At 33.5% G+C, this 57,951-nt stretch overlaps 1 protein-coding gene across 1 annotated transcript; it reads right to left on the bottom strand.

The window, feature by feature from the left end:
- Positions 1 to 13,565: 13,565 nt before the first annotated feature.
- LOC105804378 (uncharacterized) lies at positions 13,566 to 24,479 on the bottom strand. The gene is made up of 8 exons (XM_012636973.2): positions 24,335 to 24,479; positions 22,584 to 22,690; positions 20,119 to 20,366; positions 18,379 to 18,549; positions 18,071 to 18,227; positions 15,932 to 16,071; positions 15,802 to 15,837; positions 13,566 to 14,869 (listed from the first exon to the last, which is right to left on the bottom strand). The coding sequence occupies exons 2-8, from the start codon at positions 22,660 to 22,662 to the stop codon at positions 13,934 to 13,936; spliced, it is 1,767 nt and encodes a 588-aa protein (XP_012492427.1). The 5' UTR covers positions 22,663 to 22,690; positions 24,335 to 24,479; the 3' UTR covers positions 13,566 to 13,933.
- Between the last annotated feature and the right edge of the window lie 33,472 nt (positions 24,480 to 57,951).

Raw genomic sequence — 57,951 nt, 5'->3', positions numbered from 1 at the left:
GAAAAAAGGCTAAGAGCTATCCGTCATGGTCAAATGTACCAAAAGCGAATAATACGAGCTTACAATAAGAAAGTTCGCCCTAGGAAATTCCATGAAGGGGATTTGGTACTGAAGAAGATCCTTCCCATACAAAAAGACTTTAGAGGGAAGTGGATGCCAAACTGGGAAGGACCATATGTGGTAAAGAAATCATTTTCTGGAGGAGCATTAGTTTTGACTGAGATGGATAATCTTTTTCAAGCATTTTTCATCGAAATAATGATTAATGAACTGACAATATTCGAGTAGAGTGAGTTCTGCATGTTACTCTGAAAGCTTCTAAATAATACGAGGACTTGAAATAGGACCGTTATTTAGAACTAACCAACTTAAAGGTTGAAGGCATTGGAGAAAGAATAGTCTAAATTGTGACTATTTCTTTGGTTTTTCTATCAAGATATCGGCTAAACAAGAAGGCATCAGTGATAGAACCTTGATGAAAGACGAGTAATGACAACCTAAGCATTAAAAGAGGATCATTCTCAAAAAATGACATTCTGCATTCATACAAATATCATTCAATGCAAATATCATTCATACACATCTAGTTAAGAGCATTTGATTCATTCTAATCATGACATCCTAAACATTAGGCATAAATAGGTCCATGAAATGAATTCTTTCAGGTCATGTTCTCTAAAGAACAGATCGGTGAAGAAACCAGCCTTATCTTCCTGAGCAGCAGTGGAGTAGGTTGAAGATTGTAGATCTTATCTCCCTAAGCAGTAGTGGAGCAGATCGAAGACGGCAAATCTTATCTTTCCAAGATAGTGGGGAGCAGATTTAGGCCACCAGCCTTATCTCCCTGAGCAGTAGTGGAATAGGTTGAAGATTGTAGATCTTATCTCCCTAAGCAGTAGTGGAGCAGATTGAAGATGGTAAATCTTTTCATTCCAAGATAGTGGGGAGCTGATTTAAGCCACCAGCCTTGTCTCCCTAAGCAGCAGTGGAGTAGGTTGAAGATTGTAGATCTTATCTCCCTAAGCAGTAATGGAGCAGATCGAAGACGGCAAATCTTATCTTTCCAAGATAATGGGGAGCAGATTTAAGCCACCAGCCTTGTCTCCCTGAGCAGCAGTGGAGTAGGTTAAAGATTATAGATCTTATCTCCCTAAGCAGTAGTGGAGCAGATCGAAGACGGCAAATATTATCTTTCCAAGATAATGGGGAGCAGATTTAAGCCACCAACCTTGTCTCTCTAAGCAACAGTGGAGTAGGTTGAAGATTGTAGATCTTATCTCCCTAAACAGTAGTGGAGCAGATCGAAGACGAGGAATCTTATCTTCCCAAGGTAGTAGGGAAGCAGATTTAAGCCACTGGTCCTATCTCCTTGAGCAGCAGTGGAGTACGTTGAAGAATGTAGATCTTGTCTTCCTATACTAGCAGTGAAGTAGATCAAAAGCAAATCTCATCCCCCCGAAATTACAGTGGAGCAGGTTGAAGATACAAGTCTTATCTCCCTGAAGTTACAGTGGAGCAGACTAAAACCCCCAATATCGTCCCCTAAAGTTGTGGCAGAGTGGATTGAAGTTACAAGCCGTATCTCTCTAAAGTGCAGTGAGGTAGATTGAAGCAACGAGACACAGTGGACTAGAATGAAGCTACTTGAAGAAAAGAAGCACCAGAACCAGTCAAGTCAGCGAGACCGAGCAAAATTGGTCTTTCTTAGTCTTTGCTCTATTCTCCTTACACGACAACAAGCAAAGAGGGGTAGTTGTACGAGCCCATTTTGCCCAGGCCCAGTGCCAAAACAAAAACAAAAAATAATAACAGCTCAAATCAGACCAGCCCAATTCAAACCCAACAGGCCCACAAAATTAAAAGACCTTAGCCCGCAAATCCAGCAGGTTTTAGCCACGCACCTAGGTCTTCAGCCTCCAGTACTGCTCCACCTGCGCCACACGCTACCGTCGCCGCTCGCCAATTGCCAACCTGACACCTGCAAACAAAGAACAACACGCAATAGCAAAGAAAGAAAAGATAACACATAAACAAACAAAATAGTGACAGTAAACAAAAAACGAAAAATAAATGAAAAAAGACAAAAGAAATGATGAAAATAGCCTTAGTTCGGCTATAAAAAACCAAAATCTCACCCTTGTATTTTTTCTGGACATTTTTACGAACATCTGAAATAAAAGAAAAATGGTTGCTGTTCTTCGCTTTTTTTTCAATCGATTGTTATTACTATTTGTTTTATCATTCTTTTCTTTTTAAATCCATTTTTTAAAAAAACTATAAAAAGAAATAAAAAGGGAGAAGAAGGGTTACCTGAATAGATCTGTAGCCCCGCCTTCGGTATCCCTTCACCGTCATTGGATTCGAACTCGGGGGAGGGCCAATGACCTTTTTTTCTCTCCGATTTCTCGCTTCAAGGACTCGGACTTTGAACGTGTTTCAAAGTGCTGGTCGAAGTGGCGTCTTCACGTGACGCCAGCCACCGGACAAGGTGGCGCTATGGCGGCGATGGGGGCCGTTTTTAGGAAATGTTAAGAGAGGGGGAGGAGATTTTTGATTTTTTTATGGAAGAGGAGAAATGAAGTTTTTTTAAAAATTTTTTGGTTTAAATAGAAGACACAAAACGGTGTCGTTTTGCAACTGGTGGTCAGGTGCCAAAACGACGTCATTTTGGCCCTGACCCGAGCACGCGACCCGACCCGCCCCTCCACGGGATCCGCGTGTTTTTGCTTGGAGGGGCTATTTGCATGTTAAGCCCCTCCGCTTTTACGCATTAATGCAATCCGGCCTTCATTTCTTTTACATTTTCGCCCGACGAATTTTCGACCTATTTCATTTTGGTCCGTGCTTAAACATTGCGCTTTGGCCTGGAAATATTGCCCAGTTGGTCCCTCATGTCTTAAGCGCGCTACATTTCAGCCCCGAACCCAACTTTATTACTTATTTTCGAATTTGTCCCCAAGTTTTAGCCCGATTTCAATTTGATCCTCGGCCTATTAAACCTCAAATTTTATTTTATGTATTTGTTTCTTTAAAAAAAGAAGAGAAAAATCAGTTTTATCTAATATTTTATTTAATATTATTTATTTATTTATTTTCAATTTTTTGTTCAACTTACATTATTTCATATTTTATTTATTATTCTTTTTTTTATATTGGTTTGTGTATTTTACTCTTGTCATTATTATTACTTTATCATTTCATTATTTATTTATTTGTCATCTTTAATAATTTCAAAATTTAGATTTATTATTATGGTTATTGTTATTGTTATTATTATGCTTATATTGTCATTGGCATAATTGTTCTTGTTAAAGCATGTTAATATTGGAATTTATTAGAACCAACGATATGTGTATTCTTTGATGCATAGCATGTCACAATTGTTTTAGACCTGTTTCGCATCATTGTTGTTAGTCATGTACGACCCCCTTTAAAAAATTGATTTCTTTTTGAATGTCATCAAAATGCGTATTCTATTTTCAAATATTCCATTAATATTCATTCAAATTCGAAAAAAATTCAAAGTAAGGCCATATTTTACATTTGGAATTTCGAGAAAATGTGCCCTAACGTGATGGGTTTCGATTTCTCGTTATAAAAAAAATGGTGTCAACAATATGTAGTGGACAGGTGAAGCTTAATCTCTAACTGTTTAAATAAAGCCTACCAAAATGAACTTATTAAGACCTTATCTCTATTAGAAATGATGCATTCAGGAACTTCATGAAGCTTGTAATTTTGGTCAAGGTACTGTTGAGCTACAATAAAAGTAGTAAAGGGGTGTAACAGTGCTAAAAAGTGTCTATATTTAGTGAGTTTGTCAGCCAAAACAAGAATGGTATCTTTCCCTTTTGATACAAGTAGGCCTTCAACAAAGTTTAAGCTCATAGCTGCCCAAGCACGATCAGGAATGGGAAAAGGTTGTAACAGCCCTAGAGATACTGAGGTGTCATACTTGTATCTTGGACAAACAATACACTCTTTCACCCACTATTTCACATCCTTTGAAAGGCATTTCCAATACAAAAGCCCTAAAATTCTATACCTGGTTGCATGTACTCTTGAATGTCCCCCTATAGCTTCATAATGGAACAAATCAAAAAGATTCTTCCTCAATTCGAGATTCTACCACACTACTGCTTTCCCTTTTTTTCTTAAGATTTTTCCATCCCATAAGTACTTTAGATGAAGTTGAGGCTTGTGTTGCAAGTCTAGATAGATTTGTTGTAATATAGGGTCAGTGAAGTAGAATCAATGGTTTGACCCCATACCTCAGACCAAGAAATGCTGCCAATACATTGTAACAGTTGGCCCGCATGTGAATGATCCCTTCTGGATAGTGCACCAACTACTACATTATGTCCCCCTTGTTTATAGGTGATTGTGTAATCATATCCAAGCATTTTGGCCACCCATTTTTGTTGATAAGGTGTAATGGTCTGTTTGTCAAAGAGAAAGCACAGACTTCGATGGTAAGTTTTGATGTGAAAATGCCTGCCCACCAAGTAGGGGTGCCATTTTTTGATAGCAAGCAAGACTACTAAATTTTCCTTGTCATAGATTGACAAAGCTTGGTGCTTGATCCCTATGCCCTTACTGAAATAAGCAATAGGTTTGCCTTTCTATTGTAGTACTACTCCCAACCCCTGACCACAAGCATCAATCTCAACACAAAACTCTTCTTTAAAATTTAGTAGAATCAGTACTGGTGCTTGAGTTACTGCTGCTTTGAGTTGTTCACTGTCAAACCACTGTTAAAAAACCTCTTTCTTTAGTAAGGTTGTTAAAGGCTTAGCTAATACTCCATAATGTCTTATAAATTGTCTGTAGTATCCAGATAACCCAAAAAATCCCCTCAAGTCCTTTACTGAAGTAGGTGGGGGCCAATTAAGAACCTCTTCAACCTTTTTTGGGTCTATAAAAACTAATCCTCTAGATATTATGTGCCCCAAATACTCCACATAAGTTGTACCAAAAGAAAACTTCACTTCTTGACATACAACTGATGTTGCCTCAAAATGCTTAAAACCTTCCTCAAATGTCTCACGTGTGCTGATCAGTTAGCAGAATACACCAAAATGTCATAAAAAAACTAGCATGGATTTCATCAACAAATGTTTAAAAATGCTATTCATTAAAGACTAAAAGCTGGAAGGTGCATTGGTTAAGCCAAATGGCATACCCAAAAACTCATAATGACCCTCATGAGTCCTAATTGTTGTCTTATGGATGTCTCTCTCCCACATTATGATTTGACGATAACCAAATCTCAAGTCCAATTTTGAAAAATAAGCAGCTTGTCCCAATTCATCAAGGAGTTCCTCAATTACTGGTATTGGGAATTTGTCTTTTATATTCAGTTGGTTGAGTTGTCTATAATCCAAACATAACTTCCAACTATCATCCTTCTTTTTCACCAAAACAATTGGTGATGCAAAGGGACTATTACTACCCCTCACTATCCCAGCTTGTAGCATTTCTTAAAGAAACCTTTTTATTTCATTCTTCTAAATAGTAGGATATTGATAGGGTCTGATTTTGATCACTTGGGATTCATTTTGAAGAGGTATTCTGTGATCTTGCATTCTAACAAGTGGTAGTCCTATAGGGAGTTGAAACACATCAACAAACTCAATTAGGAGCAACTCAATATCCTAATACAAGGGCTGAAATGGTAAGGACAAAGCTACCTGAGTGGTGGTAGTTAGTAACATTGGACTAGGACCCTGACCCAATAAACTAAAACACTTGGACAACTGTGTACCAGAAAAAATCTGAAGACCACCATAGGGAATTCCTTGAAGAGTACAAGTCTGCCTCAAATGTTCAAACTACATGGTCAGAGAAGAAAAATTCCAAATAATGGACCTTAGGAATGGAAGCCACTAGATACCAATGACTAAATCACACCCCTTAACAGGTAAAACCATAAATTCAGTGAAGAATTTATACCCCTGTGCTTCCTAGGCCATTGATCGACAAACCCCTTGAGTTGCTAGTTGCACACCATTAACAACCATTACTTTGAGCTTGCAGGTAGGATCTACTGGTAGTTGTAGCTTTCTCACCGACCTAGAATCTACAAAGTTGTAAGTACCACCAGAATTAACAAGAATAATAGCCTCCATGTGACCAATTTTAGCTGAAAACTTTATCGTATTATGACTTTGAGATCCATTAAGGGCGTTTAAGGACAACACTAGAGCTACTAAGTCAGATTCATCTTTTATGGTTTCCAACTTCACAGGACAATCTTGGAACTCTTCAGGAGAAAGAATTTAGAGCTCACTTGCTGGCTTAGTGGAAGCCTCAATCACCAGTTGATATAGCTGTGATTTAACACATTTATGCCCTGGTGTATATTTGAATGCACACCAATAACATAACCTTTTCTTTCTTATATCATCCATTTTAGATTGGGAGATGGCCTTAGAAGGATTTTTGTTATTAGGAACCATGGGAGTATGACCCCTTGAAGCAATAGAATTCTCAGGTTGGTGTATGCTTTAACAGGAGAAAACAAGGGTTTAGAGTAACTAGAGTGTCCCTCTATAGGAGTAGTCTTCTGAGGAACAGTGCTTACAATATCCTTCATTTGAAGAGAAATTGTTAACCCTTCTATTAAGGTTGTGGGTTTAAATAACCTCAAATGTTGTCCAATCTCAGGTTTAAGGTTGTAAACAAATATGCTTAATGCATAACTTTCTAGTAAATGCAATTGGTTCAAGAGACTTACAAAGTTATCATGATAGTGCTCAATTGTGCTTGTTCGAATGGTCATGCTCAATCTGGAAGGTAGACTTACCAACATTCTCAGCCTAAAACAACTATTCTAGTTTGGACCACCAATTTAGAAAATTTTTCCCATCAAATCAAGGACATTGTAACTAAAATATTTTTCCAATAGAATCTACTACGCTGACTCGAGAGAGAGTGCCCAAGTGGCCCACCTCAGCTGTTGGTGACATAGCCAAACTGTCCTTAGGTGGAAACCCTGGTGGGGGTGTTCCTAGGAGTCCATTGCCTCAATCTTGACCCATTCCGTGAGCACCGGTAGATGACAATCCAAAGTACTGCTCAAAGAAGAAATGCAGCTCAGATTTGATTTCTCTTCTGATTTCACCTTTGAACTCTTCGCGGAAGTCCTTGAACTGTGAATCTAACTTGGCATCCAATTTGCTATCAAGCTGAGAAAATTCACGTTGCAACAAACATATGTTCTTCTGTAGATACGTAGTGATTCCATCATTGGCCATGAGAATCGTGTGGCTCTGATACCTTTGATGAGGGAAGAAGATTCGAGTAAAAAATGAAGGAAGAAGGAAGAAATAGAGAGAAAAGAGAATGAGAATTCAGAGAGAAAAAATGAAGAAGAAAACCATATATAATTTCATAACTGCTTCACCCCTCTCTGATTGGTCCATAAAAAGGTGAGTAATGGACAGAATTTAACAACCTGGCAGTAACAAAAATAAGCTCAATACGCACCCATTTAACTTGTATGACTACTAACCCTAAACTCACCGTTTTAAGTATTGATCAATTCCCCCCTTACAGGCACTGTTTTCATTAGAATACTAAAGTCCCAAAACGCAGTGTTTTGCTACAGTACTAAAATTAACAGAATTACAAACGCAGCTAACTGTTGTTACTAATTATTCCATATCATACCCATACCATATCCATAAGAAAAATAATGATTAATTGAATATTCAAAATTTAAAATTTTACTACTCTAAAATATATTGAAACTAATTTTAAGGGCTAAGTGGTTTGCCTCACTTTGGGGTAAACTTGAATTTTGATTTCCATCTTAATTCGACTTGTTTTGCTGTCTATAAATAATAAATAATAAATAATAAATAATATAAAAATATTTTTATATTTTTATATTTTATAATTTAATTAAAATTAAAATATTTTAAAACAATAAAATATAATAACTTTAGAACCGAATATCCACCCCAATCATTAACACCTTTACTTATGATTTATTTGAAGTGAAATAAAAAATAAGAATATTTATTTTTAATTAAGAAATTATTTATCATTTAATTTATTTTAATTTCAATGAAATTAATAAGTTGGTTCATTATTTTAAAGGGGTTTTTTTATAAAGGAAAGGATAATGAGTGTTTAAGGAATGAATTCAAAATGTGATTTCCTTTTGGGTATATTACACCAACAGTCACTCAACTTTAATATAGTTGACAAAATAGTCACTCTGATTTCAATTCAATCACTCAAATTTCAAAAAATAACAAATCAGTCCTCTAACCATTTTCCGTTAAGACGTAACAGAAAAGTGACCTGGCATTTAACCGGCCACCGCGTTATTTTGAACCTAAAATATATATAAGGGTAAATTACACCAACAATCACTCAACTTTGATCTCAATGACAAAACAATCACTCAAATTTGATCTCAATGACAAAACTGTCACTCAACTTTCAAAACAGCCACCCAATTTTCAAGAAATAACAAATATGTCCTACTAACTTTCAAAAAGTCAGACACCTAAAAAGAAAGAGAAATAAAACCCTTGAACGAATTCTTCTTGTTTAGGAAGAAAGTTGAAAACCATGACGCGATTCAAATCCCTTTCCAAGGATTGGGCTTACCTCACCTCTACCCCAACTTTCGTTGCTGACTATCTCCGTCGCTCTTCTTCTAATCTATCTCTCATCCTCCTTTGCTACAATACCTAGTCCAATTTTGACTTTGGGATCTTCGCTGCTCTTCTTCTAATCTATCTCTCATCCTTCTTTGCTATAATACCTAGTCCAATTTTGACTTTAGGATCTTGTTAATCACTGACCGGACCCAAAATTTCACTTGTGATTTTGTTTATGATTTTGTTTTATGCAACTTGATAATGTTGGCAATGGAGTTAGTGTTGTTTAGCTTAATCGACGACCCTTTTGTTTATATCATCATATCTTATGAAGATCTAGACAAATCCGAGTTGTTTTGGTTCTTGAGTCGCTTGAATGTTGCTTTGGAGGATTTTCTCCTCACCAGTTTGGTTGTGGGTATTGATAGTTTGACCTAAAATTGTCTGCAATCCCATTTCGATTTGGTTTTTTCAGAGTTAATGGCTTTGGGCAGCAGAAAAAGACAATCGGATCCCAACTGTGGTGGCTCCTCTATTTGAGGGTTGAAAAAGAATAAAAGAGGATAGGTTGGTGGTTTGGAGGTCAACGACGGTGACGCCAAAGATGGTTGTGATGGAGGCGACGGCAGCGAGATTGTTGGGATAAAGAAGAAGAAGTATAAACATATTGGGTCATTTACGCAAAAATTAAAAACATTGGGTCATTTATTAAAAAGACGGAAAAGGAAAGACGAAAAAAATAGTCACTCAACTTTGCCTTGTCTAGCGTGGTAAGTTAACTACCCACATCAACTAGTTTACTGGCCAAGTCACCTTTCCCATTAGACCTATAATGGAAAATGTTAATGAGTGACTGATATATAATTTTTCGATAACGTTAGTGACTGATTTTTTATTTTTTGAAAGTTGAGTAACTAAATTGAAACTTTGTCTCGTCCAACGTGGTAAGTTAAATTGGCCACGTCAGCTAGTTAACTGGCCACGTCACCTGTCCCGTTAGGCCTGTAACGAAAAATGTTAATGAGTGACTGATTTGTCACTTTTTGATAGCGTTAGTGACTAATTTGTTATTTTTTGAAAGTTGAGTGACTGAATTGAAATCAGAGTGACTATTTAGTCAACTGCATCAAAGTTGAGTGACTATTGGTGTAATTTACCCTTTCTTTTTAATATAAATATTTTTCCATTATACCATAGACTCCATTAACCATCATTTAAAATTGAAAAGGGTAAACTATCAAAATAGTCAGTTTTATTTACTTCAGATTACATTTTAGCCTTTTATGTTTGAAATATTATGTTTTAGTCACTTACATTGTTGTGTTGTAACATTTTACTCACTAAGCCGTTAATTTCTGTTAAAGATGTAACGGTAAGCTACGTGGCACGTTAATCATCATTTCAAACAAAAATTTTTGGTTAAATTATATATTGGTCCCTATATTTTTTTTTGTTTTGAGCAATTTAATTTGTTTCTTTTATGCTCTTTTAACTTTCTTTTCTTTTCCATTCTCTTCTGCTTCTCATTTTGTTTTCCTCCCTTCTCTATTTCTCTTAACATAGTTTTTCTATGTTTTCCATTTTTTAAAACATCCGCGCATATAGGTTAAGCTCTTTAGTTTGACATTTTTTGTTTCTTGCTTTTGAGAATCATAAGAAGGAAGGGAGTTCAAGGGGCACCATCAGGCCCGGTTCTTGACTAGATGCAGAAGGTAAGAATTACGGTTAATGTGGCAAGGGGCTTGGAATATTTGCACGAGAAGGTTCAACCTTTGATTATCTATAAAGATGTCAAATCTAGCAATGTCCTTCTTTTTGAAGACTTCAAAGCGAAGATTGCAAATTTTAACCTCTCAAACTAGGCTCCCAACATGGCTGCTCGTCTTCACTCTACTCGTGCTTTGGGAACCTTCGGCTATCATGCACCTGAGTATGCTATCTTAAGCTGTTTTATATCATTGTTCATTTCTTTTTCGAACCAACCAGTCATTGCCAGTTGTTGACATAAATAATTGAAGGGAGGAAAACGGAAAGGGAAATAGAAGAGAATGAAAAAGAAAAGAAAAGAAAAGAAAAAGAAAATAACATAAAAGGAAAAAAATTAAAATTGCTCAAAACAAAAAAATATAGGGACCAATTATATAATTTATCCTAAAATTTTCATTTGAAATGATGATTTAAAGTGTCACGTCACCACTGTTACATTGTTAACGACAACTAACGACTTAGTGACTAAAATATTACAATACCATAATGTAAGTGACTAAAATGTAACATTTCAAACACAAATGACTAAAATATAATCTGAGGCAAACAAAAGTGACTATTTTGATAGTTTACCCAATTTAAAAATAATTTATTTAAAATAATATTCATTTTCTTTTTACTATTTTTTTAGACTAATAACTCTAAATAGTATTCTTTTTCTTTTTTTTCAAGAAAAATTAGATTAAACTTTATTTTGAAGTAGGGCAAAAGGTTCTTTATAGAATAGGAGAAAGAAAATGTCAATTATTTGTTATGTTTCTTAATATTGTTTGAACTAGATCGGTTTATCAATTAGATTGAGTATCATCCAATATATTGAATTTAGAGAGAGACAAAAATCGATTGACCTATGAAGTGGTATTGTATTGTTCATTTAAGCTGGCTAAAAATTGGTTCACTAGTTTTTATAAAATTTTAATAACTTTTTAGATGTTTATTTATTTTAAACTGGATAGACCAATAGGATTGAAAACCAATGATCTATCCCACTAAATTGATTTAAAAATATTGATATTTTCATTATATATTTTCTTTGTTTCTATAATAAAAATGAAACCATTTAGTATTTTTGATATATACAAACAAATCAAAACTCTAAAACCAAATATTTTCTTAACTCAATAATAAAATATTACATTTTTTTTAAAAGCCTACTATTTTTATTTGAATTTAAATTACATTTTGATATTCTATTATATTGCGATTCTTAGGCTTCTTAAGATTTGGCCGAACCCATGTTTCAATGTTTGTGTGTGCAATTTCACCATTATATTCCTCTTGGATGGCATGACATATTTTCAAAGCATTGGCTTCTAATTTCTTATTGAAAGATAAAGAGTACCGATGGAGAAAAACTATTGTAGTAACCACTTCTTTCCCACTTTATTCCTCTCATGAGTTTATAATAACTAAATATATTATATAATATAAATATAAATTTAATAATTATAGAAAGTATTTATGTTTTAAATCTTGTAATATGAATTTTATTTTATATAACATCCTAATAAATTATAAATTTATTATCATAAATATATTTTTATTTATTATTTAAGAAAAATAGTCTTAATTTATGATTTATAATTTAACATAAATATTAAAAAATTATTTTATTATTTTATAAGAGCATATTGTAAACTAATAATTTTTTATTATATTTTATTTTAATTTCACTTCATCGCCGCGTTTGAATCTAAATACATCTCATCACTAATTTTAATCTCAACGCTACATTTCTCAATCTCACCATAATAGTAAGTAATCTCACAACCACCATTATTTTTTTTATTTCACCGAAGCTAAAGCCACGCTGTTAGAACATGCAATTTTCTCTTTTTTTTCAGAGATTTGTCTATACACTTTTATGATTTGTATTCTCTCAAAGTTACTATCTAATTTTGTTTGGTTTACCTTTTTTCCTTTTTTTCTTTAGTAAAGAAAGAGGCCTATAGAAACAACCCAAAAACAGCAAAAACATTCAAGAAGATGAGGCCCTTTGGTGACCAGCCTTCAGCAGCGGCAGCAACCAATGGGATAGCGAATCAAGTTCTTGACTTGAACCATTCCATAACCGACAACTTGGCCAAGGTATCAGATACTCGATTGGCGTCTCTAACAATATGATGGAAGGAGACCTGCCTCCAAAAATCTTGTATCGACAGGTCCAAAGCAATGGAGTTAACATAATCATCAGACTCATGAATCATTTGGATGGCCAGCAAGCTATTTTCAAGCGTCACATGATGGAATCCTGCTTCCCTCGCTAGGAGGAGGGCATCATGAATTGCCCATAGTTCCACATGTAACACGGAACAACTCTACAGAAATCGAGTGAAATCAGTAGTCCACTCCCCTCGTGATCTCGAACTACCCTTCCAGTAGAAGCGTAATTTCCACTACACGCCGTGCCTGCATCACAATTTTCCTTCGGAAACTGCCAAACCAGTTAAGAGGCTGCTTGTTACCGGAAGTAGACAAGATGTGCCTCGACTGGACACGACCCTGGCAAACAATATCAGAGACGAACAAAGTATCGAGATTCAAGTATAATCCATAGATAGCCTATTTATTTTTCCTTTACTTTTTAATTAAATAATTGGTAGAGAATATTTAGTTTTAGATTTTTTTGTATATTTTAAATTTTAGTTTTAAATATATATTACTGAATAAATTCAATTTTTATTGTAAAAAGTAGTAAAAACAACACTAGATAATGGTGTCTTCTCTCCTATTCAATAGAGTACACTTGAAAAATTTTGCATCTCCTAAATCAAATTTAACCTGATTTATTAAATAATTTCTTATACATAGAAATTTAAAATAAAATAAGGAAAAAAGAAACTAAAGATCAATTATATACACAAACAACCGAAATTTGCATGACATCAGAACCTGAATTCAAATTCAATGACTAAAATCCCTACCCTCGTCTCCAAATTATGAAATACGAAAATTTAACCCTGCTCACTTTCAATTTTATTATTATTAGGATGAGATTTAATTAAATTTAAGGGGTAGCAAAATTAAAGTAAATTTCAAAGGGAATAAAGTTAAAACTTCCATCCAACTAGCAGTAGATTACATAAAACTAACAACACCCACCCCCACCCCCACCCCCCCCCCAAAAAAAAAAAAAAACGTTTATAAGAATTTCACTGCCCCCTAAGCTTTAAATCCATCATCTCAGACAAAGGCGGATCCTTGCTATTTTGGTACATCAACTTACAGGCTATGTCTGAACTATAATGTAGTAATGCTAAAAGTAAAGAGTTGCGGGAACATGAAACATATTAGAACTGAAACTCAGTTGAGCCAATGAGTTAAGGAAGTGGATGATGGGGCTCAGATCTAAGACAACGCAACTGATGCCTATAACTTCTCTACTAATTTACATTATACATGGCCGCACTCAGCCTTGATAATCTTCTCAAGGAAATATAACGTTGATGACCTGTTGTATCGGTTGACAGGTTGGACCTAAAATCCAATACCAAAATACTATTTTCATGACCCTTTCCAAGTAGTATAATATATGATTTTTCAGGCAAAGCTTACTGTCGAGGTACAGCTGGTGTTGACTGAGGGTTTTGCCCGTAAAACCCCATACCTGGTGGCCAGTAAAATCCCCCAGTGGCTGGCTGCTGCTGCTGAGGCTGGGATTGCGGCTGCTGCTGAGGCTGAGACTGTGGCTGTGGCTGTGGCTGTGGCTGCTGCGAAGACTGAGACTGAGACTGAGGTGGTTGTGGAGGCTGTAGTGGCTGAGAAGCAGGCCTAGCTAAATTCATTGCTATATGTGGGGGAAGAGGAGGAGGTGGTGGCAGCGTGTTCGCTCCATATCCGTAAGGCATCACCCCCATCATCATACCAGTTGACTGCATATATTGACTTCCTGAAGGATTTGCAGGAGAGAGAGGGGGAGGTGGAGCAGAAGCAAAGGGAGCCTGAATCTGGTTGCCTTGAGACATTGGTTGCATACCAGTTGATGGTGCAAGTGGCATGTTGTTAATTGCCTGCTGCTGTAAAGGGTTGAAATGAGTTGTGCTTGGGATGTCTGAAGCATCTGATACAGGCATTGGTTTCTCAAGTTTGGGGCGCTTTTCTGGAGGAAACATTGATAACCCTGATGTGAACCCACCGGATTTTAAGCTACCATTCATAGAGGCAGCTTCTTCTGCAACAAGGGACGAAAGTACAGATGTAAGCATCTGAGCAGAGGATGTTGAAGCAGCAAGCTTAGCAGCGACAGCAGCAGCTGCTGCTTTCTTATTATCTTCTTCGGTCGTTTTTGAAGGTGCAAATGAAATCATAGGCTGTGGAAGAAGCGGTTGAGGTAGAGTGCCAGATGGCTGAGCTGAAGGAAGGTTCCGTTCACTCACAGCTACAGCCTCACCTGTAGGGATAGATGTAGTAGTTACATGGCCATGCACAGAGGGTAAAGTCAGCCTCTTCCTTAAATTGCTTCCTTGCTCAATCTGACCACGAGCAACCTGTACAAACATCATCAGTTTCTTGTCAGTTTCTTCCTAGGTGCTGCAATTTAGCATCAAACAACATAAGCAACTCGTATCCTATTGGGCAATGCACATTTTGTCAGACGCACATATGGCACACTTAGGTTGTGCTTTGTTGGGTGGAAAACTGGAGGGATGGAAGGAGGGAAAGGAAAAGTGGAAAGAAAATAAATTTTAAGCGTGCTTGGTTGGGAAGAAAGTGAGAGGAAAGAAAATAGGAGAGATTAACATTTTCCATCTTAATGCATAAAAATCAATTCTTCCAAATTGGAATAATGAGCGGAGAGAAAATGAAAGAGAGGTGTATGTTAATTCTAAATTATGCATTTTTCAATTTTTTCCTTCCATTTTTCAACTCTACCAAACAATGTGGGAAAGAAAAAAGTAATTTTCTTTCCTTTTTTCCATCTTTCCTACCAAGCACACCTATGGAAAGAAAAATTATGTTATACATCCTTTTAGGTTTCTACCCCAAATTTTCTTTCCACTCTACCAAGCGAAGCCTTAGATTCACTTTTTTTTAAGGAAAAATGTCTGATTGAATTTCATTTTAACTTCTTTAATTTTTTTTTTCACTATATATCTATAAAAGGATAACATCAAACTTTGTTTTTAATGTTTGAATATTCAATAACATGGGACTTCTTTTTTGTACAACTTTGGATTTAGGAAAAATTCATTAGCACACACTCCATCAACAAGTTTTATTCCCATCTATCCACAGAAAATGGTTCCCAGTTGTTACTAGGGAGAGTCACTTTTGTGATCCTTTCCAATATTAGCAAATAAGTCAAACTGCAAAATTTGCAGTTTTAGAAGATCTAAACAGACAAAAACCAGTAAATTTAAAATCTATTCAATGCAAATTATCAACTCAAGCAATTTGTTACAAAGAATGCAATTCTTACCTGAAGCTGACTACAAATAAGCTCCAGCTTTGATTCCTGAAAAACTATATATTATTGAGTACTGAACAAGGAAAAACGTTTCCAAACTCAATTTCCAACTCAAGAAGACATGATAGTAATGAAAGCATACTTGTTCCTGAAGTGCTTCTTTAAGTTGAAAAATCAAGGCAGCCCTGGTTGTTTCAATGCTTTCAAGTTGTTCAACACATTGGCGGAGAGCATTTTCTTGCAGCTGTAGCTCATCTAGCAAAGCAGATCCATTCTGATTCCCTAACCGAAATCAAATACATGCACTTAGAGTTGCTAAAAGCACACAGTAAATCAAAACTTAAGGCAAGATATTGTAATAACATCAAAGTTCAGTTTACCAAGAAATAAATGGTCAACAGTTAACAACCTCAACTGAGAGATCCCCTATTAAACTGTTTCGCAACAAGACACTCATCACAAAATTCCTATGCAAGAAAAAGGTTCAAATATATGTTCTCTTTCATCACTTATAATAGATGAATCAATTGATTAGAGGTACTCATCTGAACCAACAGCACTATAAAATAATAATCGGAGTTCATTTGTAGAGGATAAAATGAAGCAGCAGATGGACGCACCAAAATAGTTAAAAGAACAATTGTTATGCATCAATTTCCTTTTATCTCCACCAGGCAATTTCAGTCCTTGATTATACATGCAAAATCAAGCCTATAATTTCTCCTATAATTTCTTTGGGAATAATTTTTTGCTTGTCTTGGTGGACCGGTTAGGAACAATCAGAAGTATCATGCATTACATTCTCAACAAATGCAAACAATATACAAGCACAAAGTGCCGAGAGAAATCAGAGGTCAGTTACATTATAAAGCTAAATATTGTACTTGTAAAAGACTTTTAACTACTTAGGATGGATTCTAATGATGTTCCATTCCCAAGTCTGTTAGGTAAAACCAGGCAGCAGCACAATAAACTCCCACAAATGATCAAGCAATCCAGTAAGACAATCCCTTTGAGAAAGCATATTAAAATCAAAAGAACCTAACAACTAACAGCAACTGCTTATGAGCCAAGCCAAATATCACCACTAGAAACCTTCAGAGGCCTTAAGTGCTTTAACTGCAGTGGCATTTTAAATAAAGTAAAACTTTTTTCCATTGGGAGGTTAGAAGTTAAAACACAATAAGCAATATGAATCCTTATATATATACATACATACATATCCACACACACACACATATATGTAAGAGAGAAGAACAAAAATTGTACTCCTATGATGTTAAGGTCACGAGTTATGGATCGAGTCACCGGACGATTCACAGGAAAGTTCACTCCGATTGAGAGAGCCTTTCCCTTGTTGCAATTTCTACCATGAGAATAACCTATGATGAATAAAATATGGAACTCGTCGAAGGAAGCTCCTAAACTTAGAACTCGTCAAAGGGAGCACCGAACCTTAGACTTGAAAGAAAGAGAGTGATAAACTTCTATAAATTAGAATAGTTTGTCTTAATTATTACTAAGAATTGTCCCCTTAAATAGAACTGTTAGATAGGGTATTTTTCTTATAGACTAAGAAACTAAAATTAACTTGCAGAATAAAAACTATAATTGAGGAAACTAAAATTAAGTACTTTTAATTGCAATAAAATTCTTCCTAAATAAATTCTTCTAATTAAGAATATTACTAAAATAAAGTTATTCATCTTCTTTCCATCTTTGGTGCTTTGACTTCTTGTCTTGCCCACAAAGGCATCCATAACATATGATTTTACTTTTGGTCAATAATTTACAATAGTGAAAAGTGCACAACCTACATTTCTACCTGAAAAATGATGGAAGTACTGTGTCCCATGATGGGCCTTATACTAAGCTGGAATATGTTCTAGTTCCAATATTTGGAGCTAACATGAAATAATTTTAAAAGTAGACTCAAAGCGAACAAAAACATGAAGTATCCTCTTGTTAGAATGATTTATGAGTGACCAGCGAACATAGTTTGTGTGCCTAGCAAAACTAGTAATTCACCTTACCATGAGATCTCAGTTCCAAAATTAAGAACCCCGGGTAATTATTAGGGCCCATTAACATATATTTCTATCTTCTAGTTCTTACAGCTTCAGTATTCTTTTTACAATAGGGAAAAATCTCAATAAAATTACATTAAAAAAATGCATATACAAAGAGACAGGGAGAGAGAGTACACTTTTCCTTTTACTGGAAAATAAAATCTTAATAAAATGTAAGCATACAACAATAAATCCCATAGCAGAACTCATACCTTGAGCTAAACAACTTTCAGCATTTTCCTCTAGTTTACTCAAATTTTGTACAGCAGCATTACACTTGTTTAAAACAGTATCCTCACTTGGATTGTCCTCGAGCACAGATTGGTATGCAGTTAGTATCTTTTCTGGAAGACCTCCAACAGCCAATTTCTGATGGTAAGAAGATCAAGAAAGAGAAACATATACGAAATCACAAAATATTAAACCAAGAAAACGTCTTAAGTCATAAGAATACAAACAAAATGGCCAGAATCAAATTGATATCAAAGTACGAAGGAGAACTCAATAGGTAAGTTCTTACAATTCTCACTGCATGAGCATCCCTCTTCACTATCTTGATAGGATTTGAGCCTTTTCCATTGTTCACTGCAACAGGAGCAGGAGGAGGAGGAGCAGGATTCTTCCCAAGCATTTCATCTTTAAGATTTTGCCCTCGAGAACCAAAAACTTTTCTTTCTTCCCATATGTCAACCTAACAGTTATCATGCAAATAAGCCCCCAAACCCATCACCCCAGAAGGAAAAGTGGAAAACCCGAAAAAAAAAAAAGGGAAAAAAGGGGAAAGTTACTTGTTACGTGACAGGTCCACTGTAAAAAGAATGCAACAAAACAGCATGAACCACTACACTCTTTCAGTAAACAAAGAATTAATCTACTAAAACCACTAGGAGTTGCAATCTTAAGTACAAAATATCTACAAAAACAGATGCAGCCAAAGACTGAATAAAGCACTAGAACTTTCTCACTTTTCCTAAATGAGCCCCCATTCTTCTCTTCTATTATAATTGGGATCCAGGTAGGCCCTTATCTTGAGACAAACAATGTCATGTGTATCACTTGAAATTAATGCCACCGGCCATCTATCATTTCTACAGCCACGGATGCTGATTGAATTTTTTTTTTCCTGACATGGAAAGTGAATTTTCTAACCAAGCCATGGTTGTCATAATCAACAAGTCGGGAAAATATTTCATCTGTCACATCAGTAAGGGTGCCAGCTTGCAATGACCTTAATGACCATTAAGGTTGCATGTCACATATTTTGGTTCTAAGGGTTTATCTGGGTAAAAATAAAAGGATAGGGGCTTTTTGAGAAGCTTGGTACAGTTCAGAGGCTTATTTAGTGCTTCATCCAAAAAAATAACTACCAAAATATATCTACGTAAGTTTCCACTGTAAAAATAAAAAATACTACATTAAAAACAATACTTTCACAAGCTTTGACAAAGGCAGCTTTCCCCCATCAATGAACATAATGCAGCAATACTCAAATATACGTGATAATTATGTCAGCAATGGAGTAAAAAACTAGAAAACAAACAAACTATCTTATTCAATTTCCAAACTTTATTTGTGTCCCATATATCAGCATAATTGTAGTGCAAGGGAAGTTAACACCTCCATTTAAGGAGAGAGGGAATAAACACAGGCAACAATTAGTAATACCAAGATCAGACGCAAAATTGTGACAATAGTTCCACAAAGACCCCAAACTCATATCATCAAATCAAAGGTAGTATAATCTGCATGAGCTTCCAAGAAAACATTCTATCATTAATCCTATTTTGGTGGAATTAATCACCAACAGAAATAAAAGTTTTTGACTACTTGCATTTAGGCTAAAAAGTTCTATCACCAAACAACTAATTACACTATCCTATAATTTATTACAATAGCCGTTAGAACTAAATAACGACACTTCAAAGCAAAAGAAAACAAAATGCAAGAATAACACTAAGTAACAAAGCGCAGATTGATTATTATGTCAATTGGTTCTACATGAAAGCAGAGTAGAAAACTGCTGATGCCATTCAAAGCAATACATCACATGTCAAGAGAAAGCGACATGAGGAAGCACAATTAACCAAAAGTAACAATTGTTTTACTTTCAAGCCATTAACTTCTTGGAAATATAATAGAGGGAAGCTACTAAAAATGAAATGTTATCACAGCACCAGACCAGTAGTCAAAACCTGAAGTAGCTAATAACCTAATAAAAGCTACAGAGAGAAGAGTGCTAAAAATTGAATAAATAGCTTACCAGTCTGGCTACAGCCTTCTTTCCATACTCATCACCATCATCATACACATGTTTGAGAGCTACCGGAAGAACTTTCCAGAATTCATTTACAAACTCGCTTCCCTTTCGCCTACTATTTTGCAAAATGTCATTAGCCAAATACAGAAAAGAAACGCATCGTTCTTTCTGGGAAGAGTTAAACAGTTTGTCCCATGTTTCAACAATCTGTTTTGCCTTCTTCCGATGAGTAATACACCAACGAGACAATGCTGAAGAAATGTGAAGGAAATGCATGCCAACAACAATTCGTAGTAATAAATAAGAAATACAAGAGGTACATTAGGCAACAATGTGAAAATGCTATTTTTTTGTGGAAAATTTTCAATTTCGTCCAATAGCCATTCGTTCTTACTAGAATTATCTATTGAGCAAATCATGTTGAGAGGCTTTCATAGTGCAGATAGTGTTTTAGTCTATACCAAACATTGAACTATAAGTAGTTATAATGCTTATCCATGAATTAAAAATAGTTTGTTGAAAAGTTGTAAAGTACCACATTACTATATATAAGGCCATTATGCTATCTGTGCAGAAAATCTAGTTACATGACTTTCAATTGAAGACAAAACAAAAGAGCAGACTCGAACTAATTTAAAACTTAACAATAATGCCAATAACAGGCCCCCCATAAAATAAACAGGCAATAACATCAGAATCACCAAGAAATTCCAAAAAGCATCAATCTAAGGTCAGTAGGCATAATGGTAGATCGCACATCTTAAACAAAAATTAGTTGTTGTGGATGACTTACATAAACTCATTCTCATTTCAATTTAAAGAAAATGTGTCTAGCAGTTACTAAAGTAGTACACTAGTAATCCTTATCCTAAAAGAAACTGAACATAGGCAACATAAAACAGCCTAAATTGACATCAAAGTTCTCTTCAACCAAAAACAAAATGGCCAAACAAGATTAATAACATTGTTTAAAACCTACGACCACAATAAAAACAATGTCCCAAAAGCAGAACTCATACAATAAACGCCTTATGAACTAAATCTAAAGAAGCTACATACAAAACAATCTAAAAGGTTCCTAACATAAAAAGAACAGAAACAACGGATCTGCCAATGATCTCATATTGCTATCAAATTGCTGAAAGGAACAACTGATGCAGACATGCAATAAGGAATTCATGCAGCCCAAGACTAGACAGTAAGAAAAAAACAAAAACATGTGGTAAAAGTTAAGGGATAAAATGATATAATAGATCTAAAAGCATCACATCAGATAAAATTATAAAAACCATAATCAAAGGAAACATACACAAAAGTACTTCATAATGGAACAAGACAACAGGATACATTCTCAGTCAAATTTACAAGTAAAATTAAATGTTTACCTCAGTGTTATCAAGGGTGCAAGACACACTCTAGTAGTCTAGGTCCTATAACCCCTTTATATTGCTAGAAACCAAATGCAAAAAAAAAAAAAAAAGGACTTGCCTAAGTGAATTACGACACAATGTATACACGTGTACGTTTTGTATATATGTTTTATATATATAATATGCTTAAGATGAATAATTATGATAAACTCTAAAGAGTGATTCAGCTCATCAAACAAAGCATGCAAAATTTCCCTTCTTTTTTTTTCCTTTTGTTGGTCAATATGCATAACTTCCCATGATCTCAAGTTTGTTGTTGAATAATCAAAAATTGAGAAGCAACACTTGATATCCCCTTTTTTATTAGTTAACGTACAATTAAAGATTAACAGAGTTTCAATCAGGGTGTTACTTTTTGTGCCAACTGCCTTGCAAAAAAATGTCTATTTGCAAAAACCATGTGCTTGATCAAGGGCTAGTTTGCTTTCGAAAAATGCTGTTGAAAAGTTTGGTTTAAGATTAAGCGTTCAGCATTTCTGTCAAAATGTGCTGTTGAAAAGATAAAATGACTATTTCAGATATGATGTTGTAAGGTAAAAAGAGTTTTTGGAAGCTAGCACCTAGAAAATGAGGACAGATAGATAATTTAGCTTAAATGTGATTTTCCAAAAGCCGGCAGCTAGAAATTTTAGCTTTTTGGATTGGCTTAAAAACATAATCTGAAACACACTTTTGGCTTCAAAAGCTATCTGCTTAATATTGGTTATGGCTTGAAAACTAGTTTGAGAAGCAAGGTAAACACACCCCAAATGCACCTTGTCCAAAAAGGTTTAAAGAGCTTTTGTTGTAGGCGCTAAGGCACAATGCTCAGGCACACGGCTTAACAACACCAGTTTAAATGAAGAGAGAAACACTTATCTAAAGGAAGAAGATAAACAAAAGATTCATGTTCTTCAATAACGAACTTCAGAATTACACCAGATTCACATAACCAGGAGTGTCATTATAATTATATAGTACTAATGAAAGTGAGAGACTATTCCAGCATTCTTATTTTCTTAACAACAAACCTCTAATTAAGCTTGAACCGTAGGATACATTCAATGCTTTGTTGCGAATTGTTTAGTTTTGACAGTTTCTCGGTCAGTATCTGCCCATCAAAAACGTCGTTGCTCATCTTGTTGCTTAATGAGCATTTACATAGCCTGCAGTAAACCCTTTTAGTTATGTGGATTTAGAAGGGAGGGGAAGGTAGCAGAGAAAAGCATACTAAAAAGAAAATATATGTATACACATTATTCAAAAATACTCCTAGCAGTTCAAACAGGATAAACTAGAAGCTCTTAATACTTCATGGAAACATTGATGCAAGAGGATAATTCACATTTCGTTTAGAAAGACAAGTACAAGGTATTTCACTGATGATTCAGGTTACAGTCAACCTTTCTCCAACATTTCATATATCAATTAAATAAAAAATATCCTTCAGAGGATCCAGCAAAATAGTTAATAATTCCCCATGTCAAAGAAATGTCAAGGAGGCCTAAAATCCCACAAAATAGAGTTTGCAAGGCTACCAGTCAACCATTATATTCTATTAAGAACCCATGCTTCAAGCATTAAACAACCATCAAACGTTTTCTTAGCGGTTGTCAGCATGGCTAGAAGGGTTAATTACTTCACCAAATAGCCCCAAATGCAAGTCTAGTATTTGAAGAAAAAAAATTTCTTAATTTATGATCACATGCATTGTGCTTGACCGTGATACATATTACTCCACCAATAGCCCCAAATGCAAGTCTAGCATTACTGACAACTTCCAGCACTAACCACCACAATACCTAAGTAGGGAAAATTTCGACTGTTCTTCCATTGAATATTTTAATGTGTCCCAACTCCCAACACAATTGATTTTCAGAAACACAATACACCAAGACTCCAGTCCTAACCACCACAATACCTAGGTAGGCAAAACTTCCACAGTTCTCCCATTGAATATCTTAATGTGTCCCAACTAACACAATTGATTTTCTGAAACACAGTACACCAAGACTCCAGTCCTAACCACCACAATACCTCAGTAGGCAAAACTTCCACATTTCTTCCATTGAATTCTTTAATGTGTCTGAACTCCCAACAAAATTGATTTTCTGAAACACAATACACCGAGACTTTCTATAGGACACCAACTCAAAATTTTCCTAGAAATGAAATTCGCAACCACATTCTCAAAACCTTTTCAGAAACTTACACTCCACTCAAAATCCCACAAGGACCTTGGCATCGGTCTTGTAATTAGTATTCTCACAAAGTAGAGTCAGTTGAAAACAAATTTCCAAATAGCTTTCATTTTCTTCATAAATTATAATTTATAAGCAACGGGCCTTCTCTAATTACAAAGTTTCGTCCATCAATTCTATTGATTTTTCTAATGAGTTTCTTCTAGTGTTCAATAACATTAGCAAAATCTTTTGGCTAAGTTATAAAAACTAAGAAAACTGCTCACGGCGACTACCTAGAAAGATTCCGTTTTAAACTATTTAAATTTACAAATTATACAATGAAATTAAAATAAAAAAAATATGAGAAACACATTTTTAACAAGAAAAAAAAAGGGACAGTCAACTGTGTCTAATACCAAAATTCTTCACAGAGCTGATGTCAACTCCCAATATTGCAAAAATTTCAATTCCACTTCTACTTATTTTCTTAGAGCTTCTACTTATTTTCTTAGCAGCCAAATAGAAACCCTAGGGTTCGAAGAAAGCAAAATAGATTCCAACTAATTTTCAAAGCAGAAAGAAAATAATAAAAAATAATTCAATTACGATAACAAATAAAGAACGAACCCGATATTACTTGGAGAAGTAGAAAATTAAGGACTCCCTTTAGAAAGAGAAAATTTCGTGAAGAGAGCGAAAAACCCTAAAAAAATTCTGAAGAAGAAGCCCTTATTTATTTAATTATTTATTTTCTGGGGGCAAAAGAGGGAATGGGAAAGAGAAAGATAAGAGGAAACATGTCCTTGTTACTTAAAAAAGGTTTAATATATTATTTGATATCTAAATTTGACTTTAATGTTCAATTTGGTATTGAGTAGTTTTTTCAATTTAATACTTAAGTTTGACTTTAATGTTTAATTTAGAATCAAACCCAAACGATATCATGCCGCCTAATGAATATTTGATATGTATGCAGTGTGCTCTAATAAAAAACATATGTACATAATTAGTTTGCATACTCATGAGATGTATGGGTTAATTGTGTGTATCAATAAAAATAATATTTAATCATTTGTAATTTTTATAATGATATTTTAAATAATATATAAACCACTTAAATATTATTACAAATTTAATTATTTGTATAATATGCTATATACATTTTATATAAAAAATTTATTTAAATTCAAAACCTATTTTATTGAAAAAATTATAAATATAAATAGTTTTAAATAATTTGAAAATATTATGTTAATAGTTTTAAATTTCTATACATTTTAATTAAAATTGTAGTATATTTTTAACACATTTTAATACTTTTTAGACATTTAAGTAAAATTTTCAATAATTTCAACAAAGTTTTAAAGTTGTTTTAAATATGTTTGTTAAAAAGTTTTATGTTTTAAAAAATTTTGTTAGAAATATGTTTAAAATATTAGCAATGTTAAAAATAATTTTATTATATTTTAATTAAAAATTTTAAGCAGATTAAATTTTTTTAAATATTGATAAAGTGTTTATGGAAATATGTTAAAATAATATACAAAATTGTTTTAAAAATTAACATTGTCTATATATTAAAAAAGTTACTTTTTATTTGTAGTTTTTTAATCATAAAAGGAAAAAAAACTACAACAATCCAGTTTTAAGTGGTGTCGAAAAAGACGATTTTGGGACTCCATTTTCATAAACCGGGCCTGAAAATATTTAATAATGATATTTACATAGTTAAAATATTGATGAATTGAAATTTGGTTAAGTGGTTAGCCAAAATTATGAGTAATTATGGCTCAGGGATTAAATTGTAAAAATTTAGTTATATAGATTTTAATTAGACTAAAGCTTTGGGACTTAAATTACAATTATCTAAAGGGTCAAAATGGTTAATAAACCATTTTAAATTATATGTTAGTGGATGGCAATGCTTATAGTAATTAAATTAAGAAAATGAAAATTTAAATGTTAAGAAAACATGATTAATTAAGTAAACAAAGCTTAATTAACTAATAAACCAAGTATAAAAAAGGGTTGGTGGAAGGAGAGATGATAGTGTCATCTTCTCCAACCGGCCAAAGAAGAAACCTAAAAGAAAAACACCATTTTTGTTTGTTTGGAGCTTTTGGCCTTTGATTCTAAGTAAGTCCCTAGTCATTTTTCATTAATTTTTATAGTTTTGAGGTCATGAGAGTTTGATTTAGCTAGCTCTTGTACTAATTTGTAAAATTGTTAAAGTTTTAAAAGTTTCAATTGTTGAGAATTGAATGAAATTGGTGTAAAATTGTTAGAAATTAAGCTTAGTATATGAAAAGGACATAATTGTAAAGCTTAATTGTTAGTTTCATACATTAGGGATCACATTGAATAAAATTAAAAGTTTCCATTGTGATATTATGAAATGCTTTGATTGAATTGCTATCTTTGAGATTATATATCGAAACAAGGACTATTGAATAGAATAGATAATGGTGTGATTAATTTATATATGATAATTGATATAAAATTAAGTTGAAACATGTTATGTTACATGATAGGTCGATGACGAATTATGAATATGGAATATGAATTGAATGTTAATACCTTATTAATTAGTCGGGCTGAGTAAGATATAGTTGTAATGTCATAGGATTGGATTGTGTATGGGTTTATGTGCTTATGCGCCAGGATGCACTTTGTACGTCAAGATGCACTTCATGTGCTAGTATGCACTTTGTATGTTAGGATGTGCTTCGAGCGATAGTGTGCATGTTACGTACCAATTTCTCTTACTTGGTTACTCTATTAATCCACTTCGGTGCTAGTTTGGTGTATTGGATGGACGATCCGTGTATCCATCAGAGTCCAAGTTGTGTTAATAGGGATCAATAATAAGTTTGATTGTTTATATCGAAATGAACTAATATGATACTTGAAATTTTGAATGTGTGCATATATGAATTTGAAAGGGAAAGTAAGCATTTTATTATTCAAAGTAAAAAATGAATTGAGCCTTATAGGCCAAAACGAATATGGATGAGTCAGTAGACTCCAAAAATGGATTAACCGACAAGTATAAGGTAAGTAATGGAATAAATCACAATAGATTGATTGAATGAAGGTATTGTTTATGTGCGCAATTGAAAGATGATTAGTAAAAGTGCAAAATGAATGATAATGTTGAAATGTTAAGTAAACTTACTTACCTAATGGGTTATACACATTTTCATGTACATATATATTGATATATGTAGATTACATTTTAAGTTTCTATACTTTATGTTATGCTATTGATACTAAATTGTAATATCTTGAATCATGAAAGTACCACTGAGCCCTATTGCTCAACGTATGGTTTGTTTTCTCCATGTGCAGGTTTAGGTACCTCTCGAAGCCTCGAGAATTGAAACCAGCATCCAGACCTCCGTTTTCAACTTAACTAAGTTTGTATAACTCATCTTATTTTGGTTATATGACATACACCTAGGTTTCATTTGTTTCAAATGTTTCAATGGTCATTTTGGAGAATCAATATTGTAATTAATTGAAATGGTTAGTAATTATGCATGAAAGTGTTGTTGATGTTGTGGTATATAGTTGTTAACATGTTGAAATTAAGGTAAATGATCAATTGAAGCCTTAAGGGCATCTATGTATGCAATATATGCAAGTTGAACAATGTATGAAATCAAATTTTGTAGAGAACAGGGCTCACATTGCGACATAGGTTCCTCAACATCGTGACGAGGGCAAGACAGAGAGTCATGTTAGATGACGAACTCTCAACATCGTGATGAGTCAAGACAGTATGTTTCGTCGCAATGAGGAACCCCCGAAGTCACGACGTCAACTTGAAACTTTGAAAATTTTACAATTTGGTCCTAATTTGTCATTGGGTTAACGAAAGAGCTTTCATAAGCTCAATTGGGACCCAAAAATGATTCAATATCGATTTATACACATTTTATACTTGTGTTTAATTGTTTTAATATTCTCAAAATCAAATTTAAAAGATCACAGTTGCTCCGGCTACGAGTGTGAGACCTTGTAACTCAGATCCGACAATCGGGTCAGGTATCGGGGTGATACAAAAACCTACTTTGAATTTATGGCAAGCTTCCATTTATTTTCACATATTTCTACTTTTATTTTATAAAATTGTTTAACATTAATTACAAATCAGACTCATTAATAATTTAGTAAAGAGCAATAAATAATTTAAATACTAATTACAGATGTGTCATGTTAAGAGAAGTGTCATTTGGCATAAAATAAGATAATTATAAAATTATATTAAATTATTTTATATAATATATTATTAAATTAATCAGATATATAGTCATAAGTTATTTGTTAAACATTGTTGGGATGGACAACTACGAACTTGAACATAGACCTTAAAACAAATAAAGAAAGAACTACAAAATATATGTATAAATAAAAAATTACTTTGTTTTAAATTAATTCATAAAAGTCAAAACAATTTTCATGTTATCTTAATTTTCTGTTATATAAATTGCTAGTAGCGATATTCCAAACATTTATATTTCATAGCTTTCTAGGTTGATGAAATTAGATGCAAATTAGGAAACTAATTTAAAATTTTATAATTAAAATTTTTTATTTGTGAACTTGATTTCCTTGAGTGGATTAAGGGGAAATGTTCAATTATAATTGTGAGTTTATTTGTCTAAGTGAAAAATGTAACGGTCTGATTTCAATGGTACCAGAAAATGTTGTTTTGGAACCCCATTTTCGTAAACCGAATTTGTAAATATAAAATAGAAACATTTTTGGAGTTAATATAAAAATATATTGAAGAATGGTTGAGTAATTTAGTTGATAAAATAGTTAATTAAAACTCAAGGACTAACTTGTAAAAGTCCAATCGCTATAGAATTTTAATTAAGAAAAGGCTTGAGGACCTAGATAGAAATTAGCCAAAGGGCCAAACAAATAGGTATGGAAACCGAGTCCTTTTCTTAAAATTTTTATGGATTTATGGTCATGGGAGCTTAATTTAGCTAGCCCATTTACCAATTTGGTAAATTTTTAAAGTTTTAGCAATTTTTCATCATTGATAAATTGATGAATTAGGCTTGGATTTGATAAATATTGAGTTTAGATTATGAAAAATGACTAAATTGTAAAGTTAGTTAAGCTTGTTTGTTAACTTTCTAATATTAGGGACCAATTTGAAAAAATATAAAATACATCATGAAATTATACTAGGGATAGAAAGTATAAGATCCCTAATGAAGGAATGTGAAATCGAATTTTAATCCGAAGCTAGGAATCGAAAGTTATACACATCCCGAGTTTAGGGATTATATTGAATAAAATGCAAAATATGTGTGAAAATAAAAAAAAGAGAATTATTTAGAATCATGAATCTCATGACTGGAACGATGGAAATGTGCAAGTGTACACAATCACAACAAGTAATAAAGTGACAAGTAAATGTCGAGTTATCGTACCCACAGAGATTGTGCAAAGAAAATACTTATGAAATGCAATTAAAAACACTTTGGTGAATGAAAATCTTTTGTTTTGAAAAAGGGTTTAATAAAACTAGAATTTAACTAAGTAAAATATAATAAAATAAAAATAAAATTTCCAATGCACCATTTCAGAAGACGATTTTAATCAAGATAACATAATTGTGTTAGATTAATTACATTTCTTAACTTAATATTACTAAAACAATGTTCATGTTGTTATGAATAAATTCATGGCAACTTGGTAATTTGTTAAGCTGTAGCACATACAGACTTACTAAATTAACTAATCTCTTGAACATATCACTATTTCAATTCAAACAATTAATCAATTTAAATAAGCAAGTAAAAGATTAAGTGAGGTAGCAATATATTCCTACATTGAACAGTTTAATCACAATAATCTTGCAAGTTATGCAAGATTAATGTACCGCTTAATACTGGTCGCTAATTTAATCCTCAGCTACCTTAGAAGATTAAACATGCACGATTAAGTATTATGTCAATTAATTACAATTTCAATACGATTAATAATTAATTCTTTAGTTACCTTACAATTGTAAGGCAAGAATAACATAATCATGATTTTACTTAATCAAACAATTTACCAAGACCTATAACAATACAAACATAATTTTAATAACTTAAGTGGATGAAATGCAATCAACCTAACGCGAATTAAATTTAAGTCATGTTAATTAAATTTAAAATAACAACAAAACAAATATTCATAGACATGTTCATAACAAAAACAATAAAAATTAAATGATAGGAAACTAGAATTAAATTCGGTGTTTCTCCAAAACTTGACTAGTTTGCTCCGCTCCTCCTTCTCCACTTGTTCTTGTTGAATCGAGAATTCTATAAGCATTTGAATGCTGCTACCCAAGGTGGTTGAATGGCTCTTTTCCAAGAGGGAAATTGGTAAGGAAGGGACAAGAAAAAAAATGGAAAGCAAAGGAGAAGAGTGAGTGAAAGTGATAGAGAAGTGTGGAATGAGAGGTGTTGAAATGAGCAGAAAAGGGGGGTATTTATAGGTGGGATTGGCTGCTAAAAATAGCAAAAAATTAGCAGCCATAGACCCCATTGGCCAGCCACACATGTGGTAAGTTTGAAAGTTTCAAACTTGCTAAATTTAGCTTAGGGTGAATCTTTAAAAGCACAGAAAGAGGAGGGGTTTGAATGCAATTTCAATAAAATTTCAAGGGCTGAATTGCAAGCCAAATAATTAGTTAATTTGATCTGATTGGGTTAGCATGTTGGACGGTTTTGGGCAGCTTATTTGCTCGGTTGGATCAATCTTTCGGTTCAGCACAATTAAGCCTCATTTCATAATTTAATTAATAATAATTATTTAACCCAAAATAAATTGGATTAAAATTAAAATTAATTATATTATGTATTAATATTCATCATTTGGACCGTCTTAGGTTGAAAATTAATTCGCCTCAAAGCTTCAAAAATTGCTTCACAGTTTTGTGCTTCTAGCAATGTCTGCCGCAAGTCAATTTTCACCATTTGTGCAAATTTGTCGAAATTAAATCAAAATTTATTATAAAATTAAATAAAATTTTATATGTTAATAATTTAAGTACAATTTAAGTATTTTATAATTATATTATATTTTTCGACAAGAATTACTACAAAATTGCATGAATTTGAGTTAAAAAGGGCATGAAAAAGTCTATATATTTTCATGTTTCCACACCCCCAAACTTAATTCATTGCTCGTCCCGAGTAATGCACAAATTGAAAATAATTTCTTGGAAACACCTTTGAAAATTTCCTTCAGAAAACATTCTTTTAAAAATTCATACTTATGCTCAAGAACAAAAATTTTGAGATTTATGCTACTTAAGTATACATATCATTCAAATTAATCTCAGTAATTATTATGATAGCAAAAATAGACTAAGTGGTTTCTCAATAAAGGCATGTTAAACCCCTATCAAATCGATTTTATTCCCTTATTTAAGAATAAGCTACAATCATTAAGTTTAATTTATACCTTCATATGTTGAACATAACAATTTCTCTCCACTAATGCAGGTAGCATAGAAACTTGAATCAATAGGTCTTTTAAATAGGTTGTAACGTGGCTAGGCTAGGGGTAGGTAAAAGATAGATAAATTTAGGCTAAAAACCCTAGAATCAGCTTGAATCGGACCTTCAGAATAGTTACCTTCAATAAGCCAACTTATTTTTCTTTCACATGCTCTTTTGTACATCTATTTCTTTCGAGTACATATGCTCTCTCTTTTTTTCTTTTTTTTTCACGAGCATTTTACTTTTTTGAGCATTTGATACTTCTTTTCAACTCCCCGAAACTTATTTTCAAAGAATATTCTGAATAGTACTGAGTCTAGTGTTTGGAACAATTTAAAGATAATTAAGAGAAAAGTGATGGCTAAATATTCCAAAGGTTCAAATAAAGTTAGGCCATATAGTCTCAAAGTTAGGTTTCAAAGGATAAAAAATTATTAAGGTTGACTTAAAAGGTTCAAAGGGTCCAAACAAAAGTTGCCTAAATCATTTTCAACATTCCATGCTTCCTAGGATTTTGCCTCGAGAAATTACTAAGTCAATTCTAGAGACTTAAACTTTCATGCATGCCTAGCTTTCCTAAGGAACTAAAATATTATTGTATGATTTACATACTTTATTAGGAGTACATTTATGTCATAATTCAGCTAACATACAATTATTGAAATAATAGAACTTTATTCATACTGAAGTTTATCATACTTAATAAAATTTCAAATTCTTGAACAAAATATAACCTAACCATAATTAAAGGAAATATTTATTTTGAGATGAAATAATTTCAATTTTTTGGTCCCCCTAACTTAAGATTAACAATGTCCTCATAGTTAGAAGTGGATAGATACTATAAACCAGATAGGATTCTAAAAAAGAGGAGGTGAGTCAATTTGACTGCTTAAGTACGAAGCTCTCTTTAGATCCAATCCTAGACATATATATATCTATTGCCACACTTCTAATTTAAAACTTGTTCATTTTTATTTATGATTTCCACCTCTTATTTTATTATGCAAAAATAAAATAAAAATCCTAATAGAACCTAATCCTAACAAAACCTAGGAAAGAAAATAACATAAAGTAAATATCCCCCATTTTTTATTTATTTGCAGATCCCTCAGAATCTGACTTATCTTTTGCTCCATCGTCTTTATTTTTGCATGAATCACTTTGTTCCCTCTTCGATATTAAAACTCCATGGTTCAAATATAAAATTTGGAAACTCAGACACAAAAATAAACGGGCCATTGAATATTTTCATAAAAGCGCTTCTCATTGAGCCATCCCATATTTTTGAATATCTCCAGTAAGCTTGTTGCTCCCACTGCATATATTGCATTATGCCCATCAATTTTGACAGCTCATCTCGAAGATCAGGGCGAGGCAATTGAGTTCTGAATGTTGAGGTTGTCATGTCAGGTTCGGCTACTGGTTCCATTGGTTCTGCCTTATCAGGGATTTCAACTGACTGCATTGGTTTGATCTCTGTGGGATCTTCTTCGGGATCCTCGCTCTCTTCAACTCATTACTGTAGAACAGAATCTCTGGCTATTCGGTAGAGGTCCAAATATGTGATTGTGCCCTAACTATAACTTGTCTTCTTTATGTTTGCAAGAATTTTAGTTTTCAAGCACAAAATTGTTATTGTAAAGGGGAAATAAGTTGGGCCAGAACGTCTAGCGGCACAATTCTGTATTTCTCTGAGAATGATTTTTCCCACATCAATGGTCTTTGCGGTCAAAATCAATTATAACAAGACCATTCGCTCTAATGAAATTGTAGTCCCATGTGAAATAGGCATAAGACTGAATTGAATGAAATAGAACCATACCTTCGTTACTAGTGTCAAATAATCTCTACGATAAGTGTGAGTTCCATGATTTGACACAGTTCACTTAAAACCCAGAACTGTAAGTTCCTCGAGAATTTCTTATAGTTTTTCAGCCTCAATATTTCTCATCAAGGAAGAATATTCGTCGTCTTCAAAATCAGGCAATTTAAAGAATTTATTAATAGCGTTTGAGCTTAATGGTACCTTGATTCCTCAGACAGAAACTTCTGTTAATTCGCCTTAGGTCAAATTCACATAAAATGCACGAACTAACTCTTCATTTGCACTAGATCTTTTCTCACAAAACAACTCCCAATTGAGAGCTTCGACAATTTATCGAATGCGCGCCATGAAATCGATATAGTTGCTTTCTTTCAGTGTGAAGCCTTTTTCAAGGTGCTTTTGTTGATTCTTGAAAATGCTATCGTATCTCGCTTTGGCTTATTCAAAGTGAAATTTGTTTTGAGATTCTTCAATTTGGACAGAGACATAAGTTCTTCTATGAGGCATGATTTACCTAAACATAAGATAGAAACAAATATTTTCTCAAAGATTTAATTAGTATAAAATATTAACAATTCAAAATAAATTGAAGAGTTAAATAATTAAAACAAATTAAGATTTAGGACAAAAATTTCTTACCACCTTTGTATGGAAAAAAACTCAAAGAAAATAAATATAAAGCTAAAGAGGTCGGTTTAGGGATGGTTGGAGGGTGTCTTGATCGTGTGGTGCGTGCAAGGCTAGCAAGGGTGCGCACGGGATTGAAGCAAAACATAGCAGCAGCGCGTGGCCTTTGTGTGAGTAGGTGTGTCCACTGGGTAGCAAACAGCGGTAGCGTGGTGTGATGGAGGCAGGTGCATGCGAGAGCGTGAGAGTCACACGAGAGCAGTGTCTTGAGCGAGAAGGGTGTGTCGAGCAAGGCCTGGCGTGAGCAGCTTTGTAGTTGGGCGTGTGGGCAGGTATGGCGACAAGAAATAGCTGCTGGGCTATTGGTGTGCGTGAGCTAGAGTTGGAAGCAGCAATTGGCATGCGTTGGGGCTGCTAGTGTGTCAATGGTTGGTGTTGGTGTGGTTGGTTAAGGTGATGTGAATAGTGGAAAAGATTGGTGGAATTTATAGTGAAGGGAGGAAGGAATTCAATTAGAACTCTTAGAAAAATTTAAAAATAAAATATTCTAAGCCCTAATTCCATACAAAGTTAATAAAAATTAATAATTAATATGATGCATATTAAAATAGTATTTGCTATTAATTTAAACTAATCCTGATTCTATGCAAAGTTGATAATTAATTAATATATATTATATTAAATATAATTATATATAAGTTATTATCATCTTATTTATTAAAATTAAATTAAAAACAATTTTATTTTAGCTACCTTTTAAAAATATTTACAAAAGAGATAACTAATGTCAATATTTACAAAAAGAGTAACCAAATGTTGCAATTAATTCAATTAAGTACCTAGACTTAAATAAAATTTGAAAATTGAGTTGCAATTAAAACTTGGATCAAAATTGAACCTTTTATTTGAAAAACTAAAAATTTATTTTCCCATTTAGGGAATAATTTCTCAGAAGATTATGTTCAAATCAATTCCCACGAAAGATTGAAAGGGTTACAAGCGGTCCCGCTTAAGTTCCAATATCCTAGATAGAATTTATTTAAACATACTAATCCTGAAAATATACCCTAAATAATTTATTTAAAAAGAAAAATGAAAAAAATTAAATATCTGATAAAATGAATGAGACTTTATCCCGCTCAATTTTATTCCCTTAGTAATGTTTTAAGCGTTGAACATTGACTTGAAAATTACCTCCCTTACCTTGAAGTTCGACAACTCCATATGGAAAAACTTGGTGAATCGTAAATGGATCGGACCAACGTGATTTTAACTTACCTGGGAAGAACCTTAATCTGGAATTGAATAACAATACCTGCTAACCTGCTTCAAATTCTCGAACTCGAATGTGCTTGTCATGCCATCTTTTAAGTCTTTCCATGAATAGTTTGGCATTCTTGTGTGAGAACATTCAAAACTCTTCTAACTCGTTGAGTTGAAGCATCCTTTTCTCTTTAGCAAGCTTAAGATCCAAGTTGAGTTGTTGGAGAGCCCAATAAGCTTTATGTTCTAACTTCAAAGGTAGATGACAGGCTTTCTTAAAAACCAACCTATAGGGTGACATTGTAACAGCCCGGTTTAGACCCTATTTAGAATAGTGGTTTTGGGACCACAAATTCGAGTCAAAAAAATATTTTAATAATATTTTTGGAGTCTCCAGTATGTTAATTTATGTGTGTGAAAGTTTCGTGTGAAAATTTTATCGTTTGTGTGCTCGATTTAATTAAAAGGATTTAATTGCGTAAGATGCAAAATTAGAATGATATTTGTAAAGGTACCTATTTGCTATAGTTTTTATTATATGGAGTCCTTATGTTGTAATTTAATCATTAGAATTATGCATGGACAAAAATAGGCAACCATTAAATAGTTTTCTAATTAAATCATTAAGGTTAAAATTGTAAAATGTATATTAATATGTATTAAATAAAACAAAAAATAAATGGCCATGCATGTGTTCATCTTTCTCGGCCGATTCTAAGAAGAAAATAAATAAATAAAGCTTTGGAAGCTTTAAACATTCGGCACCTTTGGGAGATTAATTCGGGTATGTGTTTTGCTCAATTTTTAATGATTTTTACGTTTTTATGATCGTTGCTTTGAATACTAGCTAGCCCATGCTTTAATTTTGAATTTGATGATGTATTCATGAATTGCCATTGTTGATAGCTTGATGATTTTTGTGTTTAATGATGAAAAATAAAAATATATTGTTAGGTTATTATGTTTAATTAAGTGATTTTTGGTAAAATGTGTATTAAGGATTAAATTGTGAATTTTATAAATTGAGGGGTCAAAATGTGAAATAAATTAAAGAAATGGGCTGCTATGAACCTTAGTAAATTTGGCTATACTAGAGTTTAGTGAAATTATGTGTATTTTGTGTTTAGTGAAATAGGGACTAAAGTGTGAAAAATGTGAAATGTTAGGGGCAAAAGTGTAATTTACCCATTTATGTGTTTATGGATGAAATTGAATGAATATGTTAATAAACAAGTCAAATTTGTATTAATTTAGATCAAGAAAAGAGGAAATCAGAATTGGATCGGGGGAAATCTAAAGTTGTCGAATAGTCGTCCTGGTTCATTCGTCTTCGTCCGAGGTAAGTACATAAGTAAATAAATGTCATTAAATTTGAATGTATATATTTTATAAGTGCCAAATTGAATTATTACAAATGTATGTGTATATGCCGAATTGAATTAAGCATGGGAGCATTGCTTATGAGTTTGAATCGATCGAATTACGACATGCGAAAGCCTTGTAAGAATCTTAGGAATAGTTAGGATACATATCTCATGTCATAGGATTTAGATATGTAATTACGTGTAAGACCACGTTTGGGACGCTGGCATCGATTTGTGATTTATGTATAAGACCATGTTTGGGACATCAACGTCGTATATGGGTTCGTGTAAGACCCTGTCGAGGACAGTGGCATCGATAGTGGATTACATGTAAGACTACGTCTGGGACATTTGCATTGTACGAGCTTTTCGAGTTATTCGAGTATCCTATTTAATTCCAAAAGGTTCAACGGGCAATATCGAGTTATGATCGGATGTGAAAACGAGCTAAATGGTTCAGGTACGTACGAAGTTAAATGATTATTAAAGTAAGGTCAGTATAGTATTTGAGATGAAGATATGAAATTTGTTTGTTATAAAAGGCTGCTTATATGTACATGTGATTATTCTTATTCGGCCAAATGACATTATAAGGTTAATGTTCATGTGATGATATATGAATTTGCAAGCATGATAAATGTATATGTGGTTAAGGTTTTCTTGATTTGGCCAGTTTAATTGAATTATGTATGATATTGAAATGATTTAATTGCTTATGACTTACTAAGCTATTTAAGCTTACTCTGTGTATGTTCATTCGTTGTTTTATAGATTTTGGAAGCTAGTTACAAGCTCGAGGATCGTCAGAGAAATCCGTCACACTATCGATTACTATTTCGGTATTTTTAAAAGCTTGAATTATGAACCTATGGCATGTATAGGCTAGTACTTGTTTTGGTTGGTTTTGAAATTGTAAATATAAAGCCATGCAGAAATGGCTAGAAATGATGCTTATGTTTTTGTATGTTCGGTCATGGTATAAGTTCATGATGGAAAATTATGTTTCATGGTATATATGTATGTGATGTGCTTAGTATATGATTTCGGCATTAAGTAGTGAAATACTTATGGCTTATGATTAGTTCATTTTGGTAAGTTTGATATATATATGGTAGGATTTGCAAATATAGATTGTTATAACTCAGCTCAAGTGAATTTGGTATGGTTGATGAATATGTTTTAGTTGTGATTTTGTTGGCTCATTATTGAAATGTATAATTTGTATTATGAATTGGTTTAGAAGTGATAAATGATGTGATTATATGTTCGGTTAATGATAGGTCGATTGAATATGTATATATATAAGTATGACATATTTGTTAATGAATGAATTGTTGGCAAATTAATTGATTATGTGTATGTAATTTTAGGCGCGGTAATTAGCATGCGATTGGATGTATTTTTTTTAGTTGTTATTTGTACTTAAGATAGTTCATTTTAAATATGGTCATATAAGTATAGATTTGTGATAATAAAAGAAGTATATTCAATCAAATGTGTTTAATAAATTTGGTTGTGTATATGAAATTGTGGCATGAATTATAGCATATGGAATTGACATGGTTTGAATCGGTTAAAGTGCTTGGAAAATGGCTAATGTTAGACAAGTGAGTAATTTATGAACTAGTCATATTTGCATTTGAAATTCGAACGTTTAGAATTGCTTGTTTGTATTTGTATAATTTTGCCTATTTAGCCGTGAGGTACATTCAACTTAGGTTAATATGTGCAAGTAGGAAAGCTTATAAATGAATGTATCCCATAATTGTTAGACAATAGGTTTGGCTAATAGATATATAAAGTATATGTAATATGATATGTTATATATATATTTATTAGTGAGTTCGTCGAAGAGAGTAAATAAATAATGTGGATATGTTTAGATTTCTAAAGCATGATTAGTATATGTTTTATAAATGGTAAATCATGTTGATTTATGTTTGGTTAAGTAAAGCATATGTATGCATGTATAAGTTGAGGACTATATGGTTTGACTCAGTAATTATGGAACATGTTTAATTTATTAGTAATGTATGTCGGTTCTGAGCTGTGTTTAGTTTGATAATGCCTCATAACCTTAATCCGGCGATGGATACGGGTTAGGGGTGTTACAGACATCCCTAAAGGTGTCTTGTATGCTGTTCTGTAGGCCCATAAAGCATCATCCAGCCTTTTGGACCAGTCTCATCGGTTCGGACAAACCACCTTCTCTAGTATGCCTTTTATTTCTTTGTTCGCTAGTTTAACTTGCCCATTTGTCTGAGGATGGTAAGCTGTGGCAACCTTGTGCTTCACTCTATATTTGTCGAGTAACCATTTCAACCATTTGTTCACAAAATGGGACCCCTCATCACTAATGATAGCCCTAGGAGTTCTAAACCTTGTGAACACATGTTTCTGCAAAAACTTCATCATAACCTTGGCATCGTTTGTCGGATATGCCTCGGTCTCAACCCACTTAGACACATATTTTACTACTACCAATATGTACTAGTGACCAAAAGACGGAAGGAAAAAGGACCAAGGAAGTCAATACCCTAAACATCAAATAGTTCTACCTCAATGATGTTTGTTCGGGGAATCTCATTTCTGTTGGTGACGTTTCCAACCCTTTGGCATCGATTACAACTCTTTACGTAAACATACACGTCTTTGAATAGTGTTGGCCAAAAGAATCCGGCTTGTAATACTTTGGCTGTAGTAAGTGTACCTCTGAAGTGTCCCCCACTCAGAGCTATACGGCAATTATATAAAATCTCATGTACTTCATCTTCTACCATGCATCTCCTGATCATTTGATCTGTACACTTTCTGAACAAGTATGGTTCTTCCCAGAAATAGTACTTCACATCATGAAGAAACTTTTTCTTATGTTGATATGACTTATCGAGAGGCATCAAACCACAAGCTAGATAGTTAGCAAAATCAACAAACTAAGGGGTATTGTGGATATGATTTACCTGAGTATGTGTTCGTCTGGGAATGTCTCCTGAATGGGTATAAGTGGAGAAGTCCCTTCTTACGGCTCTAATATGGACAAGTGGTCTGCTACTTGGTTTTCTACTCCCTTTCAATCTTGAAATTCTAGATCAAATTCTTGGAGTAGAAGTACCCATCGAATCAACCTCGATTTAACATCTTTCTTGGCAAGTAAGTATTTAATTGCTGAATGATCCGTATAGACCGTCACTTTGGTACCTACAAGATAAGATCGAAACTTGTCAAAAGCAAACACAATAGCAAGTAACTATTTCTTTGTTACCGTATAATTCAATTGAGCTTCCGTTAAAGTCCGACTTGCATAGTAGATGGAATTAAAAACTTTGTTCCTTCGCTGGCCCATCACAGCTCCTATCGTGAAGTCACTTGCGTCACACATCAATTCAAATGGCAAAGCCTAGTTTGGTGTGACAATGATTGGTGTTGAAACTAACCGACTTTTCAAATCATTGAAAGCTCTTAAACACTTCTCTTCAAATTTGAACATCGTGTCCTTCTCCAATAATTTGCATAAGGGTTTAGCAATTTTGGAAAAGTCCTTGATAAATCTTCGATAGAAATCGGCGTGGCCCAAAAAGCTCCTAACACCCTTTATAGCTATTGGAGGTGGGAGTTTATCAATAAAATCTATCTTTTCTTTATCTACCTCGATTCCATGTCTCATTATTCGATGCCTTAGAACAATATCTTCTCGTACCATGAAATGGCACTTTTCCCAATTGAGCACGAGGTTTGTTTCGTCGCACCACCTTAGTACCTTGGCAAGATTGGCTAGGCAATCATTATATGTATCCCCGAATACTAAAAAATCATCCATAAATACTTCCAAATATTTTTCAACCATGTCAGTAAAAATATACATCATCCATTTTTAAAATGTAGCAGGTGCATTACATAAACCAAATGACATGCATCTAAATGTAAATGTACCGTACGAGCATGCGAATGTCATTTTGTGTTGATCTTCTGGTGCTACTGTAATCTGATTATACCCCGAATATCCATCGAGAGAATAGTAACAGTCTCGCCCCGCGAGTCTATCCAGCATTTGGTCCAAGAACAACAAAAGAAAATGCTCTTAGTCGCCTTGTTCAACTTTCGGTAATCTATGCAAATTCTCCATCTCGTAACTGTTCTAGTCAGTATTAATTCGTTATTCTTGTAACAACTCGTTTTTAGTGAAATCAGAATAGTGGTTTCGGGACCATAAAGTTGAAGATAAAAAATTTATTTTATGATTATTTTATTGTCTACAGTATGATAGTAATACCGTATAAAAATTTTGTTAAGAAATTTTACCGTTTACGTGCTCAATTTGATAAAAAGGACTAAATCGCGTAAAGTGTAAAAGTTGAATTCTAATAGCTAAAGGTATTAAATAGCTATAGAACATTAAAGTGGAAGTCCCTATATGGTAACTAGACCATAAATAGTGATATTGGATGTACATGGCTTGACAATTGTGTAATTAATAAAGTTTTTAAAGGTTATAATTGTAGTTAGGTAATTAAAGATAAATTAAATAAAAATAAATCAAGTTATCATCTTTTTTGTTTCATTATCAACCAAAAATAAGCTTAGGAAGCCATTGGAGAAGCTTCAACATTCGGCTAACCATTTCTAAGTGCATGGTATGTATTTTAGTCCTATTTTTATGATTCTTATGTTTTGGGGATCGTTGTAGCTTAATCTAGCTAGCCCGGGGATTAATTTGTAAAACTATTAAACTATTAGGGTTTTACCATTGTTGAATATACATGGGTTTTGAAGTTTGATGATAGAAAATGAATGGTTGTTGTTAGATAAACAACTTTAGCTACCGGGATGCATAAGCCTCAACTTTGCCATCTTGCATCAGAATACAACCCAATCCAACATGAGAACAATCAATGTAGACTATGAATTCTTTACCGGACTTAGATTGTAACAGAATGGGAGCCTAAGTCAAAATATATTTGAGCTTCTCAAAGCCTGATTGCTGCACATCAGTTCAGACAAATGGTGCGTTCTTGTACAACAACTTAGTTAGAGGAGTTGCGATAAGCGATAACCCCTCAACAAACCTCCGATAATAACCCACTAACCCAAGGAAGCTGCGGATCTCAGACACATTTCTAGAATGTTTCCACTCAAGTACAATCTCAATTTTCTTAGGATCAAATAAGATCCCCTCAGCAGACACCACGTGACCCAGAAAAGTTACCTCCCTTAACCAGACATCGCATTTTCTCAACTTAGCATAGATCTTTTTCTCGTGAAGTATCTAAAGAACTACTTTAAGATGCTCATCATGATTATCCTCAGTCTTAGAGTATACTAAAATGTCGTCGATGAAGACCACAATGAAATGATCCAAATACGATTGGAAAACTGGGTTCATAAGGTCTATAAATGCACCTGGAGCATTCATTAAACCGAAGGGCATGACTAGGAACTCGTAGTGCCCATAACGAGTCCTAAAAGTAGTTTTATGAACATCAGGCTCCTTAACCTTAAGCTGATGGTACCCAGAATAGAGATCTATCTTAGAGAACATAGAGGTCTCACAAAATTGATCGAACAAATCATCGATTCTTAGAAGTGGGTACTTATTCTTTACCCTCAATTTATTTAGCTGGCGGTAATCCACACACATCCTCATTGTACTATCTTTTTTATTTAGCTGGCGGTAATCCATACACATCCTCATTGTACTATCTTTTTTATTTACAAACAGAATTGGTTCTCCCCATAGAGACATATTAGGCTGAATGAACCCTTGATCTAGAAGTTCCTAAAGTTGAGCCTTTAATTCCATAAGCTCCTTCGGTGTTATGCATTAAGGAGTAATGGACACCGGAGCTGTACTTGGTAGAATCTTAATACCAAATTTGACCTCCCTATCTGGGGAGAACCCCAATAACTCCTTAGGAAAGACATTCGGAAACTCCTTAATTATCCGAATGTCCCCAATAAACGAATCCACAGAAACTGAATTAAGCACAAGGGCCAAAAATGCTTCACACCCTTTTCGAACTAACTATTTAGCCATAAGAGTGGAGATCATATTGGATAGGTAATCTCAACGCTCGCCGATCATAGCAACCTCTAAACTATCCTCAAATCTTAGAACCACCTTTTTTGCAGCAGAATCCAAACTGAATCGATGCTCCACGAGTCAATCTATTCCCATAATTAAATCAAATTCTCTGAATTGCAATTCCATTAGATTAACCAAAAACACAACTCTTGTATCTCCAATGGTACCCTCCTATAAATGCTATCAACTCGAACTGACTAACCCAATGGACTGGTTACGGTAACCTCACGAAAATTGCTATCAACAGAAATACCCAAGTTCCTAGAACCAAAACTAGCTATATAAGAATGTGTTGATCCTATATCTAAAAATGCAAAGTATAGAACAGAATCAATGAAAAATGTACCAATGATAACATCTACGGTGACTCTGTCTAATGCTCTCTAACTTCTATCCAAATCGTTACCACCCCTGCCTGGACCACGACCCCTAGGTGGCTGTTAAACTGCTCGCTGAGGCTGAACTAAACCCAGAGCTGGAGCTTGCACCTAATCAGAGCAATGTGGACAATCCCTGATGCGGTGCTTCATTGACCCGCATTACAGACAAGCTCCCGACCTTCTCCAACATTCACCTGGATGACGTTTACCGCAATCCCCACATGTCTAAACCACAGCAGGAACAATAAGAGCCTCAACCCTTAGTGGCTCATCAGATCTGGCCCGTTTCTTAAGCCACTGAAAAGAACTAAAGGGCTCTGAATCCCTCTTATTCTTTCCTCTCTTTCTCAGTCCTTCTTGTTGCGCTTAGTGCACTTAACCTCCTCAACAATCTTTGCATTGTCCACCAAGACGGCAAAAACTCGCTCCCTCTGTAGAGCTATCAAAACCTTGAAGTCATACCTCAACCATTCCTCAAAATGGATACACTTGTCATAATAAATAGACACCAGCCCATGAGCATATCAGCTCAATTTTAGAAATTTGCCTCATACTCAGCTACTGTCCTATCCCCTTGAGTAAGGCCCATAAACTCATGTCTACGAGCCTCCATATAACTCGCCCTTACAAACTTCCTTTGGAAGGTGTTTTTAAAAGTCTCCCAAGAAATTTGGTCAGGTTGAATACCCTTCTCAATCATTAACTACCATTGGTATGCTTCAATGCGAAGGATATATATTGCACCCTCTAATTTCTACTTGGGGGTGCAGTAGATATCATTCATGATCCTCTCTGTAGCCTCAAATTCATACTCGACCACAGTTGGGACAACTTCAGTGACACCCCTAAATAGTCCCGCAACGTTGGACCGGAGTCGTTTAGTTACCAACGTACGACTCCTAGATCTAGAATGGGGCCCAACGATCCCCTCCAAAACCCTCAGCATAGCTTACGACAATGCCTCGTTCCCAGCCATTTGAATCTAATACCTAGTCTCAGCAATATGTGTACCTGATCTTTCACATGTATATAGATTGGGCAAATTTCCCATCAAGGACGGCTCAGCATGAGCCCCTCTTCGGTGGCCGCCGCGCTCACAGGTACCTCTTCCACGAGTTCCAAGTATACTCATCGCATATTATCTACATTACAGAATTTTTATGTATCAGTTCAAATTTTCTTATCAGATGTTTTATGTCAAAAAGTCTTATCAAAGCATTTTTTAGAATTGCTATAGTTTTGGACTAGGGCACAAGCATTTCTAATACTACAGTTTCATTTCTAACTAAGTAGTTTAACTAAGCATAAATACTTATAGGACTAGCACCGGTGACTCAGTATTCCATAAACTTTATTTTTTAATTTTCAACAGAAATGGGTCTTGTTCGCAAAACAGTTTTCACAACATTTTGAACCCAAATTTCACAACTTGAGTTTTGCAACTTGGCTTTGAAATCACCAAATGTAACACCCCATACCTAGCCCATACGTTATGGCCAGATCTGGAGATGTTACTGCAATTTCTTTTGAAAGTCTAGAATTCATTTATTTTGAAAACATATATTACCTAACTGATTTAATGAAAACGTTGTTAGTTTACACTTTCCTAAATATATAGTTTTGCAGCGAAATTATTTAGAACGTAAAATTTTTGGGAAAATACGATTTGTTGTTTGAAAATCTGACATTTTGCAGGTAAAATGTATATTGCCGATAAAAAAAAGTTTAAACAATTTCTAGCAAAAGACGAGAACAAAATCCAAAATTGTTTCCCAAAATGTCCAAACAGTACATAAATAACAAAACACCATAAAATCAAAATAAGTAGAATGATTAACTAATTAAGTTTTAACCGAGTTTCGTCGCATCCACCCACCCTAAGTCTAAGGGTTTCCTGAAAGTGACAGACAAACAAAGAGTGAGTTTTTGCAACTCAGTGTGTAACATATCATACTAAAACCAATCAGACATATATAGAAATATCAGAAGTAGAGCTTCTTAGATCATAACAGATGCAAATATATAATCTTGCCCCATCCGCTATACACCATCTCCGACCATCCCAACGCACCATATAGGATACTATGTACCCATCCAACCCTACACACTGCTTAGTGTCAATATGACACATTTCCAGATATTTGTAGCTGAGCTGCCAGTTTATTAGGTGATTTATCACCGTTAACAGAAATATATATGTGGTTGAGACACCAAATACGACCAGTTATTATACTTCCCACACTTCCTCCATATAATAAATCCCATCCCAGATGCAAATGCAGAACTAACAAATATAAAATATGTTTACGATGTACATGCTTATATTGACGATATACAGAACATATATAACATTTTCAGACTAAACATAGCATTTTACAGATTTTACCTATCTTATATCACTTCAAAAATGCGTATTTATATCAAGTTTTACACTATAGATGGTCAAAATTCGTGTTTTATAGTTCAATTAATAACATACCAACCCTACAGAAGGCTTACGATCGATCCAAACAATGTTTACGGCTATAGGGTAGATTTCAGAATTTTAGGCCCATACAGCCCAAATAGCCCAGACCGTGTATCTCACACAGTCTAGCACACAGCATGTTACACGGTCGTATGTGTGGTGTTGATAGTGCAGTTTTTCGCCTTTCACCATTCGCTGTTTTTTGGGTTTCTCGTTACACACCTTGACCGATTTTGATGTAATTCCAGATTTGAGTAATCTAAACCTAATTGGTAGGAATCACGAATCAATTAACACATTTCTTAACTGAATCTAAACTTGAAATCGACAACAAAATGATCAAATTATGCCAATCGAAGTTCTCAATGCAAAGTTAAACGACTTACCCCCAACAAAATAGCTAAACACCACAGAACCTAATTTACCGAAGTATCAATCGTCCTGTGAATGTCACCTAGAAAACCTCAAACGATTAGTACAAATTAACGCATCACACCCCCCGAAATTGAACAAAAGATAAAGAAATGAACACCCCCATAACGAAAGAAGAGAGAAATACTAAATCATAAAAGAAACTGTTACTTACATGGAATGGAGTAGCAAACAAATCAGTCACCAAAACTGAAACACCTAATGAACCATAAACAAGAAAGTAAAATAGTTTTGGCATAGGAAAAAGAAAGAAAGAAAGAACGAATTTTTGCAATTTCTCTACTAGAATAGACGTGAAGCAAAAAGATGGGAAAGTGGGGGAAAAATTAAAACGTGAGTAATGGGAAGAGAATCTTGGAAATATTTTTTTATAAATTTAAATAGAAAAAATAAAACAAAAATAATATCCAACTTGCCCAACAACCTAATATCTTATCAGATTCTTCAAAGCTAGAGTTTGGTTAAACTACAATCACCACAAAGTCAGCTTAAATGAAAATAGCAAAAATATTATCAATTCGCTCACGCAAGGATTTGAACATGAGTCCAAAAGATAAGCTAATACCTTACCACTTAAACCAACAAACTCATTCTATTATGAATTGACTGAAAATATTATTTAAGCTAAACAATTAAAGATAAGGCTAGGAGCAAAAATAATTGGATTTTCCCAAAAATAAGATTCAAACCCATGACCTCAAACATACAATCAATACACTTAAGCATTGATACAAAAACTTAATTATGGTAGAATTAACAAACTTGAATTCATATTTTTAGGGCGTTACAGATTAAATCAATTAAAACTCGAATTGGAATAATAAAATACTTAGTTTAATCATAAAAAAGTCAAGATTTTACCTCATTTTGAAGAAATCAACGAGTTAGAGATCAAATTCGACAGAAACTTGTTGATGAACAATGGTGAAATTGAAGGAGAAAAGATGATTTCCTTTAAAATTGAAGAAAATTGTGTTTCGATGACTAGAAATTCTAAAAGGGTGAATCAATTTTCGGAGAAAAGCCTTGATTTGGTGTTTGGGAAAAATTTGAATGATAAGAGAAATGAGAGGGAAGGGAGGGTGGGGGTTATTAAATAGGCAACCAATTTTTAAAAATTGGGGCTCCTTTACCACCTTCAATTTTTTCCCTTTTTCAAATAGGTTCTTATTTGCAATTAAAACTTACTTTCTAAATTATTTTCAAATCCGATCTCGTTTTAAAAATCCATTTTAACCCAATTATTTCCTGGACACCTAATTTTAATTTATTAACCTTAATTTTTTATTCTAATTATTTTAATATTTTAATTTATTTATTCTTATTTATTTTAATTATCTAACCTAATTCTAGTTTATGGTTCACTAACCCTTGGTTTTCTAACTTGATTCTACTAACCCGACTTTTTTGGATGTGATAGAATTCAATAATGATATTGGTAAGTACCTTATATGTTGCTAATTTGATACATTACTATAGCTATTATTGAAATAAATTCATGTAGGTATTGATTCATAAGTGATATATATACTAGTAATAATTTGATTTAAAATGAAAATTTTAATTTTTGATGTACTTACTAAGCTTTTGCAAGCTTAACGCATTATTTTTCAAACGCATAGGTGAAGACTTGTTTTGAAGCTCGAGAGTGAATGACGATTTTCCACTCATCTGATCACAAAGCAAAGCTTAAAAGAGAGTATGATTTTGAATTTTTTGCATGAGCTCATGGCATGTAAATAGGGTTATGTTAAGCATGTTTGTAGATGAATTTCATTAGAAGCATTTGACAATTTTATTATTCCTTGCTAATTTTGTAAACTTGGACATGTTTGATTTTGTATTAAGTTGAATTAGGTGATGTTTAAGGTTAAAAATAGGTATATTTGAATGGCTAAAATGGATGATAGATACCATATGGATGTTGTCTTAGGTGTTAGGAAGTGAAATACTTAAGATTCAGGGTGACAGATTTCACATCGCGATGTTAGGTTCATGAAGTCGCGATTAGCCCTACTTCATGGCTGTGATTTACAATGTAATTGCAAAGGCATCTTGATTTACGATAATGGCATTCCAGATTTATATCTTCTGTGTTTGACTTGTTTGACAATATACAATACAAAAATGTAAATAATTTTATTGATGTTATAATTACCAAATGAGAAAATAGACAAAATAACTGATAAAATTTGTTTTTTTATGTTAATTTTGATTAATTGATAAATATTAATCAAATTAAAATCTAAAATATGTAACTAATGTTAGTTTTTAAAAAATAAGAACAATCTCCTACTATATACCTTGTAACACCCCAAAACCTGGCCTAGAAGTTCCAGCCGAATTTCGGAGGTCCATTGATCACCAAAGTGATCGTGGGAAATTTTAGTTTAACAAACCGAAAAATATTATAGCATTTAAGTTTCGCAAAAACTCTCAGATATAAAATCCCGGTATTACAAAACCCTCAGTCCAAATAACGCTTACATGTATTTAATATAAAAGTTCATACCACAGTTTTCAAAATAGTTCTTAAACTAATTATTTAAAATGCGTAACTCCGAGACCTTTCGCGTGCCGAGTCTAGCATCAGAATTCAGATATGTACCTGGAAAGGGAAACACTAAGGGGGTGAGCTATATGAGCTCAGTGTGAGTTCGAGACATGACTAACCACAAAATTACAGACCGAAATTCCAGATAGTAGCACAACAGTGAAACATACTTACAGTGATATATAGGACCAGAAGGTATACACGAAGCCAACATCCCAAACGAATGTACTCAAGCAAAGCACTTATCATCACACACAGTGTTACAAAACGTCATTACACGCAAGAACAATCACAAATGATAAGTCAAACAGACAAAATGCAGACAAACAAACTTACACCCAATCACTTAATCAGATGCTTCTGAATGCAGTCAAGTAGTGAAAACCCACCCATCCAGCCAAAACACCTCCCCGTCCCTCGATCACACCCCAATAGAGCTGTTTAAGCTCATCCAACCAAACACACCACATAGGCCCTCGAAAGGTCCATCCAACCCTACACACCATGTATGTGGACTAAGCCACTCAGATAATAGTACACATTAAAGCTGACGTATATTCAGTACAGTGCATTACAGTAAACTACTGTACAGATATGTTACAGTTAAACTACCAGATAAGCGCAGCAAGCTTACGTAGATATAGTACAGTGCATTACAAATATGCTGTAGTTAAATTGTCAAATTAGATCAGAATCAGTCTTCCTTCTCTTCACAACCAAACCCCAAATCATGATGCAAATGCAACAATACACACTAAACACGAATAGTTATACAGACACAGAAGGTCGTAAACAGTCAGAAAATTACAGAATTTTGTGCGATTACAGAAATACACGCTCTTTAGAATCAGACACACAGAATCAAAGTACAGAATCAGAATGCTCTTACACACGCAAACTGAATGTCAAATTTTTTCACAGTTATCGAACACGGTTTATTTTGCAGAGCACATTACAAACACGAATTATCAAATTGAAAGTTTAGCACCACGCTTACAGTTAATCACACGACCTTAAGACGTATTAGAGTCCTTAATACTTATACAAAGGCCCCAACAACCGTTGGACGACACAAGAAATAAAATGGATAAGTTATGCTATAGAACAAAAATTTACGAAACAGGGCCACATAGCTGTGTGCTCCGGCCATGTGGAAGTGCCTAGGACATGTAGGGGTCAACACGCCCATGTGGAAAGGCACACGCCCGTGTGAAAGGAGGCACATGGCTGAGTGATCTAGCTGTATAACTTTTTGTTCGTTTTTGCTAAAATAGGGTACAGGGTGGACACGACTGTATAAGGGTCTCACACGTCCGTATACCCACCAAACACGGCCGTGTATCTCAAACACACATCTGCGTGTACTCCTTAAATCCCCAAATTGGCCACACGGTCATAAGGTATCAAATCACATAACCCTAATTTGTAAACACAAGCACCCGTGTGAGGAGAGGACACGGCTGCGTGGCACCCAAATTAGTCTGGAAACCCTAAATCTCAATTGCACACAGCAGTGTGAATCGCCCGTGTGGTCACGAAACCACACCAAAACTGGCTAAAATCTCAGTTTTGCAACATTAAAATGAACCCCGGTCTTTAACTACTCTTTAAACATCAGAATCTTGCAGAAATCCTCTAGGTTTGACAACAATTTCATGTCGAATATAGGCAGTTCAGAACACACACAAAAGTTGCTAAATTTCATAGCAATTCGATACCAAATACATAGTTCAGTACACACTCGAAATTACCGAATACTACAAAATTGAATTAACAATTCAAAAATAAAAGAAAATAGGTTTGAAACCCACACCTTAATTTGCGATAAAACGCCCCAACAATCAATGAACCACAAAGCCATCACTTGCTGCACAATTATATCTCCCTCAAGAACCCGAAACCAAATCAAAACAATGAAACTGCAATGACGGAAAAGAAAGAATTTCGTGAGAAGAGAGGGAGAGAGGAGAAAAGAGGAACTTATAGAGAAACATTAGGAAACCCTAAAACGTGAAAGAAAACTCCTATTTTTCCCCTCTTTTTTTCATATCAAAAATAAAAATATAAATAAAAATAAGAAAAAACAAATAAAAAAATCTAACCTTTTAAAACCAGAACAAAGCTAAATCAAAATAATTCCTTCAAAACGCACTTGAGGACTCAAACCCGGAACCCCTAGGCTAAACTAACACACAACCAACCACTAGACCAACAGACCCATTTTGACACTTGATTGCAAAAATATACACAACAGTTTGATCTAGCCACTGCCCCTTCCCAGAACTCACAAAACTTCCAACCCCAAAAACTGTGGTGTTACATACCTAAACAAATAATTAAAAAAATTAAATTATTTGTCAAAAAATTTTAGACACTTTCCAACATATATCATTATATATACAAAATATTTTTAATACAATTATTTAAAATGCATTTTGGGAACAAATATGTTTAGAGTAAGATAATGACTCTATTTGGCAATTGGCTGATAACTGATAGTTGATTCCTGATTCCAATGGCTAGTTTGACCAACTAATTCTATTAACTAATTTGACCTGATTTTATTAACTGTTTATTTAAAAGTGTTTGGTAAAACTTAGTTGATAGTTGAAAGTTGATATGTGTAAAATGACAAATAATGACATGACACGTCTTATTTTTAAGTATTTATTTGTTTATAATACCTTAGTCTTTATTGGGTGAAATTATTGAAACAAACTACTATTACCAAGGAATTAAAACATCCATTATGAAAATTAATTAGTGAATATTTTTGAGAATTTAAATAAACAAATTTCTTAAGTTCCTTTTTGCAAATATTAACCTTGTGAAAATTGATAAATATTAATAGTGTATCAATATAATTGTAAACTATATTCTTAGTGATAATTATGTCACACTCTGAATAAATTTGTCAAGTAATATATTTCAATTAATATAAGTTGCATAAGAAATCATATTACCCAAGTAAATTGAAAATAAATTAAGAGTACATAAATATTCAAGGATGAATGGGCTCGATTGAAAATTTTTTACGGTAATGGTGATTTTTGTAGATTCATGATGGATTTTTTTTATATTTACTTTGGACTTTGGAGGTGAAGGTGAAAATAGGAAAATGAAGGCTACTGGAATCTTTGCACCCGTATTAGGTTTGAGAGCATGTAGCAAAAGGAGTAGTTTTTGAGCAAGCATGGTCAGATATGTCATCCCACAAATCTCATTCCCAATTAGCTGTTCAAAAATGTTGCCCATCCCAGTGTTATTTTTTTGTTTCGTTTTGGAGGTTTTAGTTCAACAAGCTCTTGCAAATCTCCATTCACCAAACACCACAATTCGAGGATTTGACTATCCAATCTCCATTGTATCCAAATCAACTAAAAAAGGCCAAAAACTTTGTTTACTAAACACCCTCAATATAATAACATGCGAACTTAGATTTGCAATAAAAATATTATATATTGGAAAACTTAAAATTTATAATTTTTGAAAAATATTGTAAACTATTTTGCAAATTTGGTAATTAAAAATTATGCAAACTTTACAGAAAACAATTAAAATATTATGCAAACTTTACATAAAACAAATTTTCTCACTTTCAAATTTGATTATTTTTAAGTTGATTCTCCTTCCATTGCAAACTTGTTATTATAAAAATAATTAACATATAATTTATTAGTTAAAATATATTACAAATGTAATTATTAAAATATCAAATTTAAAATAACAAAATTGTATGAAAACAAGTTAAATAATTTGAAAATTTATTAAAAACAAAATTTTAAAAATATAATTAAAAATATAATAGAAATATACCTTCAACTATTGATTCTTCCAAGAGTTTCTAATTTCTATTTTTTTTTACATAAACAAGGATAAAACCATAACTAGATTAGGCGGGCCCAAGTCATTTTAGAGCAATCATGATGTAGTTTTTGAAGAATTTCATCCGGGGTTGTATATAGCTATACATGCCTAGAGGTCTTGAAAATACCATTATTGCTAGTCTATCGACTACTCGATTACTCTTTCTAAATACATGTGTCATCCTAATCATCCAAGACCGTTGAATAATTTTTTTAATAGCTCGTAGCACAGCTGAATGATGGAACTCAACTGACTCTTTTTTAATCAACTAGATTGTAGTCATATTATCCATCTCTAATTTCTACTTTAATTTTACATATAAGATTAGAATTTATAGTTAGAGAAAGACAATAAATAAGGAAATTTAAAATATGAGATTACTCCATTTAAGACTTTTTTCCTTTAATTGCATTCATATTAGCACAAATTAATCTCCATTTCCTTTGTTTTTAATTGAAGGATTTGTTTAAAAATTTCTCTCTATTTAATAAATTTATGTTTTTTTATAGAAAGTAAGCAATACACATGACAACAATGTATAAATTATGATATATTGGATTGTTTCCTAAATTGCAATTACATATATATATATATGATTGGAATAAAAAGAAAACTCAAGTATCAAATTAAACATTAAAATTAAATCTATGTGCTTAATTGAAATAAAAAAACTTAAATATCAAATTGAAAAAATTAAGCACCAATATAAACCCTAAGACCAATTTAGGTACCATATATTATATTAACCCTTGTTTAAAAATAAAATGTTAAAATAATTTCAAAAAAATAAAATGTTAGAATAGTATACATGAGACCATCAAGAGCTTAGATCTGAATCTTAGACCTCAAAAGAGTAGAGTCATCCCAGCGTGAGTGATAGAATAGGGTGACAACCATTCGATTTGGATAAGTTTTGAAAAAATTTTACAATTATTTTGCAAATTTTGATTTTCTTTTTTTATTAGATTGAATGAAAATCGAATAAAATGTCAGGTAATCAAGTTGAACTAAACTGAATTTTATCCATTTTTGGGTTTGGTCATTAATTTTAAACTTTTTATTAAACATATTTTTATGAAGTACTTGAAAATTTTTACTAAAAAACATTAAAAATTATATACATGATCACCCGTCTATTAAAAATTTTCTTGTAAGGTCACTTAATTTACCATTTTATGTTTCTAAGTCCAAAATTATTAAATACCTTATAATTGGTTGATGTGACTATTAAGTTGATGATTTATATTTTTGACAAATTATTTTTAATACATATAATTTCCATGTCATATAATTATAAAAAAATTATTAACCCAAAACCGTTTTTCGTTATTTAAAACCCACCGTCCCCTCTCCCCCATTGTGCAACTATTCATAATCCTCCACCGCTCAACAAGTAACCCACAACCACCATCACTCTTGTAACAATTCATAATACACTCGTATAGCAATTCCTAAGTTAGCATTTACCTTTTCCGAAGCCACCACTTCAGTGTATGAGGCCTCCACTCCTTGTATTCTTTCAGCTAGTCCATCATCTCTTCCCCTCCACGTCACTTAATATTTCACTTTATAACAAACTCCTTTTGGTGCTTTGAAGCAAGATAGGTAGTAGATCAGCATGCTGTTGAGAAGGGACTTAATTAGTGTGCATCCTCCAACAGGAGATAGGATCTTATCTTTCCAGTATGAAAGCTTGCTCTGTATTTTATCCACAATCGGCTGAAAAAACACTTAGTTTTATCATGTATGTTCCCAAAATAGAAACCTAAATACCTTCCAGGCTTTGAGACGATCTTCATACCCAAAATTCTTTGGAACATTCTTTTAAATCTACGGTGATATTTCAGTAGACTATCCAAAGTTATTTTTAAGACCTGAAAGATCACAAAAAGTTTAAAGAAGTGTATTTAAACCATGGCAAGCACTTCTGATAAGCTTAAAAAAATCAGGCTATCATCTGCAAAAAAAACTATAAATTGTAAAATCACCCCCATCAACTTCGGCAACAAAAAACTTGCACGTCTTAAAATTTTTAAGTTTAGATACCTAAAAAATTAAAAAAGTGACAACCAATAGAAAAGTGAAACATATACACCCTTATTTTACTAGATTAGACTATCAACATTACATAAAGTATATGCTAGATTAGAATATCAACATTACATAAAGTATATGTTAGAAAAAAATTCAGTTGAAAATTATATTCTTTACAGCGAAAAATAAAAATTTTAAAAATTGAGTTAATTTGTAATATTTATAATAATAAATTTTTTACTAAAACTATACATGTGTTTTCGGCTAGACAAATTCTTGTCGTTCCTAGCCTTCAACTGAACGACCTTCTCCGCTATTCTCGTACCACGAACTGCTTCGAGCGTGGGTATGAACGATTCGAATCAAATAGAACTAGAAATAGTTTTTTTTTTTTACTTTCAATGTAACACTACAAACCCTACCTAGACGTTACGGTTGAATTGTGGAGGTTACATCATACGTGGAAACACTAATGCTTAATTTTGGTAAAAACCCACTTTCAACTTAAAGAAACACCAATTTTGAATAACTTGTTGAAAAACGTATCCATTTCTAAAACCCGTGATTATTTTGATGAAAACCGTATTTAATTAGCTTTACTAAACGAATCCAACTTACTTAATTCATTTGTGAGATAAAACAATTTAGTGAAATTCAATAAAACTTAGCAGCGGAAAACTTTGTAGCAAATCGATCTTGTAACCCTTGTTTATTTTAGTTGTCTTGACTTAAATACCGATTAAAGTTAAAGCTTTTGCAAAAAAAAAAATGCCAAAATAAATTTTAACATCCCAAATAAATTTAAAATGTCCAAAAGTCATGAAAGTCCATAAAAACAAGTCCAAAATATACTTAAACTGTAACACCCCAAACTCGCCCTAGACGTTAAGGCCAAATCTGGAGAAATTACATTAGTTTGTTTAAAATCCCAGAAGTTTTAATCTCACTTTAGAAACCATAAGTTCTGAAAATATTAACGTTAAGCAAAACACATATACATTATTTTTGGAAAATTACGCACAAAACATATTTATTTTATAGAAAACTCCTAACCTGATCTCATTTGAAAACTTCTAATTTCAGTGCGTGTTTTGAAATTATAAATATGACAAAGCTCTTACATATTTTAGAAAAAAAACTTATACTTTTATATCACGGTAAAACCATCAAGTAATGTAGTAGCAGATTTTAATTTTGAAGGTCTATTTCGAATATGATAAATAGTACGTTATCGTCGTTTTACGTTAAAAACACCAAAATCCGACGAAAATGAACAGAAACCATAAAATGAATTTACAAACTAAAAGATCAAAAATAAACTAATCGTAAATTGATTTATTTACTTAACTAGAAAATCAATCTGAGCTCACAAATGTCGTCCGGTCCTAAGTCTGAAGACCACCTAAAACATATTAAACAAACGAGTGAGCTAGAAGCCCAGTGTGTAACACATCTAAGCAAAAAAATTAGAAACACATACACAACTATATATGTTTTCATATACAGATTCGGACATGTTCTCATATATGGAATCAGATGTATACTCATAATCAAATGTAGATGCATATATGCATTCAGATACAGATGCAGACATAGATCCTAACCCCATCCGCTACACACCAATTCCGTCCAACTAGTCACACCAATTAGGACTACAAGAGTCCACCCATCCCATCACGTCTGGCCGTGGTGGTATGCCACTCATATAAGTGCAGTTGACCTGCCAGACAAAAATGTTGCGGTAAACTGCCAAAATCATATATATGTGATCGAGCCACTATAATTGCAATCAAGCTGCCAGAACAAATATTACGGATACATTGCCAGAAGGTGCAGTAATACTGCCAGAATCACACTTCCTCCATCACATATCATATCTCACCCCAATGCAAATACTAATAGACATCAGATGCATATATGTCATATATATTTTTCACATCAGAACATACTAACAGAATTATTAGATCATAGACCATATACGAATTTCACATTTTAGACATTCTTGTAATTGAAACACAAATAATATCCCTATAACATACAATAGAAAAATATCAGATTTCACATTTCAGCGTCATTTTTAAGCCAAACAGTCCCCACGGGAGGTCTAATTAGGAATTTCAAAGTCAAACAGGCCAAGGTAAAAATTTTTAGAAAGTGGGCCCACACGGCACAATTGGTCCAGTCCGTGTGGTCCACACTGTCTAACACACCCCCGTGTGGGCCACACGGCCCAAATAGCCTAGACCGTGTTACTCACACAGCCAGGCACATGGCCGTATGGTGACGACAGTCCTAATTTCAGCTTTCGTCGATCGCTATTTTCTCGTGTTTTCGTTACACACATGGTCAATTCCGATGCTAAAACCACAGATGTAAATCCAACACCCTTAACGACAAAAAATTAAATGCACTTATGAAGCCGGAGGAGCATTCATATCATGATTCACACCTAACCAGATCCAAATTCAATTAAACAAAAATCCCCTCAACGAGCCCACACTTACTTCACATAAAACATTTAAGGAAATTAAACATGGAATGCTTACAATTTGATTGTTGAACTAAACCGAAATGCTTAATCACGCACAATCCACATGAAAAGAAAATGAAGTGAATCGTCGACAAGAACAACCCAAAGTCAAAACAACAGTAAAGTGACAGAAAAATGGTTGTTAACCAAACGAGTATAACAGAGACTTACAAAAGCGCAAATGAAGGAAAACCAAAAAGGATACCAAGAATTTTTGTGAAAAAAAGAAGATACGTGAAATCACAAAATGGGAAAAAATAGAACGTGAGAGAAAATGGAAAAAGTGGACGATTGCAGAAGAGGAATTTTGTTAGGGAAAATAATTTTAATATATTTTTTTAAAACCACCCATATCCCCACTAACTCCCACTAAACCACATATATCCCTACTAACTCCCACTAAATATGATTAGTTATCCTTATCAGATTTTCCTCACAGTTTAAAACAAAAATAATTTCCACTTACGCATAACAAGATTCGAATTTAAGACCCTTGGGTAACCTAAAGTCTTATCACTAAACCAACAGGCTCATTCTTGAGACCAATTGAGCAAAAAGAATATATAAGATACAAGATCAAATATAGGGGTTTTGGCAAAAATAGCAAAAATTCAAGGAAAATGATTCGAACCTAAAATCTCTAACACATTACTCACATCTCTTAACCACTGAACCAAACTAAATCACTTAATAAAATTTTCACAATCTTAACTCAAAAATCAGGGCGTGACTACTCTTGGTTTTACTAACCCAATTTCTTCTAACCCAGTTTTTGGGATGTGACATAAACCAATTTTTTGAAATCTGAGCTCCAGAATCGTCGTCCAATCCTAAGCCTGTGGATCACCTAAAATGAAATAAACAAATGCGTGAGCTTTAAGCCTCGTGTGTGAATCGACCCATATATCATAATATAGATCAGAATATATCATATTTCATAACGAAGAATAACTTATAACATATCATAGCATATCAGATTTCATATCAAAACATATTTTATAACATAGCATATCCTACTTCCGTCCATTACACATCATCTCCATCCAATCAATCATACCAATAGGTGGCGGTATACCCCTCATAATATGCAACTGAGCTGCCAAACAGAAATTTGCGGTCTAGCCACCATAATTGCAGTAATAACTGCTATATCACACTTCATCAAATCATAACTCACCCCAATGCATATACATAACATAATAACATACATATGTAACTCACAAATCATATAGCATGCATAACTCACGTACGTACTTATAGCATATCATATCGCATTATTATACTTATCAAAACTTACTTAAC

Source organism: Gossypium raimondii, chromosome 11, assembly GCF_025698545.1.
Source record: "Gossypium raimondii isolate GPD5lz chromosome 11, ASM2569854v1, whole genome shotgun sequence".
NCBI lineage: Eukaryota > Viridiplantae > Streptophyta > Magnoliopsida > Malvales > Malvaceae > Gossypium > Gossypium raimondii.
This window is presented reverse-complemented; position numbering and strand designations above follow the sequence as displayed.

Bases quoted from the DNA above. Each gene is read 5' to 3' on its own strand.
- LOC105804378 (XM_012636973.2), bottom strand. From the start codon at position 22,662: ATGAGCAACGACGTTTTTGATGGGCAGATACTGACCGAGAAACTGTCA. The intron at 18,550-20,118 runs GTAAGCTATTTA...GATAACTGTTAG, and splicing joins AGAAGGCTGTAGCCAGACTG to GTTGACATATGGGAAGAAAG. The intron at 16,072-18,070 runs GTATGAGTTCTG...GATTTCGGTTAG, and splicing joins TGAAAGTTGTTTAGCTCAAG to GGAATCAGAATGGATCTGCT.